The sequence below is a fragment of the Lutra lutra genome, chromosome 4, assembly GCF_902655055.1.
Source record: "Lutra lutra chromosome 4, mLutLut1.2, whole genome shotgun sequence".
Lineage (NCBI taxonomy): Eukaryota > Metazoa > Chordata > Mammalia > Carnivora > Mustelidae > Lutra > Lutra lutra.
This window is the reverse complement of record NC_062281.1, coordinates 102,978,218-103,049,744: the sequence shown is the minus strand read 5'-3', so window position 1 is coordinate 103,049,744 and position 71,527 is coordinate 102,978,218. Positions and strand designations below refer to the sequence as shown.

The window sequence follows — 71,527 nt, the reverse complement described above, 5'->3', positions numbered from 1 at the left end:
CAGGGGTGAGGAAGTGAGCTGCCCAGCGGCCTGTCTGGCCCCAAGGTTCTGGAACGTGCAACCTGGCCAAGGCAGCCCAGCATCTCCATTGTGAACGCCTTGAAAGCCTTCCTTCTTCCTCCTTCCAAATTAAAGTAAAAAACCAAAAAATGAGTCTGAGTAAAATCTCACTTGGTTTAGTAACTCTGGGCTATAAATTCCCGATGCTGTTACACGATCCAGCCCGGCCTGATTCTCCAGCCCCTGCTTCCAGGCACTTCGCTCGCGTGGGCAGGTCACTCCAAGGGCATAATAATGACAAGAGCCTCGGTGTTTCATTTACTTCCTTGTGGATCAGCTTCCGAAAATGGAATAAATAGTCCGGGAGATATGACCAGACGGTATGAAAATTTTTATAGCTTTTGGTACATATCATTTGATTGTTTAAGGAATTACCCGAACATATCATCACCAGCAACATGTAGGTACATACGGCCTCGTAGTCCTGTCAATATGAGATTTATCATTTTTATTTGTTTTTACTAGCTTAATAGTTCCAGAATATTATCTTAAAGTTGTTTAGATATGTTTTTCTTTATTGCTTTCAAGGCCATATATTTTCTATGTGATGTTTTTCTTCCTTTTTATTTGTTAATAAACTACTCGTCTCTGGAAACTTACAAACTGGAATCCAGACACAACTATTTATGCATCCATTCTTTCCTATTTTGGGATAAGCTTCCAATAATTATATTTTCACATCTTTTTTTTCTATAGCCCGTGTCTACCGTAAGTTTTTAAATAATCTTTATTTTTTAAGAATTATGTCTATATATTCCTATTTCTCTATCTCTTCCTCAATATTTGTCATCTCTTCAGTAGTCTGACCTTTATCACTCCTTCAAACACAAGATTTTTTCCTTATTCTTAAAAATACTAGTGCACGTTTTACTCTGAAATTTGTTATTCAATGTGATATCAAGTATTTCTCTAAAGTAATACATGGCATAAAGTAATGAACTTCCTTTCTATCATCCCATTGCCTGAACAATTAGTGAGCGATGAATTCTTTCTGCACTGTTGTATTGTTTCTCATTTGTTTTAAATTAAGTATATAAAGTAGGACATCTGACCCACAGGAATTTGTTTTGTTTCATTCACTTGACAAAAAAAAAAATTTTTTTTGAGCACCTACAATGTGCCAGGCACTGTTCTAGGTGCTAAGAACAAAACAAGCATTTCTACCCTCATGGAGCCAACATTCTGGTGAAGGAATAGGAAGGAGGGAAACAAATTCTTAAAAAATGCATGATAGGCTCCTGGGTGGCTCAGTCAGTTAAGCAGCTGCCTTCGGCTCAGGTCATGAGCCCGGGGTCCTGGGATCGAGCCCCATGTCCGGCTCTCTGCTCAGCGGGGAGCCTGCTTCCCCCTCTCTTTCTGCCTGCCTCTCTGCCTACTTGTGATCTTTGTCAAATAAATAAATAAATAATTTTTAAAAATAAATAAATAAATAACAAGTAAGGTAGGAAAATGTTAAGGAGACTGGCATGGGGTTGAAATTTCCAAAGGGGAACTTAAGGACCTCACTGAGAAGATGACATTTGAGCAGAGACAGGAAGGAAGGGGAGGAACAAGCATGCATATATGGGGGCATGGGGTGGGTACCGCCTGGGTGGCTCAGTCCATTGAGTGACTTTGGTTTCTGCTCAGGTCATGACCTCAGCATGATGGGATTGATGCCCTACTGAGGCTCCATGCTGAGTGTGGAGTGTGCTTGGAGATTCTCTCCCTCTGCCCCTTCCCCACGCATGGACGTGCTGGCTCAAAGTCTCTCTCTCAGGTACATAAATAAATCTTTAACACACACACACACACAGACACACACACACACATATCTGGGGGAAAGCAGGTGCAAGAATAGAGCAGCAGTTGTAAAGGAACATCAAGTTCCTGACGTGCTCTGGCTGGGGTGCTAGAAAGCCCACAAGAGAGAAGGGAAACCAGTGGGTCTGTGAGAAGGCTCCAGGCTTCGGTAAGGCCAGAAGGCCAAGGGGGCCTCCTTCAGGGGCATGTGTCGTGGGCCAGTGAGAACCGGTGGGTTCTGGATTTATTTTTGACTTGAAATAAAGAAGGTCAAAGATGATTTCACTTATTTTGGCCAGATCATTGGAAGGGTGGGTTTGTTTGTTTGTTTTTTAAAGACTTTATTTACTTACTTGACAGACAGAGATCACAAGTGGCAGAGAGGCAGGCAGAGAGAGAAGGGGAAGCAGGCTCCCTGCTGAGCAGAGAGCCCAATGCAGGGCTGGATCACAGGACCCTGAGAACCTGACCTGAGCCGAAGGGAGAAGCTTTAACCCACTGAGCCACCCAGGCACCCTGGAAGGGTGGTTTTGCCTATACTGAGATGGAAACAGACTGAAGAAGGAACAGTGGGAATTTGGAACTGGTTCTGCTTTAAGCTTAAGATGCTATACCATGCGGAGGTGTTCCACTGATTTTTTTTTTTTTTTTAACTGTTAGGGGACCTATCATTTTGATAAATGTGCTTTTTACAATGCATTTTCAATCCTGTGAGAGAGTCCTTGTTTTTTCCCACTGTTCTCTAAGATGGACATCAATTATTCAGCTTCTATAAGTATTTTACAAAGCCTTAAACTAATATTGCATTAAATCTATCAACTTTGAAAACACTGTCACATTTATTAGATTTTGTTTTTCAGTAATGATCCAGTATATCTCTCCATTTGTTCATATCCTCCTTTCCTTTTCCTGTTAGGGTTTAATAATCATCTTGGAATATATATTGTGGCTCAAAGAAAACCCTCAACCAAATTTATTTTTGGTTTGTGGTTATAAATGGAATCTTTCTCTCTTCTTTATTTTATCTTTTTATTAATATATGGCTGTATTTCACTAACAGCTAGAAATACAATTGTTCTGTGTGGGTTTCTTTTGGCTACATCTTTGCTGGATTCATTTATTATTTCTAGTAATTTAGGCGTTGCTTTTCTTGGAACTTTCAGGTATATAATCATGTCAACTACAAAAAGTACTATTTTTTTAAATCTCTATATATATATTTTTTTAATCTCTATATTTTTATGTCCTGCGCAAATAGCTATTACCAGCAATTCCAATACATGTTGGAAGAACAGCACTGGGTGACACTTTTGCTCCTGCTTTCAACGGGAGGAACCATCCTCAATCGCTAGTAAGTGTGACGTTGACCCTTCAGAAAGAGTACATGGTTCTTCTCATCAAAGAATAAAAATCTCCACATCTTATTTCAAAGCTTCAATGAGGAATAAATATTAAACTTTATTGACTATCTTTTTATCAACTGTTAGATAGACGAGTACACACTTAAAAAATTGGTTTTCTTTTTCACTTCTAATTTGCTACATTTTCTCTCTTTCTAAAATGGAAATTAAAAATAAATATATAAATAAAATGGAAATTAATGTAGTGTCAAGGAATCCAAATGCAACTTTTTTTTTCTTTCTTTCTCTTTAATTTTTACCAGCTTTTGGCTTATGTCTATTACTGTATTATTTAGGACCCAAAACTTGAGAATTGTTAGGCACTTATTGTTCGATGTATGTTGTCACCCTTAATGTTTGTGATTGTAAAATCTACTTTATTTGACATTCTGTTTTTTACATAGTCATAACAGAACTTAGAATACGCCCATCATTTTGGTCTTTTTTTTTTTGCAAAGTCTTTTTTTAAAAGATTTTCTTTGTTTATGTGACAGACAGAGATCACAAGTAGGCAGAGAGGCAGGCAGAGAGAGAGGAAGGGAAGCAGGCTCGCTGCTGAGCAGAGAGAGAGCCCGATTCAGGGCTCAATCCCAGGACCCTGGGATCATGACCTGAGCCGAAGGCAGAGGCTTTAACCCACTGAACAACCCAGGTGCCCCATGGTTTTTATTAGTTTTCTAATAGGTAAGGAATAGTTGTATTTATTTTATAACCCAGACTTTAAATTTATTTTCTCCTCATAGGGAGGTTTATCCCCTTGACGTGTAATAGAAATTATATACTTGTATGATCTTTTCTTGCCCTTTACATTTATCGTTATTGCTTCTTATTTTTACTTGCCTATTTTCTTTTACTTGTCTCTGTGGAGAAACAGAAGCACCAACATTTGTGGTAATATTTTGACAGTCCGGAATCCTTTTTGAGATTCTAGGTTTTTCGGGTAGGATTTGGCAGATATTTGAAAGCAGGTTTTTTTGGTTTTTGTTTTTTGCTTTTTTCCCCAGCAGTGTCTCACTGACATGTGGTAATAGATCTGGGAAGCAGGTATTCTAAGCCTCCATTTGCAGACATTGAGGCCCAAGGAAGTTAAGCGATGTGTCAATGTTTTACATCTAGTAAGTGATAGAACCATAAAGAAAACTTTCTTATATTGCCAGTGGATTTTACTTTGATTCGTTAGCCTTGCCTTTCAGCAATGTCCTCGTAGACTATTTTGTCTTCGGGGTTTCTCTACTTCCTGGTCTTCTTTGTCCCTGGCCGTGGTCTTTGCCTTTGTAGGGCTCTGCTGGTAAGTAGTACCCAGCCTCTCCTTCAGTCTTCAAGAAGGAAAGATGGACTCGGTCAATGTCACCGGCTTATGGGCAAAGGGGAGGCTCAGATTCAAGTGTGCCCCCTCGAAAGCCGTGAACTAACCTCCATGACGGCGTTTCTGTAGGTGTGGCCTGGGGACCACCCACCTCAGCCACATCTGAGACCTTAACTGCTCACTAAGAAAACACATTCCTGGGCGCCTGGGTGGCTCAGTTGGTTAAGTGACTGCTTTCGGCTCTGGTCATGATCCTGGAATCCCAGGATCGAGTCCCACATCGGGCTCCCTGCTCAGCGCAGAGCTCTGCTTCTCCCTCTGACCTTCCCCCTCTCATGCTCTCTCTCAAAAAAATAAATAAAATCTTTAAAAAACTAACTAACTAACTAACTAACTAACACATTCCTAGGCCTCAGCTCAGACTGATGGAGGCAGAAACCCTGCAGATATAGCCCAGGAATCTTAACTTCATCTTAACTGAATGGGCCCCTCTGGGGGTTCTCATGCTCACTCAAATTGGAGAACCACTGCCTAAGTCTGACATATATGTCAAACAGACGTAGATGTCCCCCCATGCGTCCTGTCCCTGTGTAAGCCTCTCCCTTGAGTGTGGGCAGAATGTGTGTGGCAAAGGTAGTGGTAGTGATACTTCTGTGATTATGGTAGGTTTGATAAGACTGTCTTATTAGAGGATGGAGAGAGAAAGTGTTTCCCACTGGCCTTCAAGGTATGCCGCCAAGTTGTGGAAGCCTAGGAGAGGGCCACATGCCAGGAAATGTGGGTGACTTCTGAGCACTGAGAGCAGGCCCCAGATGACAGCCAGCAAGAAATCAGGGAGCTCAGTCCTACGATCAGGGGAACTGAATTCTGCCAACAGCCATGTCTGAAGAGGACTCCAAGCTCCATAAAAGAATGTAGCCCCAGCCAAAACCTTGATTGTAGCCTTGTGTGACCCTGAGCAGAAGGCCCAGCAAAGCCATGCCTGGACTCCTGACCCAGAGAGACTGTGAAATAATAAATGTAGGTTGTTTTTAAGACAGTATATTGTGGTAATTGGTTACACAGCAATAGAAACTAATACACCTCCCTTCTCAAAATTTCAACACCCACCTTTCTTATCTCATTATTTATAGACTTGAGGGTAGAGGCTATAAGCTGTTATCTATCTGTTTATTTTAATCTTAAGTGTATCTTTTAAAATAGGTAAGGGGCACCTGGGTGGATCAGTCAGTTTAGCGTCTGACTCTTTCTTGATTTTGGCTCAGGTCACGATCTCAGGGTCGTGAGATCAAGCCCCACATTGGGTTCTGCACTGGGCTTGGAGCCTACTTAGGACTCTCTCTCCCTCTGCCCCTCCCTCTCTCTCTCTCTCTAATAAAACAATGTTTTAAATTAAGTAAAATAGGTAGTACCATTATACATTTATCATAACATTTAAAAGACCAAAGATGCCAAATATTGGCAAGGATGTGGAGCAGTTGAAATTCGTGCCCTGCTAGTGGAAATGGAGAAGGGTCCAATTGCTTTGGAAAACCGGCATTTCTTATGAAATTAACATACACACACCTACAATCTAACCTTTCCACTCTGAGGTATTTACTCAAAAGAAACGAAAACATATTTTCACCCAAGGACGTACAGGTAAAGGTTCATAGCAGCCTTATTCGCATAACGCAAATCTGCAAACAACCCAAATGTTCATCAACGGTGGCTGGATAAACAAAATGTGGTCCAACCATACAACAAAATACTATTTGGGAACAAGCTCTTAAATACACAAAATAACATGAATAAATCTCTAAGCCATCCTACAGTGTGCGAGAGCCAGATATGAAAGAGATACAGCTCGATTCCCTTTATATAAAATGCAGACCAGCTTCTAGTGACAGAAGGCTGGTCAGGGGTTGCAAGGGACCAGGGTGGAGAGAGAGAGACAGCAAAGGGGCATGAGGAATCTGTGGGGGATGACCTAAATGTTCTGTATCCAGCTTGGGATGGTGGTTTCACGAGTGTATACAATTTTCAAAACTTATTACATTGTACCCTTAAAATGGATGTGGCTTACCTATGCAATAAACAATAAATTCGGCAAGGAAAGATCCATGTGGTTTAAAATTCAAAAGGTACAAAAGGTGCAAAGTGGCCCTTTTGTTAGTGGCCCTAACAGAGGCAACCTTCTTGGGTAGCTTTTTGCAGGTATTTTTACTTAATATGAGGTGAAGATCTTTACATATCAGTACATTAAAAAAAAAAAAAAACAAAACCTCCTCTTTCTTCTTTTTAATAGCTGTATAATTGTCCCTTTATGGTTATACTATAATTTGCTGAACTAGTTCCTAACGGATGGATGTTAGGTTATTTCCAAACTTTTCACAAAGAAAACAACAATGAGCTCAAACTGGTGGGTTCCAGAGTATGTGAATTTTCTTTTCTTTTTTATTTTTTTGAATTTCCTTTTATTTTTAAAGGTATTACTAAATTACTCTCCAGAGGTCATAGCAATACCTATTTCCATAGTCTCGCTAGTGTACTAGGTTATCAAAGTGTTCAACGGGATAGATAAAAAAGTATAGATCATTATAATTTTACTTTGTATTTCTCTTATCGTGAGTAGGGTTGAGGGTCTTTTCAGGTTTTTAAAGAGTTATTTATAGTTGCCTTTGCAGTTACTTTTTTGTGAACTGGTTATTTGTATCTGCCTATTTTTCCTTAACATTGTTGGGCTTTTTCATACTGCCTTCCAATAGTTCTTTATATGTGGTCTTGACTCAGATGGCCTAGGAAACTGGCTAAGACAAATCTCACATGCAAGTGCTTTACTGGGGGAGTGCAATCCCAGGACAGCAAGAATGAAGGGAGAAATGGGAGTGAGGCCAAAGAGTAGGGAAAGCAAATACCAGGTGGGCCCTTACAAGCTGCTCACAGCTTCACAAAGAAACAGACCATCACTCGGTTGTGTGAATATCAGAGGCCAGGCCTGATGAGAATGGGGAGAATGGGATATCCTCTGTCAGTTCCCACCCATCTGCCATCTCTCAGAGGTAATATTTACCCCAGAGGGTGTTAATTGCCCTGCACTCCTGGGTGGCATGCCCAGCACAGCTGGCAGGGAGGCCAGATCTCATGTCCTGCGGCATGGTGTTTCTCTGAGTCCAGAAGAGGGGAGAGGCATATCTCCCAGATCTGGGCACCAATGCAATTGTGGCCCTTGCCCAGGCTTCATGTTGGTGGAGGACAAACCAGGCAGTGTGTTGGGGACAAGATAATGAAGACAGTGGCCAAGGGACTCCACTGAGCAAGCAGCTGAGGTCGTGGAGAGCCCCAGGTAGATCCTAGCAATTCTGGAGAAAATTTAATATGTTTACTATATAAAATTATAAATTTTATAGATATATTTCCCCTCTAATTGATTAGATCTACCTGCAATATGAAACAGGATAATTTTATATTTGTATGATAAGGACATTATATTTTATTGTATATATAATCTATTACATATAAACATATATTAATATAAATAAATATATATTAATATAAATGATATGATATATTATTATATATGCTATCCTTTGTGCCATATTCTAAGTTTCAGATAGTCCCCCCTGCTCAGTTTGTTTATTTGATTTTGACTATTTATGGTGATTTTTTTGCTATGCAGAGAAGTTTTATTTTTATGTGTCTGAATTTATCAATACTTTCTCTTATGGCTTCAACCCTCTCCTACTTTAAGATTATGAAAGTTAAAAAAGAGAAAAAAACCTTCCCACATTTTCTTCTGGCACTTTTAGGATTTCGTTTTTCAAAGTTTAGATATCTCAGATTCGTCTTGATTTTATTTTATTTTTATTTTTTTTAAAGATTTTATTTATTTATTTGACAGAGAGATCACAAGTAGATGGAGAGGCAGGCAGAGAGAGAGAGAGAGAGAAGCAGGCTCCCTGCTGAGCAGAGAGCCCGATGCAGGACTCAATCCCAGGACCCTGAGATCATGACCTGAGCCGAAGGCAGCGGCTTAACCCACTGAGCCACCCAGGCGCCCTTGATTTTATTTTAGTATAAAGGCATATAGTATGGCTCCAAGTTTATTTTTGTTCTAAATGGCCACACAGTTGACCGTGATATAAAAGGACAGCTTTATCACCCATTGCGTTTCCTTACTTTGGAAGACTTTTTATTGAACCTGCTTTTGCCTACAGGGTCTGAGACTCCCTAGGTGGAAGGAATGATTTAGGAGATGAGAGTCACACAGTTAACGGACCTCTACTTTGTACCCCACCATGGTCCACTCCAGAGAGGGCAACCATGGGCAAAGAGCAGGCAGTTTGGGTTTTTTTTTAGGATTTTATTTATTTATTTGACAGAGAGAGATCACAAGTAGGCAGAGAGGCAGGCAGAGAAAGAGGGGGAAGCAGGCTCCCCGCTGAGCAAAGGGCCCGATGTGGGGTTCGATCCCAGGACCCTGAGATCATGACCTGAGCCGAAGGCAGAGGCTTAACCCACTGAGCCACCCAGGTGCCCCCAGTTATTTTTATATTATGTTATTTTTTAATTTACCTAATACTGCATTTTGTGATATTGCATGTAATAATTTGAACTATGATACATCAAAATGGGTGCTATCTCTGTAACTAACAACATTTCAGTTAAACGACGTTGCTGGAACTTTGAATTACGGCTTCTTCCCCTGGAGAATGTCGTAAAACATAAATGTAGTTTGGGATGTGCTATTTTTACTTGGCTTGGTCTGTGGGATATCCTCAAAGGTGTTTAAAGTGCCAAAAGACCAGACAAGAAAAAGGGGGAAAAAAAAAAACCAACAACAATTCTTTTAAAAGAAACTTGGCCTCTGTAGCCACCCTTGGCCTAGAGCATTAATTCTTTCTTTGTGCCCCGAAATGCAATTTCAGTGAAGTCAGAGATTTATGATCCATCCCTCCTGGCTAGGCATACATTTCTTAGGGGCATAGACTGAACCCAGCCCCAGCTGTATTTAATCCCAGGGTTTAGCCTAAAGCCTGAACCATAGTCATTGCTTAAAATATGTTTCTGGGATGAATGAGATAAAGAGCAGGATAATGAATGAACCCAGATCACCTCCTGTGAAAGTTTTCCTGATGCCATCACTGTTCCCTTCAACCCTCCCCCTGGACTCTGGGGGTCCACTGGGCCTTCTTCTTTAATTGCTGACTTCCCCTCTTCTCCTTTTATGGATCCCTCTTCCCCATCACAATGTGAACTCTTTAGATCCGTGAACGGTCTTAATTAATTTTACATTCCTAGCACTTAGTAAACACTCAATTAATGTTTGTGGAGTGAATGAGTGAATGGTCTGTAGGCAGACTGTTAGGAAAGGTCTGAATGGTGCTAAGGGCTAGCCGGTGTCTCTGGTCTTCGTGTCCAGAAAGGAGATTATCTTTCCAGAGGAGAAAATAAGGTCAAGTGGGACGAGTATAGCCTTTGGACAGAGAACACCTGAGTTCTGAACCCAGCTATCTCCTTTGGACAAGTCAACCTCTCATTTCTCAGCTTCAGGGGCTTGCTCTGTAGACTTGATATATTGAGGATTAGAGATGAGGTTTGCCAAGTGTCCCCCACCCTGTCCAGGGCATGGCATGTCCTAGGCCCACTCTAACAGCTGTTAGAGTTTGTTGCTGTTGTTATTATTATTTACCACTATGGCTACTTAGAGGTGTGGGGGAAGCATGAAGGAAGCTGTTACATGTGTAGCTTAGGCAGCTTTGGAGAGGAGAGTCTGGGGACAGGATGGAGTACGGGGAGATGTCTGATAATTGCTATGGTGATAATAACCAGCAGATAATAACCAGCAATTCTGTCAGGCATTCCACACACAACCTTTCGTTAAATCCTCACAACAACCCTTAACCTAGGTGGTATCACCCCATTTGTCAAAAAGAGGAAGCAGAACCACAAAGCCCTTCTCTGAGGTTCAAGGTCATAGAGATAGTAGACGGTTGAACCGGGTTCAACCCAAATCCTTTTCAAAAGCTTTGCTTTAGGTTTGAGCTCCTACCCCATCCTGAGTTACCCAGGAGCTAAGAACATTTTGGGAATAAAACCTAGGTTACAGACCTGCCAAGAACTTTGATATTGAGTTAACTTATGTAGAATTACAAGAACATATACACCCAGAGGCACCTGGGTGGCTCAGTGGTTAAGCGTCTGCCTTCGACTCAGGTCATGATCCAGGGTCCTGGGATTGAGCACCACATTGGGTTCCCTGCTCACGGGGGAGCCTGCTTCCCCCTCTCCCTCTCCCTCTTCCCCTGCTTGTGCTCATTCTCTCTTTCTCTTTCTCAGATAAATAAATAAAAACCAATTTAAAAAAGAGAGAACTTATATACCCATTTTTTTCATGAACCCCTGCTTATCACTCCTGCTATCATTAATGATGTCTTAGTATTTAAACAATGGAGCTTCCCTGGACCAAATGGACTGCACTGGGTGTGGGGAGGTGGACTTTGGGGGGGAAAAAAACCCCTTCACCTGCACCTGTTCCTTCAGCAACAGCAAGGTACCAGTGGTTTTAGGGTAGCTGCCTTTTAAGAAACTTCCCTGGGCGTGGCTCATCCTCTAATGGAAAATGTCATTGGTTTGCATTTCCCTGGCACACATCAGCTGTTTGCCTTAGCATACCATACATTCTCCAAGCACGGGGGACATGAAGACCCACCCCAGTCATAGCTGTCACAAAGCTTCCTTCTCTGTAGCCTCTTTAACCCCTTCTCTTGTGCACAGGTTCATCCTGGTGAGACTTCTCTTGGGCATCACAGAGTTTAGAACTGGATTCTGGATTCCCAATTGCTGGTCGCCATCTTTGTGTCGGCCTTCTCTCCGTCAGCAAGATGTTCTTAAATGTGCTCTGATCCCCCACCCCCACCGTCCCCAATAAGTTGCACCTCATAGGTACTCAATAAATATGCCCTGAATGGAGAGGTTAGCTGGGCAGGAGGAGTTGAGCAATACCCTCTCTCGGCATTGGTTTCATGTGGCGTCAGGATTCAGGAGGGGTTGAGGGGATGTGGAACAGGACTGACTTGTTTAAAACCTCTTCGTTTGTATATATGTCTCTCCCACAGAGAGGCCTGCTGAAAATAAATAGAGCCTGCCCTGTGTGTCTCCACCACAGGAGGGCTATACAGCACAGATTAGAACTGTCTTCTCTGGGGGAGCTTTTCCAAAGGACACTATCTATTTACTCAGCAAATATTTACCAAGCAAGATGGGAGGAGGGAGGGCATTCCAGAGAGAGAGAACAGTTTGAACAAAGCTAAAGAGAAGGGAAACCAGGGGGATGCGTTGGGCCCAGTGAGTAGCGAAATTTAGGAAGGAACATTTGAAAGGTAGGAAGGAACAGATCAAGAGCTTTGAATGTTTGGCACAAGAGTTTAGACATATTTCAACAGGCAGGAGGGAGTCAGAGAAAGATTCTGAGCAAGAAGGACGTAATCGAAAGTGCTCATTAGGGAAATTAATTTGACAGTAATGTCTAAAACGGACTGAGATGAAAGATAATCATACAGAGCAGCCAGCAATGACTGGATACTTAATCTGTACCCAGCACCATGCCAAGACCTTTTATACACATTGTCTCATTCAATGAAAGTAACATATAAGGCGTTGAAGACCCAGTGCCTGGCTCCTAGGCTTTTCCAATCTTCACCCTATAGACCAGGGAATTGAGTATTATTCTCCCCTCAGTTTTACAGATGATGCCTGAGGGGCAAAGAGGTTACGTATTATTACACCCAAGGTCAGAAGTGTTAGGTGCCGGGGTGGGGGGTGGGGGGGTCAGGGAGATACGTCCTTGAGCATCAGACTCTTTTTTTTTTTTTAAAGATTTTATTTATTTATTTGACAGAGAGAGAAAGAGATCACAAGTAGGCAGAGAGGCAGGCAGAGAGAGGGGAGAACCAGGCTCCCCGCTGAGCAGAAAGCTTGATGCGGGGGCTCGATCCCAGGATCCTGAGATCATGACCTGAGCGGAAGGCAGAGGCCCAACCCACTGAGCCACCCAGGCGCCCTGAGGGTCAGACTCTTGGTTTCAGCTCAGTGGTGATCCCAGGATCTCAGGGTCATGGAATGGAGCCCTGCCTAGGGCTCTGTGCTCATCTGGGAGTCTGCTTGGACTTCCCTTTCCCTCTGCTTCTGTCCCTCCCTTTTGCTCTGCCACACTTGTTTGCTCACTCTCTCGTAAATAAATAAATAAATAAATAAATAAATAAATAAATAAAATTTTTTAAAGTGTTAAAAGCAGCGCCAGGGTTTAAACTCAGATCGGTTTGACTCTAAAATAAACTCTTAAGGAAGGACATGTTGGAAAGTAATTGCAAAATTGGGACCTGTGGTGATAAGACTGAGGGGCAAGAGGGAAAGAAAAGAGAAAATGGATGTACAACTGAGTTGTGGAAACATAATAGACATGACATAGCAACTGAGTGACTATTGGAGAGACAGAGTGGTCTAAGATGGCCCAAGGTTTAGAGGAGGGGTCACCAACAGGAAGGTAGCCCTGTAATTGAAAATTAAGAACATGGGAAGTACAGCAAATTGAGGGAGTTCAAACCATGTCGAGTCCGATGTGTTGCTGGCATTATCAAGTAGTGGTATCATGCAAGCATTTGGGAAACCCACCTTATTCCTTACACTAATGTCTCATTTTTAAGTGTCTCATTCTTTTCTGTTTTTAAATGTTATTTTAAAAAAATTTTAATGCCATAAAATACACCTAACCATTTTACCTTTTAACCATTTTAAGAGCCTTATTTTTTAAACTAACATTAGGTTGACTTCTGGTTTCCACTCCAGCATGGAAGGACCTTGGAAATCATCAGCCTGCCCATCCAACAAGTAAAAAGCTGAACAAAGAAAAAATCAACTCTTCTTAGATTCATCAGAAAACTGAGGTCGCAGAGCACACGGCTGCCTCCCAGAATGGAGAGAGAGAGACAGGTACATACGGAGAATCACAGCTCCAACTTCAAGTAGCACAAAGCTCCGTGGGAATCAGTCCTGGGGGAGGAGAACCTAAATTGTAGGGGGCAAGTTGCTGGGGAATCAGTGTGGACAAGTCCGAGAGTTAAAAACTCCGGGGGTGGGGGAGGGCAATCATGGGGGTTGCCCATGCTTTTGTGAGTTTTAGCCCTAGAAGCTGTACCAGGTTCTTGCTGAGGCTATCTGAGAAAAAATCCCCTTGTGCTTCCTTCCAACACAGGAAGGGAAAAAGTGACCATTTTGAAATATGCCAGAGCATTCCATTCTTCTTAACGAAGGCCTGCTCCCAGGAGAAACTATTTTACCACAGCCTAACCTATCGGGGTTTTCCCAGAGCTTAATCCTTGACAGGGGGAAGGGAAATACCCAAGTCCAGCCCCTATTCCACCTTAAGGGAGAAAGAATGGGGAACCCTGTGGAAAGTCCATGGCCCAGGAGCACAGCCTCACTAAAAGACCGAGACCTAATCATCAGGCTACAGAATGCTTCCTCTCCCACAACACGTGACCACCACACCACTAAAAGCCTATTTTCCAGAGTTCCTTTTACTCAGTACATCAGGTTAGGCTTTCAACAACCAAAACAAACAAACAAAAACTCTGCAAGGCATACTAAAAGGCAAAAACCATAGTTTGAAGAGGGACAGCAAGCATCAGAAGCAGACTCAGATATGGCAGGGGTGTCCTGTTATCAGCCTGGGAATTCAAAACAACTACAATTAATATGCTAATGGCTCCAGTGGAAAAAGGAGCCAACATGCAGGAACTGATGGTAATGTAAACAGAGAGATGGAAAGTCTTAGAAAGAATCAAAGAGAAATGCTAGAGATTAAAAACAGCAACAACACTGTAACCAAAATAAAGAATGCCTTTGATGGGCTCATTAGTAGACAGCTGAGGAAAAACTCTCGGAGCTTGAGGATAAGTCAATAGAAATTTCAAAAACTAAAAATCAAAGGGAAAAAAGAGTGAAGAAGAAAAAAAAAAAAAAAAGGAACAGAACAGCCAAGAACTAGGGGACAGCTAGAGAAGGGGTAACATTCGCATAATGGAGCTCCTACAAGAAGAAAAAGAGAAAGAGCCGGGGGGGGGGGGGGGGGGGGGGGAAGTATTTGGAGCAATTATGACTGAGAATGTCCTCCAAATTCATGTCAGACACCAAAATACACATCCAGAAAGCTCAGAGAACACTGGGCAGAATAAATGCAAAAAATAAACAAACAAACAACAAAAAATTACACCTAACCATATCATATTGAAACTGCTTAAAATTAAAGAAAAAATCTTGATAAAAGCCAGAAGGGAATGAAAAAACACCCTACCCGAAGAGGAGGAAAGATAAGAATGAATTTGGCTTCTCAGAAATCGTGCAAGCAAGAGAACAGAGTGAAATATTTCAAATGGTAAGAGTGAGGGGAAAAAAAAAACCCACCAACATAGAACTCTGTGCTCTGTGAAATGATCTTCCAAAAGTTAAGGAGAAATAAAGACTTTCTCAGACAAACAAAAATTGAGGGAACTGGTTGTCAGGAGGTCCTGACTTGCAAGAAATGTTAGAAGTCCTTCAGAGACAAGGAAATGATATAGGTCAGAAACTCAGATTTACATTAAAAAAGAAAAAAAAAAGATGGAAAGTATTAGAGTAGGTGAAAGCAAAAAAACAAAAACAAAAAAACTTTTACTTTTCTTATTCTGAACTAATCCAACAGATTATTGTTTGGAGGGGGAATTTGGAACATTTTGTTGGCACTCACACTACCCATGAAGTGGTACAGCATTATCTGATAATGGACTTGGGTTGGTTGTAAATGTATATTGCAAACTCTAGGGGAATCACTATAAAAAGCTTAAAAAGGAAGAATTGGGGCACCTGGGTGGCTCAGTAGGTTGAGCCTCTGCCTTCAGCTCAGGTCATGATCCCAGGGTCCTGGGACTGAGCCCCGAATCAGTCTCTCTGCTCAGCGGGGAGCCTGCTTCCCCCTCTCTCTCTACCTGCCTCTCTGCCTACTTGTGATCTCTGTCTGTCAAATAAATAAATAGATAAAATCTGTAAAATAAATAAGTAAATAAAAAGGAAGAATAATTGACAGACTGAGGAAAGAAAGAAAATGGAATCATATAAAATACTCAGTTAAAACCTCGAAAGCCGGAAAGAGTGCAAGACAAAAAGTAGGGACAAAGAACAAGGGTAATGAATGGAAAATAGCAACAAATATGGTAGACCCTAAAACAACTATAGCCATAATCACATTAAATGACAAAAATCTATCATGCCATTGAAAAGACAGAAATGTCAGAGTGGATCAGAAAAACAAGACTCAATTAAATGAAACCCATTTTAAATATAATAAAGGTCATATATATGAATAAATATGATTACAGGTAAAGGAACGGATAAAGATATACCATGCCAATACTAACCAAAAGAGAGTGAGAGTGGCTTCTTTCAATCAGCTTAATACCTTTGGCGGTCCCCAAAGTTGTTTTATATAGAAATAGTTTATTACTTTTTAATCCATTGTATAGACGAACCACAGTTGGTTTTTGTATCCATTCACTTATTGAAGGACATTTGGACTATTTCAGGGTTTGGCAGTTATGAATGAGCTGCTATGAATATTCTTGAACGGGTTTTTATGCAAACATAAACTTTCATTTCTCTAGTGTAACTACCCATGAGCACAACTACTGGGTCATAAGGTAATTTATGTTTCATGTTATAAGAATTTATCCAATTGTTTCCCAGTGCAGCTGTACCCTTTTTCATTCATACCATTGGTGTATTGGAACGATGTTCCAATGTATGACACCATCCTCAACAGCACTCAGTATTGTCAGGGGTTTTATTTTAGCCCTTCTAACATGTATGCTGCTATCTCATTAAGGTTTTTTTTTTTTTTTCCCCAGATTTTTTTTATTTATTTGAGAGAGAGAGGAGTGCCTGCATGCACCTGAGCAGGGGGAGGGGCAGAGAGAGAGGGAGAAACAGACTCCCCACTGAGCAAGGGAGCAAGCCTGACAAAGGGGGCTCAGGAGGCTCAGGGCTCTGGTCTCAATCCCAGAACCCTGGGATCATGTCCTGAGCTGAAGGCAGGCGCTTGCTTAACTGACAGAGGCGCCCAGGAGCCCCTCAAAGTTTTAATGAAGTCCAATATATTTATGGATCATGTTTTTCTCATCAAATCTCAGAATGCTTTGCCTAACCCCCAGGTCATGAAGATTCTCCTGTTTTCTTCTGAAAGGTTTTTTTTTTTTTTTTAAGATTTATTTATTTATTTATAAATAAATTCTACAAATAAATAAAATGTATAAATAAATTTTATAAATTTATAAATTATTTGTTTATTTATTTGACACAGAGAGAGGGGGAGAGAAAGAGAGAGAACACAGGCAGAGGGAGCAGGAGAGGGAGAACCAGACTCCCCACTGAGCAGGGAGCCCCATGCCGGGCTCAATCCCAGGACTGTGGGATCATGACCCCAGCCTAACACAGATGTTGAACTGACTGAGGCCCCCAGTCTTCTGAACGTTTTATAATCTGATGTTTTACGTTGAAAATTACAGGAATTAAACATCCATTCTGAGTTAATTTTTGTGAATTAATTAATTCTGAGTTAATTTTTGTACGTGGTTTGAGGTTTGTTTTTCTGCTTATGACTCTCTAACTGTTTCAGCCCAATTTGTTGGTTAAAAAAAAAAATTGTTTTTTTCCTTTTCTATGCTGGATTGCCTTTGTGCCCGAGACATCAATTAGCCATATTTGTGTGTATCTGTTTCTGGATTCTCTATCCCGTTTCACTGACATGTGTCTTTCCTATTTTGATTACTATAGCTTTGCAGTAAGTCTTAAAATCAGGTTGGGTGATTCTCCCAGCTTTGTTCTTCTTCTGCAAAATTGTCTTAGTTCCTTTGCCTTTCTGTACAATTTTTAAGAAACTGCTTGTCTATATCTACTAAAAATCTTCTGAGGCTTTGATAGGAACTGAGTTAAAATTTATTGATCAAGTTGGAGAGAATCAAATCTATACCCTATTGAGTCTTCCAGTTCCTGAACATGGCATGACTTTCTATTTTTTTAGGTCCTCTTTGGTTTCTTTCATTAGTCTTTTATACTTTTTTTTAAAAGATTTTATTTATTTATTTGACAGAGAGAGATCACAAGTAGGCAGAGAGGCAGGCAGAGAGAGAGAGAGAGGAGGAAGCAGGCTCCCTGCCTAGCAGAGAGCCCGACGCGGGGCTCGATCCCAGGACCCCGGGATCACGACCAGAGCTGAAGGCAGAGGCTTTAACCCACTGAGCCACCCAGGTGCCCCAGTCTTTTATACTTTTAAACATATAGATCCTGTATATGTTTTAGAAGGTTTGTATCTAAATATTTGATTTTCTTAGCTATTGCAAGTGATATTGTTTTTTTTTAATTTAGTTTCCAATTTTTATTGCTAGTATATAGATATGGGATTGATTTTGATTGATTTGTATGGATCTTACCTTTTGCAATCTTGCTAAACCCAGTGCTAGATGATGTTTCGTGTGTGCATATGAATTCTATGGGGTTATATGAAAACCGAGACAGTTTTATTTCTTCCTTCCAATCCATATGACTTTTATTTCTTTTTTCTAAAATCAGAAATAGATGTGAATTTTGCCAGGTTCTTTTTATGCATCGATAGCTGTAATCATCTTTTTTTCTTTAAATGGTTAATGTGGGAATTGCATTGATTAGCTTTCAAATAATGAACAATTCCTGCACTCCTTGGATAAACCCCATTTGGGCCTGGTGTATTATTCCCTTTTTATTGTATCGTTGGATTTGATTTTCTAATACTCTGCTGAGGATTTGTATCTATGTTCATGAGAATTATTTGTTTTTAATTTTCTGTTCTTGTGATCTTTTTCTGGTTTGGGTAAAATGCTATTCCATTAATAGACCAACCCTTTATTTTAAAAAAGACTGAACCTAAGAAATGATGAGGATTCTACAAACATCCTATGGAACACAGTTCCTGGATTCTGAACCAGTGCCATTTGCCGTGCTGTGAATTGGATATAATTTCTTGTATGTTTTGCTCCTGGATCCAAAATACAGATGGTAGTCGTGTTGGCTACAATGATAACTGACTTCTGTAATCTCAATATCTCCTTGCCAATTACTAAAACTAAAACTAAAACTTCTCTGCTGACACGTTTTCAGTGATTGATATAATGAATGTTTTTACAATTTCCCACAGCTGCCCTGTCAACCTGATCTCTTTTCCTCTTCTGTTTTGCAGTCATCCCTGGAACTGCACAAAATCTCCCGGCCAGGTAAGCCCAGGCCTCTGGGTGATTCACAGCTACACACAGTCCCTGATTGTACGGTTCCACTTAACAACCTTTCAGCTTTACCATGGTGCAAAAGCAAATACACTCAATAGAAACCATACTTCGAATTTTGAGTCTTGGTCTTTTCTGGGGCTATCTAGACACCCTCCAATCTTCTCTGGAGATGCTGGGCCTTGGGATCCAGCCATGGCTCCTGGCCAGCCACGTGATCAGGAAGGGTAAACAACCCATACACATACAACCATTCTGTACCCATATTCAATGAATTACATGAGATATTGGACACTTTACGATGAAATAGGCTTATGTTAGATGATTTTGCCCAACTTCAGGCTAATATAAGTGTTCTGAGCACATTTAAGGGAGACTCCACTAAGCTATGATATTCAGTGGTTTAAGTGTCTTAAAAATGCTTTAAGCATTGGGGCGCCTGGGTGGCTCAGTGGGTTAAGCCGCTGCCTTCGGCTCAGGTCATGATCTCAGGGTCCTGGGATTGAGTCCCGCATCGGGCTCTCTGCTCAGCAGGGAGCCTGCTTCCCTCTCTCTCTCTCTCTCTCTCTCTCTGCCTGCCTCTCCGTCTACTTGTGATCTCTCTCTGTCAAATAAATAAATAAAATCTTTAAAAAAAAAATGCTTTAAGCATTAAGCACGTAAACGACTTATTACAGGTTTATTGAGATGTGACCCCATCATAAGTGGAAGATCTGTATACTGATTTCCAGAGGGCTTAGGGAATTTCTGCTTCCTTCTCTCCAGAAAGGGACAAATAGTTCAAATAACCCCAAGCCTCTAGGTAGCATGCATTTGGCTGACTAGATTGCCCATCTGGGGCTCATGATCATTTAGGTCAAGGCCAGCCGGGTCATCAGTGTGAAAGTAGATAAAGGGGGAACTTTCCATTATGCAGCCCCTTGCTGAGTGATGAAAAGAGTAGATGAGAAATCAGCTATTTACTTGTTTTTTTTTATTTAATTTAATATTTTAAATTTTATTTATTTGAGCGACAGAGAGAGGAACAAGAGTGCAAGCTGTGGGGGCTGGGGGTCTGGGGGGGCAAAGGGAGAGGGAGAAGCAAACTCCCTGCTGAGCAGGGAGCCCAATGTGGGGCTCAATCCAAGGACCCTGGGATCACGACCTGAGCCAAAAGCTGATGCTTCACTGACTGAGCCACCCACATGCCAACGTTTTGTTTAATTTGGAAAAACACCATTTTAAATGTTTTCTGAAGTATTAAGTTTATGTGGAGGGATGTCCATAAAATAGGGTGGGAAATTAAACAACAAATACATTAAAATGGTTAAAATTCAGGTAATGCTTTTTATGCAGCAATCAAAGCTCAAAGCCTTTTACATGTGTGAACTCATTGTGACAAAACCCTCAGCAAGTTAGGTCTCCTTGTAATCTCTATTTTACTAGGTAACTGTCTACATGAGGGGCTGTACAATAATATTAATAGCCTTATTTATGTAATAAAAAATTCCACCTATGAAAATATGAAAAATATTATGTGGAGGTGAGGTTCCCCACTCTAAGCCTGGAATGTGTGCATGCCCAGGGAAAGAAGATTTTCGCTTTTGTTGCACAATACATCTGTTGGCTTAGATTTGTTTTCACAAGTATACATTACTTTTAAAATAACATTTTTTAAAGATTTTATTTATTTATTTGACAGACAGATCACAAGTAGACAGAAAGGCAGGCAGAGAGAGAGGAGGAAGCAGGCTCCCTGCTGAGTAGAGAGCCTGATGCAGGGCTTGATCCCAGGACTCCAGGATCATGACCTGAGCCGAAGGCAGAGGCCCCAACCCACTGAGCCACCCAGGCGCCCCTAAAATTACATTTTTGTTCAGATTGCTCACCAAAGGTAATATGCACTTACTATCACATTTTTAGAAAATGAAAATATGCACAAATGAGAAAATAGAAATGACCATTTCTATTTCTTAGAGAGAAATAAGCATTTTGGTGTTTATCTTTTCAGTTCTTTTTGCTTTGTATAAATAAGTGATTTTACATTTATCAGAAAGTCGGTTCGCACTTGGGAGATAATGGAAAATATATACTGGTCTGTGTCGCCCGATCCTGGCTCTTAAACCGTTGTGATTTCCCATCTGATAAGAGCCCCAGGGGCATCTCTCATTCTAGTGAGGTGACTATTGGTGGGCTTCTGGTGGGGGCTGGTCACTGGCAAGAGGAAGCCATGATCTGAAGCTCAGAATTTTCAGACTCTTTGAGAAGGAATGGCTGAAAATGGAGTTAATGATCGATCATACCTGTGTGATACTGAGTCCATCAAATTCTCACAGGTACGGGCTCAGAAAGCTTTCAGGGTGAGGACCATATGGAGGTGTGGAGAAAGTGGTCACTCTGGGTCCCTGGGCATCTCTCCCATCTACCCATCATCCCTTATCATATCCTTTATATAAGAAACTGGCAAATGTAAGTCACTGTTTCCCTGAGTTCCGTGAATAGCTCTGGCAAAGTAATCAAACCCAAGGAGGGGTCATGGGAATCTGATCTACAGCTGGCTGGTCAGAAACGCAAGTGGCAGCCTGAGCACGCGACTGGTGTCTGAAGTGGGACTGGGGGTGAGGGTGTCTGTGTTGTGGGACTGAGTCCGGCACCTGTGGCATCTGACTCTGTCTCTGACAGATGGCGTAGGAATGGGGTTGAATTGTGGGAACCCAGCTGGTGTCGCAGAGAAGTGCTTGTTCCGGGGAAAAACCTCTATGCATTGGGAGACCAGAAGTGAGGTGTTCTGTCTTAAAGTAGTGAAGACACACAGAAGAGACACACAGCGGGGAGGAGCTGAGTTTTCCCCATTCATAGGTAGAAAACGGAGTCTTTCCATACACAGTGCTGTAACGCTGTTTAAAGAGCTGCTTTTTTCATCTAGTATTTTTATCATGAGCCTCTTTCCAGGTCATTAAGCATTCTTGCATGATATGGCCTTGACCACAGTTTTGGTGGCCTGTGGCTATACTTTTCTTTTGCTATTGGAAGTGAGAGAGGATGATTAATTGAACATTTAATGTGGTGGAATAACGTGATTGAGAAATCAGCTATATGTGGTTTTCTTGGCTGTGGACTCTTCAGGAAAGAATGTGAAGTATTTTCCCCACATCCTCCCAGGAGAGTGGCCAGAGCTTCCAGTCCTGGAGGTCAAAGGGGATTAGAGCTGGTTTTCCAAGGCGGGGAGCAGGAGCCTTACCTGTGAGGCAGTGACTTCCGGTACCTGAGAAGAAGGTGCAGGATCACAAGTGGCCACAAGAGGCAGACGTTGAGATCCAGCGGGAACACACATCCCCTGACCTCGCCCCCCAACCCCCTCCCCCACCCCGGAGTGGCAGAACCCGGTATGGGACAGATATGAGGAGGAAGCAATATTCACAGATGGGAATGAACAGCGTTCAGCATGTAGTACAAGGAGCAGATGTTACTGTGGCCATTTCCCCTGAATAAGGACCAGCTGCCTCACTTTTATAAGATCAAGCTTGTTTGCTTGTTTGGGGATTTTTGTTTTTTTTGTGGGGTTTTGTTTTTGCTTTTGTATTTTAATCTAATAGGCCAGGGGATGAGGACCTAATGATGATTTTAAACTTCTTACCAACTGTGGATGGGGCTTATGGTCATATTTAAATAAACATGACAAAATAAAAATACTGGCATTTCTTCCCCATCAAGTGTCATGGAGTTATTTCTTTTCTTACTTATGAATGACAATATGAGGAACATTTGCGTGGCAAAATCTGTGTTCATCCTTGATTGCTGGCTGTTGATTTCAAACATCTCTTGGCTTGGAAAGTGGGGCAAGGTCTGCTGGGCTGCCCAGCTCCATTGTATTAAGAGACCAAATTGGGCAGAGATGGACCAGAGTAGGGGAACCTGACTCCAGTCCTCACTCTGTCACTACCGTGCTTTATAACACTGAGCAAGTTTCTTGAGCTCTCTGTGTCTCCATTTTCTGGTCTGTGAACTTCTGTAGACCTGTAAGTCCTTCCCTCTTGGAACCATCAGGCTGTAGGAAGTCGAGACAACTCACAGTAAAGTAAATGACATATTCATGGATACCATAAGCAGCTCTGTATCCTCCCACGTGCTCCAGTCAAACTAGATTATGGACCATGTTCCAGAATAAACTCTTTGAGTTTTACACATCTGTGGTCTTGCTCTTGCTGTTCCCCTAGAACGAGTGGCCCTCACTCCTGCATGTGGAAATCCCACTAGCCCTTTGAAACTCAACAAAAAAGACTTTCTACGAGGCCACTCACCCTAGGAAACCCTCCTTCTTTCTTCTTCCTGTGGAATCTTACGCCTGTAATCACAGTCATTAGGGTACATTTTGCAAGCTCCCTGAGGGCAGGGGTTGGGCCTCACTCCTCTCTGTGGCCCCCACAGGACCCAGCCCAGGATGCTACACGTTAAGGCGCAGCCAGATGTTTGTGGAACTAATATTGGGACCTGGGCCTAGGCTTGGCTCAAGTTTCAGGCTATTTCAGGCTCTGGAATGGGTGGGGTGATGAGGGGAATGCTGGGGCTGCGAGATAAAAGGCCTGAGAGGGAATGTGGCCTGGGCTTCACTGCCTGGAAGGGCCTCTCTGCCTCCCATCTCTCCCTGCCACCCAAGCAGGGCACAGGGAAACACTGTGTACTAGAGACTTCCATCAGACTCCTGTAGGCCCCTTAGGGTACTAGCCCTGCCCACCCCTTCCCTGGGTCCCTGGAGTTGGGGGAAGTGTGGGCCAAGGCCCAAGCAGGTCTGCTGGCAATTGTTGGAGGGGCTGTGGGAGAGGTTAACGTCCAAGCTCCTGGTCTCCACTTGGGACCCACTGTGGCTTTGGGTCGAAAACGTTGTGTTGACCCTTTGTCCGAGCTCTGTTTGGAGTGTGGAAGTGGCATGAGCTCATGGGAGAGGCCGAGGAGCCTTTCCTCACTACTGCAGTATGGGACAAATGCTGAGGGTGGGGACGAGGGAGGTTAACTCTTCTCCTGGGGAAGAGCCCGGGCTTGCCATGCCTAAAGTGGAGCCAGCCTTCAGCCCTCAGATGGACACCCAGGCAGAACTCCTGCGCACCATGGAGCAGAAGGCAGGTTTGCAGGAGCAAGACAGGTGGGTGTCAGGGGGCAGTGCTGCAAATCTAGGTCAGCTATAGGAAGGCCTGGGAGGGTGAAATGGTTAATAGTTTGTTGAAAAACAGGGAGAGTCCCTCCTCCAGGGGCCCAGCTGGCTGCAAAGCCAGGAGCAGAGGCTCCAAGGGTGATGCAATGGGGCCCGCCCTGCACACCAGAGAGGGTGAGGAAGGCGGGCTCCCACCCAGCAGCAGCCTCCACACCGATCGCTGACCATACTTCTCCAGCTCCAACAAACCAACCTTGGGGCAGGACCTCTGGGGCAAAGGGGGTAGGATCCCAACCACCAGAGACTTCAAGAAGCTTCTGGCTGTCCCACTGCATCCTGTCCCAGTGCTCTTCCAGCCAAGGCAAATCCCTCTCTGAGTCCCCAACAGCATATCTAATCAACCTGGCCATCCGCTTGTCTCTCCCAAATCCAAGACCATTTTCAGCCCTAGGGGCAGGTGGCTGGCAGCAGGTGGGGAGCCAATGCTGGTGAGAGGCAGAGAGAGGCAATGCAGTCCCCGATCCCAGGAAACCGGTGCCTCTGCCCAACCAGTCCACTCTCCATTGTCTTGGGACAGGGTATCTGCTGGGGAGAGAACATTCTAGAAACTTCTGAGACTCAGGATAAAGCCAAGGGTGGGTATGTCGATGCAGACTCTGGAGATGGATGGCCGTGCTCCTCCCTACCCTGAGGTCTGGCATGGTAAATGCAGTTTACTTCTCAGAAGGACTTTGCATGGTGAGGTATGTGGATAGAGGAAGGAGGAGGGCCCCACTCTGAAAAGATATTGTTGGCAGGGGGGGGGCAGATTTTGTAACCAAGTCCCACTAATAACTCTAAGCCCCATGAGGCCAGGAACTGTCTGTCTTGGTGACTGCAGGCTCCCTGGCATCCAGCCCAACTCCTGACAAAAAGCCTGGACTTAATAAATAACAGACTGGCAGAGACCTGGGCACAGGCTGATGCCTACAGCCAGTTTCATAATTACACACTCACAGGCACAAGAAAGTACACAAAGTAGCACAAAGAACCAGCAAAACAGATCCCTTGAGCATTGTTTACAATGACTGGAGGCTTGCTCAGCCTTAGCTTTACAGGCTGCAGCTTTGGAAAATGAAAACTGAAGAAAGCCACATCAGACTCTCTGGTCCAACCCAGAAGAAAGCATTTGAGGAAGTCCGGAGGGGCTGCTGGATACACAGTAGCCAGACCCAGGCCAGGCTGGGCCAGAGAGGTGGCAGCGGCTCCTGGCTGGGACGGCTCCAGCCTCCCTTCTCAAGGAAGTATGATTCCTGTGTAAACAAGGACTCAGCACCAGCACTGACAAGCAGGTTGCTGCGGCCGCTCCTCATTCTGGGAAGCAGTGCACCGAGAGAATTCCTAATTCTTGCCAATAACACCTTCCCCTCCCGATTTTCAGCTGGAGCCACATTTTGGTAACTTACATTTGCACAATACTTGTAACTTACTCAAAGCTCTTGGATATTTATTATTTTATGAGATTGGATCATCCCAGTCCCCAGATGGAGAGCTATCCCCTTGTTTTGCATGAAGAAACGGAGGCCCAGAAAGGCCCAGGATTCCAGCAGCCAAGTTGGTAGCAAAGTCAAGACTGGAGAGGCCACCTCACCATCTGTCCAGATGCCCCGCTTTCCTCCACGCCACGCAGCCCCCCTCCGTGTGTCAGCCATCACAAGTTCCAAGCGCTGGGCCTCCCATCCCCTATGTCTGAAAGGTGCCTTCCCCCAAGTTTCTATTTATGGCCAGAACAATTGGCCCTTCGGTTTACATTTTTGCTCCTTCTCTCTGGCAGGACCTGGGTGCTGTGACCCAAACTTGTCTGTTTTGTTTGAAAGCCTAGCCACTCTGACACACACTTTATTCAGATGGCAGTAAGCTGGAAACCAGGGCCTAGCCCTGGGAGTGTGACAAAGCCAACTTTTACAGCAAGACAAAGGAGTGCTTGGGAAACATTGACAAGGACAAGCATGTAAGCTATCTCTGTATGTGGTAATGTGTTTTCGAAATATTGTAATCTGATCAAAGCAGAACACAAAGCGACATGCACCTATGGGTCACAGGTATGTAAATGTCAGCTTCTGCAAACGGCCAAGAACCAGAAGCGAACTTAGAGCGATGAGAAGAGATTTTTATCTTCGCAGGGCTAGAGGGGGGCACCTGGGTGGTTCAGTTGTTAAGCATCTGCCTTCGGCTCACGTCATTATCCCAGGGTCCTGGGATCGAGCCCCGAATTAGGCTTCCTGCTTCTCCCTCTCCCACTCCCCCTGCTTGTGCTCCTTCTCTCACTGTGTCTCTCTCCATCAAATAAATAAATAATCTTAAAAAAAAAAAAAAAAAAGAAGGAAAGAAAGGTCTAGAGTTACAAAGTGGGAGGCAGGGGGTACTGGACATGGGGAGTGAAAGAGTTGGGTGGGAGGCAGGAGCCAGGCATGCCTGCGGAGCCAGTGTCCCGAGAAGCAGAGGGGGAGCTGGGAGCCTCACCTCTGGGGTCCCTCAGGGCCAAGACATCAGATCAGCAATCTGGAGTCCTGCTTCAGGAGACCCTTTCATGTCAATGTTCATACTGCCTCCCAGAGTTGTGCAACAGGGAGGCCCTGGGACAGAAGGAAGACGGGAGGTGATCCATCAGACGAACGTAGAGCCACTGAGCCTTGCTCCCTTGCTTCTGTGGTCATCCAAGATCTCTTGCAATTTTTCTGCACCTTTCATTTCAGAGAGCTAAAAGGAGGCCCAAAGGCCTCCAGGGGGAGGCCAGCCTTGCTCTGTGGGGTGCCAGCCCTGCTAGAAGCCAGCGGTATGAAAGGCACCAACCTAGGCTCCCCCAGGACTTGGAGACAGTGCGCTCCACAGATATACCGAACTCAGGTCTGAAGCTGACTCCTTATCTCAGCAGCCCCTCTGCCCAGATTTGCTTCTCCTCCCATGTTCCCCATCCTGGTGGATGTCACCCACCCACCCACCCACCCACGGCTTGCCAGGATCTGCAGGATCTGGCTCCACCTTCCACTCTCACTCTGCTCCATTTTGCACCCCAGGCCCCACCTGCACCGCATTATTGACAGTACCTGTAATACATCATGTTATTTCATTGCCCTGCCTTTTCTCATGCTATCCCTTCCCTACCAGGCCCAGCTGCTTATATGCCAAGGGGCTGCTCAAGGAGCCGCTGCCTCTTACAAAGATTGTCCCCACCCCCTCCCCACCCCTGAATCCCCCACCCTCTGTCCCCCAGTAGAGATCAGTACTACTTTTGTCTCTGTAGCTCCAATGTCTAGTGGTACTCCTAGCACATCTCCAGCATTCGATGTAAATTTTATGAATTAAAAAAAAAAAATGAATGAATGTGGAAGGCAAATTTGGGGGTAGAAAGACAAGTGAATTTGATTAACAAGACCAAGCCCAAGTGTGATACCCCAGGGCAGGCACATTTCTGGTGATGGCATCTCCCAGTTCATCTCTACCCTCAGGCTACCCCTTTCTAGAGCAGGGTCACTTCTGACCCTGAGGCTCGTTGGTATCTTCCATTGACCACACACAACAGAGGCACCTGTCTTTGGGGGCCCTCAAACGTGGGCCCCTGGTGGTTGTTCTCATCTGTGAAAAGTATGCTCTTAGGGGTGGGATGACTGAGGACAGGTCATTTCTTGTAATCCGTTAGAGGCAACCCCCTTAGCTGGGCCAAGTGGAGCCACCTAGGAGGGAGAGTGGCGGCGTGCCACAGTTCTCACCCATATTAGGTCATTATACTCCCAGGCTGGGTGAGTTCTTCGGGCTCCAGCCCACACATGGTGGGGACAATACCAGCCCACCATGTCCTTAGCAGCAGGCTGATTTCCAGGAAGGCCCTGGGCTCCGGCCCGACATGAACCATATAGGCCTGATGTCTTTTCCAGGGCAGGGAGTACTGTCCCTCTTGCCTTCCAGTCTAGGCACCCAGATCCCCTTAGTCGGCCTCCCCAGCCTCCCCTTGGGCCAGGCACTCAGGTAGGCAGAGTCAGGCCTGCTGGTCTCCGTCCTGGTGCAAAGTGCAAAGGTACAGCTCTGTCTTCAACATCTTCAGCAGCAGCGGAGGCCAGTTCTGTGAGCAAGGGGTTAGGGAAAACCTGTTACTTTGATTCAGGGGGAGTCTGAGAGACAGGATCTTCCATCTCCAAGAGTCTCGTCTAATTGCTAACATGCATGGTAGAACTTGGGCTTGGAGAGACAAAGCTCTCAGACAATGGGAGTTTTAAAAATCAGATCCAAAGGACAGACACATCTATGTTTTTTTTTTTTTTTTTTTTTTTTTTGTTTGGCTTGGTTTGGTTTTTGTTGTTGTTGTTGTTGTTGTTTTAATAAGCTATCCTAAGTCACATGTTTTCCTATTCTAGGGATGTGGCGTTTTCACCTCTGTTCCAACTGGCTCTGCCTCTGTTCTCTGAGCAGGCACCTCTGATCCCTGGACTCTGACAACAATGTGGGCAAACCCACAGGAAACAAGCGACTTTAGGCTGTAGGTCCAAAGACTCCTGGGTGTGCAAGTAAGGGTCCTGGCTCCAGATGAGAGATAAAGAGGAAGGTACCAGTCTGGCCCCCTTGTGGATGAATCTGCTATTCTGGTCCTCTTGCTTTCTGTCCCTTCTGATACAGGAATACCGCCAGAAGGAAGTTGGGGGCTTGAAAGAGTGGGCAGATAGAGAATTCTAACAGTTAAGATGAGGGCCTGCGGAAGCATGCAGCCTTTCGGGCACTTTCGCAGCCCGATTCAAACAGACGGCCCCCTGGGGCGGGGTGGTTGGAACATGGGCTTCTCTGACTAAGACTCTAGGGCCCCAGAGGCATGTATTTCATACTCTCCCCAATCTTGAACACAAACCAGTGGAAAAGATGTCATTTCAAACCACAGCTTCTTTCTTGAAAGAGTTGAGCCTGTCAAAGACCTGGTGGGCTTCTGGGTATAAGAAGGTGGGCTTGGTTGGGCATGGGGAATTTGAGACAGGGGTACTGGGAGGACCCGAATTACTGATCAAGGTAGAGAGGAATCTGGCTTCTCAGAGTCAATCAAGGAAGAGAGAGGGAGGTGGAAGGATAGGAAGAGAGTAACGGATGGGGTAACTGGGTGACTGGGTATTAAGGAGGACACATGGTGTAACAAGTACTGGGTGTTGTATCGATTGATAAATCATTGATTTCTATCTCTGAAACGGATAATACACTATATGCTAATTAATTGAATTTAAATAAAATAAAACTGGAAGGGAGTAATGGAGGAAGCCACATTAGACAGCACTGGGCTAGGGGAACTTTGTGGGGTGGTGTGGCCCATGAGAAACCCCAGGTGACAAGATAGCCAAAATAACTTTGCAGAACATTTCAGAAATGTGATTTTAAATTGTTTGCTGTGTGATGTAATCTCTCCCCTGTGGCCCACAAACCTTCATTAAAAGTTCTGCTACATGTTACAGCATTATTTTTGCCATTGTTTTGGAATAGGCATGGGGGTTGAAAGAAGGAGCTGTGTTCCATATTTGAATTGACAGCAGAACTAAAGAAACAACCACCACCACCAGAACAGTGAATAAAACTTCAGATGAGGCAGAAATCTAGAGCCAGAGATAACCATGAAAATCTAAGTCATTCCCCCAACCCCACACACAGACCCAGTAATTCACAGAAATCCCGGGAAGGGCACTGGACTTTCCACAGGACATGGCACTCAGCCAGTGTCCTTTAAATCTCAAAGGACATGCTACCTCAGCTGGCATTAGGTTCCAAATAGGCTTTGCCTCTGCAGCTGGACTGTCTTGGAAAACATAAAATGTATCACAAACACCTCTACTATCCAGGCCCTTAACCTAGAGCACATAGTAGGGACCAGTAAGAGAACGCCCCAGGGGCCACCAGGAGCTTGCAGAGTCTATGCTTGGGGGAGAGCAGGAAACCCATACAGGGGAGGACTTCTCTCTACCACCCCCGATGCCCCCTCCTTCTCTGCACTCCCTACCCATTAACCCATCCCAATGGCCAGATAACATTAGCTCTGCGGCCTGAAGGTCTTTTAAACAAGCAAGACCTAGAGGAGACGGTGGTGGAGGTCACAAAAGCTTGTACAGAAACCAGCGTGCTGTGAGTCTGTTCCGCTGACCTTTATGGGGTGAGCAGAAAGGGAAGGGGCTGCTGGTCCAAAGGGTCTGGGGCAGTGAATGGATCTTCTGGGTCCCCGCATATTTCCTGGTACTGGCTGTAGAATGCGTCGCGTAGGACTCCGGTTTTTGCTTCCAAACGTCACCCTTATGCCCCTCTGAGGCCTTGGCGGGGGAATTCCACAGCCCAAAGAAACCCCTTCTTCCCCACGCAGAGTGCCGAGGCGTCCTTGAGGAAACCACGCGCCGCTCACAGGGCTGATGCCGCCACCTGGCGCCGGAAAGTGTCCAGCTCACTCTGGGAACCAGCGAGGCGGGAAGAAGAAGGCGTGGCTTCTGCAGCCCGATCCAGCGTGGTGACGTCACGGCAGGGCGCCGCTTCTCCCCGCCTCTTCCCCTGACCCCGCCCCGCTCGAAGCTGCCAGTACTTGACGTGGCGTCACCGCCCTCTACCCTTACTTTGCGTGCGTGTTTGCGTGCGGCGGAGGTGGCTGCGCGGGCCGGTCGGACCTCGGCGCTGCTGCTCTTGGTGCTCCTGTAGCCGCCGTCCCTGTCTGGCTGGTTTAGACTGCCGAGCGGACGAGACGCTGGCCACAGCACCTTAGCATCCGACGCAGCTCCGCGCGGGCTCTGCGGGAGGGTGGGCGCACGCGTGTCTGAGGGTGCCGCGCGGGCGGGCGGGCGCGGGTGAGGGAAAGAGGCGGGGGCGGCGGGTCAGCCGCGGGCCGGGCCGGCCGGGGGATGTCGATGCCTGACGCGATGCCGCTGCCCGGGGTCGGGGAGGAGCTGAAGCAGGCCAAGGAGATTGAGGACGCTGAGAAATACTCCTTCATGGCCACCGTCACCAAGGCGCCCAAGAAGGTGCGGGGGCTCTGGGTGGCGGCGGGGGCCTGGGATGGGGCCTCGCGGAAGGGGCGCGAGCGAGCCCAGGGCCCGGGCTCCGGCTAGTTCTGGACTTCAGGGGCCAGGTTTGAGGTAGTCCGGGACGACAGAGGTGGTGTGAGGGGTGGCGGGTGAGTGACCCCAGACCTATCCCGAGCTGGAAAGGCCGCCCCTGACCTCACTTTCCTTTGTCCCTCGGCCCTAGCCCTCCGGGATCTTTCTGAAGTCCGAAAGGGCCGGGCCTTAAATTTGCGGCTGACTTTTCCTGGATGAAGGGCCTTTCGAAGACGGGGGTGGGGGGTGGGGGGGCCGTGCTGAGCCAACTCAGTCGACCCTTGTGACCAGCCCCAGGGGATGGCGCTGTACAGAAAATCACCGCTCAGGTGATTGGGTAAATCTGGCAGAGCTGCTTTGGGCAAATCTTTGGGAGTAGTGGCTGGTTTATCCAGCAATTGCGTGCTAGCTTGGAGGCAAGAGGAAAAAATACGTGGAGCTAGCTCTTTTATACAGGTGAAAGCAGCGAGGGCAATATGAGATTGAAAAGGAAAGTATGATTTTCACCTTCTACGGTCGTCCAGTTGCTTCGACAGATGTAAGATACTAACGTTTGGAGGTTGGTGACAGCAGAACCTGTCTTGGATACAGGTTGATCGTAGTCATGTGAATAGATCACTTAGGCATCCCTTGAGAAAGGAGCTTGGGTGGGTTGGAGGGGTGGGTGGTAGGGAAGGATTGCTCATTCTTTACCGCGCTTAACTGAGGCAGAACAAGTTTAGTCTATTGTGCTGCGGGATGAGCTCAAAGGACACCCTACTAATTCTCTTGTCGTGAAAGATTAAATAGCAACCTTTGGAGATTTTAGCCTAACTAGTTCTCTGAACGGTGGAATTGGGATCCCAAGTGCTTTGTGAGCATTTGCTGTCAACCACATCTTGACTTTCCACATACCTGGTACCCAGTTAACAGTAGACAGGAGAATCTTTGCAGAGAGGTGACCTTTCTGAAACCAGTGAGAAAGCTGGATAAATATTTCCCTCCTGTAAAGACAGTGTTTCAAGGCTGCCTCTGCCTGCAGTGTTTGATGGGATGCAGTGCTTGTGTAAGCTGCGTACAAGGTTTGCAGGAATAGTTACAGTCCTTGAGGCTCTACACCTGATTTAGTTAAGCTGTCATAGTGGGAGGGATGACTTTGTTTTTAAAGTAGATTAATCTACCACTCCAGAAATCAAATGCAGGATTGAAAAGACAGGTCGCCATTGTGTGCTGTAGCTCTCTTTTCCCACAAAATTGAGAAATGTACCAGTAGAATGCCTTTAAAAGGTAGTAGAAGATCTTTTGATTCTGTGGAGTCTGATTAACTTATTTTTAGCGCTTTCAGTTCAGTTGACTGCTTTGTTGGGGCAGTAACTGTAATCTGCACTATTTGGAATCACAGTCACGGCCTTTCTAAGAATGCTTAAGGGTAATACCTACCATGAGTTAGGGGAAGGCCCTGGTACCCTAATTCCCTGAACTCTTCTCTCCCCATTAGCCTACCCTCTTTTGTCTAATAGCTTCAGGTATTAAGCGTCTTTATTCTTACGTGCCTTAATTTTAATAAGACCGTATTCTTGCAAGTGCTACTTACTAGTAAGGCAAAGTTTGTATTGTAGATTGTAAACTACATAAAGGCAGGGACTCTTGTTCACCAGTGTATGTATTGCACATAGCTCTATACCTAGCATGTAGTAGGTATTCAAATATTAATTGCCCACCTAGCTAACTAGTAATTGAGAAGTCTGTAGGACCCTCTACCAAGAATAAATATTCCTTTTCCTCTTTTTTTCCCAGGAGAAATATTGTTCATGTGTACTATTGTCAAGCCAAATGCTAATGATTTTAAAGACTCATTGCATTAGCTGAAATGAGCAGTCTCTGCCAGGAATGTGGGAAGACCCTATTATAAGTTTCCATTTGTTGGTAAATGTACCCCCGTGTTTCTTATTAATCCTGTTCTGCCTGAGGTTTGTTGTTTAGCATTTACACAGCACTTTGTATTAAAGTGATTTATGATGACTAATTACCCTTCCTCTAGTGATGATAAAAGGCATTTATTTAGTTAATGAGTTGACTGAGGACTGGTCAAGGTCACACAGCAAGTTCTAGGTGATCCGTTTTTTCAGAACAACTGAATTGGACATTATGACAAGTAACTTTTGTACCTCTGCCATGTGTGGATAATGTGAGAAAGCTTGAGAAAAGAGAAAAAATGCAGTGTGGTGTGTTCTGAGTGATATAAGAAAAAGACCTCTTCAGATGGTGCCGGCCTTACCCTGTGAGGATTCCAGTGTGGCTGTAGACTAATCCTTAGATCATTCCAAGCCCCAGGGCCCCTCAGGAAGTGAGGTGCCAGTCAGGCTATAGGTCACTTTAGGGTGACCTTGATGGTCCTTAGATCAGATTCCAGTGTAACTGGTGAAATTTTGTTCACTTTGCGGGCAGAGTAGATGTCCATCATTTAAAAGCAAAGATTGAGATTCTTCACCTGTAATTATAACTTAGTTTTGTATGCCCCAGGGTCTACCACAATACTGTGAAGTTAATAGGACTTGTTGGTTTGATTCAAGGTTTGATCTAGGTGTCAGGAAGTCAACTAAATGGGTGCTACCTTAAGCAAGTGAGGTTCTGTATGTCAGTTTCCTCATCTACCAAATGAGTGCTTTTCATTTGGAACAGGTAGAGATATGTGCATGTTAGGAGATAAGATTGCAAAAGTGGTTTTAAGGAAGTCTATTGGTATACTTACTATCCCCCTTTTTAGTGAGCATTTGAGATGGCTTGTCACACAAGACACATACAATATATAGAAAGTCAAAACTAGGGGTGCCTGGGTAGTTCAGTTGGTTAAGCTTCTGCCCTTGGCTCAGGTGGTAGTCTCAGGGTCCTGTGATCAAGTCCTGTATCCGGCTCTCTGCTCAGTGGGGAGCCTGCTTCTCCCTCTCCCCTCCACCCATGTGCTCACTCCCTGTCTCAAATAAATAAATATATCTTTAAAAAAAGAAAAAGTCAAAATTGTAGAAGGAAGGGAAAAAATATTAACCCTGAGGACTAAGACAATTGATGAGGCTGATCATCACATGCAACTCTTCCCTCCTAGGAGTCAGATGATAAAGGGAATTGCATTAGCAGATGTGGGAGGTAATACATGTACCATTTACCTGGGAAGACAGCTTTGGCCGACCCAGAGTTCTAAAGGAGATTTTCATGGGACAGTATTAACAGCTGTAGTATGAGTCACATGGTAAGACTTGTTCATTACCATTACTGTTGATTTCAGATTGTATTGCCAGGAAAATTGGGGTGGAAAAAGGGGTTCCTTTTTTTTTTTTTAAATATTTTATTTATTTGACAGAGATCACAAGCAGGCAGAGAAGCAGGCAGAGAGAGAGGAAGGGAAGCAGGCCCCCCTGCCAGGCACAGAGCCGGACAAGGGGCTCCATGCCAGGACCCTGGGACCATGACCCCAGCTGAAGGCAGAGGCCCCAACCCACTGAACCACCCTGGCGCCCTGAAAAGGGGCTCCTTAGTTGTAAGGGTAGTGTACATTGTGCCACAGCTAAAGAGGATCCTTGTTTAATTTTGGCAGTTATCAGTAGACCCAAATAAACCTGCTAGTTCCCCATAATCACTGGGTGTTTATCCCTCTTTTTGCTTCTTTGTATTGCAGGAGTGAGAGCTGTCCTTGGGCTTTGGATATAGACATTGTATCGAGTTGATTTTATTTTTTTCTAAGAGTAAACCCAAATCTCCAGCTTGATGAAACTTCCGAAGATAGACTTCTCTGGAAGCCTGTCAGAGCGTTTGCTATTCTCTGCACTTCTGAACGTTTACTGGGGGGACACTCTGTACTTCCGAATATTTAAGGGGGGGTACTCTCCAGAGTGATACATTAGGCATTAAACCTAAGATCTATGCAGACAGACTTTTACCACCAGCAGTAGGGGAAAAGAGAAGACACACTACTACTTTTGCTTGTAGGATATTCTTTGAGTAAGGCACATATAGCAGCCTCAGTTTATCAAAAGGGTGAGCTAGTGAGAGCAAGTAGAGCCCTAGTGAGTCTACTTAGCTGTTAACCTGTCAGGTGGAATGCAGGTTGCTCCTCTTCTCATCAGGGCTATGTTATGGCTTATTCTTGGTGCAGTATTACTGAATTTGCACCAATACTTCTTGGGATTCACCAGGAAGAGGTTTGATATGTGAATATTTCCTATCTTCTCTACATTATTAGGATCTCTTGATTCTCTTCGGGACAGCTGCTGTTTTAGGGACAGTCTTCAGACAGAAGTCAAGCGTGTAAGAAGATCATGTTTGGATTTCTCCAGATACTGATTATCTCGTTTTCTTATTTGGTTGTTAGACACTAGTTTCCAAATTACTTTGTTCTAAGTTCCTTTAGACTTTTATCTTGTAACAGAAATCTGTTCATTGTCTAGATCCCTTGCTGGCAAGATTACAGTCGTGATAAGTTTTATTTTATTGGGGGGGGTAATCATTTGGGTCCAGTGTGTGTTTCCCTATATATTCTTGTAAAGTTATTTATGAAGGATATTTTGATACATAGAATCTTGTAGATTTCTCGTTGCCTGTGATTCTTCATAAATTTACTCTGCCACCTCAAGTAGTTATGATTTGTAAACAAGATCTTACCACAAATTGTCTTTCCTACCCTTGTCAGTAAACAATGTCAGCATCTTGAATATGATAAGCAGTTAAAACTTCACATAAAAGTATGGTCACCTTTTCTCTTACAATTCCATATTTCCCTTTGACTCATTCAGGTAGTTCTCTTGCTCTCCCACTCTTGCTTAGCTGTTACATAAGATCTCTTTAACTTCCCCTTTTTGTTCCTAAAACTGAGAAGTACAATGTACATTAAGCACTTGATTTTTGGAGTCGGGTTTACCTTCAGTCCCTAGCATCCAAAAACCATGTGACTTTGGGCAAGTGACTTAACCTGTGGAGCCTCCATTTTCTTGTCTGTAAAATGAGGAATAATGATAGTACTACAGGATTGCTGAGGGGATTAGCATTTAGTAAATTTACTTAGCGCTTTTGTTCCTTTATAACTAGAGTGACCATATTTTTCCTTTGCCTGGTGCAGTTCTGGTTTAGACCTGTCTTCCCACCATGCTGTTCAGTGACTGCCTCTGTAAACTTTGAAAAGTACCCTGGTTTATATGGAATTTTGAAATGGTCTTAAAGAGCCAAAACAAAGATGTTTCTGTTGGAATGTCTTTTCAACAGGAAAAATTTTTTTCCGCGAGAAAAATATTATTTTATGTAGGACTTAAATCTATTGAACACTAAAATAGTGGACTTCTCAGAGGTGCGCAGACAACGGGAGAACCTAGAGTTTGTGAGAGAAATGGGACATGCTCTACCTGACCCCTCTTCCCCCACCCTTCACATCACATAGTGCACCTGTAGAAGGTGGGTGCCTTTCAGACAGTGGGCTAGCTGAGTCCACGAGTTTATTTTCTCAAACTGCAATCATCTGGGAGTCTTCCCAAACTAGAATCCCTGAATTACATAAAACAATTCCAAAGACCCTTTGGAGGTGTGATTTTATCTTTTTATATAATCACCATCAGATCCCATCCCTGTGTATTCCAAGTCCCTCCCTCAGGTACTCTTTCTCTTTGCTCTAAACTGCCTGCTTCTAATTACATTTAACTGATTTTCTCCTGCAGAAGTGTGTGGCCTTTGCTCTGAAGCAATTACAGAACTAGGGTGGAACACCTGTGCTTTTGTTGACACTGAGACTGGTCTCATTTTTTTCCTATCTCTGTTCAGTTTTTCCAAAGGATTTAGTCGGGTGCCTTAATCTCAGAATGAGTATAATGATTGGTGCTACTTAGCAATATACAATGGGGCTTAATCATTTACTACTCAAACGGGCCACAAAGTGAAAAAGCATAATGAACCACTGGTAAGAGGTAGTATTTGGAATCCTTTGGTCGAGAGGAAGAAAAGACTTTGAAGAAACACAAATGTAGGACTGGCCCAGCATGCTCCTGCTTTCTTACCACAGAAGTCCCAGTACCTCAGCTGACATGCCTCTGTACTTTACCTGTAGAGCTTAATGGGCTGAAAATGTTCTCCTTCACCAGCCCAAACCAGTTTACTGCTAAAGTGGACACCCGGTACTCAGTCGTGTGGTGGAACGAGGCTTGAACAGGAGGGCTTGGGACTGCCCACTGTTCCATGCTGTTCATCTTGGACCTGCCTCAGGCTTAGCTCTCTACAATCTGAAAAACTGCCCAACTAGAAAAGGCCCTTTTGTATATCTTTCTCTTCTTTCTTGAAGAGTGTGCGTGTACAGTGGCGTCAGTGGAATCCCGCTGAGCATGCTGTGTGTTCCAGGTGCCAAGGAAAATGCTAATGTGTGAGCTAGATGGGGAATTGGTGAGTGAGCGAGGGAGGGGTTAAAGGCCCAGAGGAGATGAGTGTAACCATTTCCATCTCATGAATGAAGCTGTCCATTGCACTGTGGTGTGAGTAATGTCAGGATTTTGGAAGTTCTGGGTTTGGTTTTGTCTTGTTTTGTTTGTAAATGTTTCCAGCTCTTGTGGTACTTATTAATTAAGGTGAACCTTAGGGGCATAGGTTTCCATGGACATAATGGGAATTACTTTATTCCTTTCCCCCAGGACTGGCTTGACCTCAAGTCAGAGTTTTGGGGCTATGGCTTGTGTTCATCATGATCTTAGGATCCTGAAACCAAAAACGGGACCTATTAGAAAAGTAAGTAGGACCATGGTTCTGCTCTGCCCGTTTCAGCCACCTCCCTCCTCAAAGGTCATAAGAAAGATTTATTTGGGCTCTCAGGATGGTTAGCTTTATTTTGGAGATGTAGAAAAGAGCTCTTCGCCTTGAATTTTCAAAGTGCACACCCTCATCTCTGTTTCTCCTTTTAGGAGAGAGGTCTATAAGTAGGTGAGTCTGTGGAAGCCAGAGAACTGAAATAGGTTTCCCTTTTGCCAGTTTGAGGGATGCTCCTGAGATAGTCACTGGATTAGAAACTCTAGAACAATGGTTCTTAATCTTTTGAGTCCTAGATCCCTTTAAGAATCTTATGAAAATTACAGTTCTTTGGGAAAATTCAGGAACACAAAAACTTGCTAAGTTTCAGAGGACTTGCAATACTTCCTGAAATGCATTCGTGGATCCTGGGTTAAAAACCCTGATTTAGAAGCGGAGGTCTTTCAGCTGTAGTGTCTCCTTTCTTTACAGATGCAGAAACTGCTGAGATTGTTTCCAGCTCGCAGTTCGTCCTTGAAACAAAGCTGAGGTTGTTGGTGTTCTTTGGCGGCCCCCTCTTTGGGATGCTCTTCAGCTTCCCAAGAGACTCATTATCAGTGCCTTGAGGGTTCAACTCAGGAACTTAGGCATACTGAAACCAGCATTTCAGCAACTTCCAGGGGTTCTTACACCGTCTCATACCCTTTACCCTTCATGTGAAGCGTGGTGCCTCCAAAGCTTCGGAGCTGATTCTCAGGAGTGTTTAGGGAACTCACGTGCTACACTATCAAAACTAAACAAAATAACTTGTTCCTCTGTATCTCTCAAAAATAGGTTTGATTTCAGTGTAGTATTTCTCAAAACTATTTTCAGGACTGACTTAATACCTGAATCTGAATTTTCATTTGGTTTCTGTAACCCAGGCATACTGAGGGCAAGGACCGTATCTCACATTTACGTATAGCAGTGCCTGGCATAGGAGTACTGTCAGTACTTGTTTATGGAGGAAAATATTGTGAGATGATTATCACTGGGAGAAAGTGAGTTGGACTCACTTGGTTGCTTTGGCTCCCTGTCCCTTTCAGTTGGCAAAAGGTTGTTTTTTTAACTCGATCCCTCTCATGTGGTTGATAATGGAAATACCAAAAACTGCAGGTGAGAAATTGATAAGAATTTCCAACAGCTTAGTAGATCTCTTTATAATGCCTGAAATAGGAGGTAAGGGAGGAGGCTGTTGAGATACAAAGCCTCCAGCTTCTTAGCCGAGTAGCCAAGAACCAGAGGGCAGTAAGCTAGAAGCTTAGGGATATCCTTACATGTAATGGAAAGGTAATTTGATGTCCCACCAAGTTTTAAACCACAGGGCAGTAGGCTAGAAGCTTAGGGATATCCTTACATGTAATGAGAAGGTAATTTGATGTCCCACCAAGCTTTAAACCCTTAGCATTAGGGACACTGCCCTAAGTTGAAAGTGGTGTTCTGGTTTACACATGCTCTTGATTTAAGGAACAGAGGCTTACTCTTAGGATATTTGGGATTTGAGGGCCAGCAGTGAGTTGAACAGTTTCATTTTGGAGTTTGTGTTGGAGTCCTAAAAGTAATAAACAACAGTGGGCAAACTTCTGATTCTTCTCCTTCTGCAACCCTAGCTGCCTTTTCTGAACCAATGGCTGAGCTCCATGTTCAAAAGCTTTATATGCCCTTGTCTTTGAAAGACACCTTCTTCAGAGTTACAGTCTTCCGGGAACTGGGCCAGTGCTTGTCCTAACCAGGAATCAGGCTCTAGTTGGCATTGAGGATTTTGTGTGTTTTGTTTCCCTAAGTATGTGATGTAAGCAGGATTCAGGGGAAAGGGAGACCTTCAGAATTTTGTAGTTTTGGAGGTAGAAATAGGCGCTTCGTAAAGAAGACAGATGTGTTTGATTGTTCTGGTAACTAATTCAGTTTCCTATGAGTGGCCAGGTAGTCTCCTACAAGTTTTTAGGGCCCAGCTTCAGACCACCAGACTTCTTAGCACGCAAGACATGAAGATTCCCAGTGTTCAGTTCTTATGGAGAGTAGCCCAGCTGGCTTGTCATGCTGGACTAGATGAATTGTGAATGTTAATTATACTGATCAATACAGTGGCCTTGGTAACAGACTTGAAGCTGCTGTAGAATCTGTTTACTTCAGATTTATAACAGAAAAGAGACCAAGCTGGTTGGGAACATGATGTTCTAAATGTAATAAGCTGTATTGTAAGTCCAGGGAAAACGCATGCTGGAGGCACTGACCTTATTGCACCCTTCCCCAGGATTTCCCTGAGGAAAACATTACTCTGGGGGTGGTTTCTGCTCTTACTTGCCGGTTGAAAATAAATTGAGGTTGGCTGAGGCATGACTTCTGTGAGATGGGGTAAAGGATATTTACAAATCATAAAGGCTGGATGGAAAGCACCCACGTTGGGAGGCATCTCCTTCGTCTACCTAGTTTGTAATTAGGAGTGGAGAGTTGATGAGATTGGTTTCAACCCTTGCATTCAGAAGAAGGGACCCCTCCTATTTGAGGAATAGAGGGTTCAGAATTCTGCACATTCTTTTTTGACTCCACGGGGAGGGGATTAGCTAAACACTGGGCATGTTTGGAATGAGAGCACCTTGCCAATTCTTACTGATTTTGGACCAAGCCATTGTAAAAATACAGTCTCTCTTCCTACGACAAGCTCTTTGTCATGTCCTCCTAAACCCTGTAGATCTGTTTAATGGATTGGCTGTACCTGACAGATGGAGTTGGTATTAAAGAGGCAGATTTTCTTCTTCCTTTGCCATATTTGTTTTATCTCTGAACGAGATGGGTCTAACCCGGTTGTTCCCTCTGTGCCTTCAGTTGCTTTAAGAGCCTGGTGAACTCACTGTGCTTGGGTTTGCTTTTTCGGATTCCTGCTTAGATTGTCTTCAATGAGTACTTCTCGTGGAGTGGAAGGAACAGAAGAAATCAGTCACCTAGGGAGCTTTTCAAAACATTCATTTCAGGGCCCTAACCTAGATCTCCTTAATCAGAATAGGTAAGAGCTGAGGGATAGGGGCAAGTGGAGAATAGGATAGTATGTGCTTTTTGAAACCACTTAAACTTGAAAGATCCCATATTTAGAACCAGTCTTTTATATTATCTAGCAAGACTGGCCAAAATTGTTATGAAATCTGATACTGGGATGGTAATGTAGCTCCCACCTACCTTAAATGACTTTGGCCCTGAGGAAAAATCTTGTGCCCCATGTGAGAGGCCCTGAAAATAGCCTAGGGTTGTTACTCTTCTTTTCCAAAATATTCAGCGTAGACTGTGACCAGAAATCATTCAGCTCTATCAGCTCAGGGTTGAGCATCTACTGTTATATCTGAGGACCTGTGCTGGGCACTTGGGATTCAACAGTGAACAAGACAAAGATACATATCCTCTGGAGTTTACATTCTTGAGAGGTTATTATTCGGGTCACATAAGTCAAGTGTAGTGGTTCTTAACCATCTGGGGTTTGGAGCCCTATCAGAACTGTGTTTATCTTCCAGAAAAATAAACACACATTTTAATGTAAATATTATGTGTATAAATATGACAACTCACATATAAGGAGAGTTGGCAGCCTGGCGCCCATCCATAAACCCAGGCTAAAAACCTAGAACGCTTGTCTAGAATTAAGAACCTGGTGGTTAGGATCAGGCCAGGCCATGAGTTGGATATTTGGGATTGTTTTCTCCTAACCACATTGGGTTGTAGTTTCTTCTTCTGCATAGCCAAGGCCATTTGCAAAGAACTTGAGGGCGCCTCTAAAAAAGCAAGTGCAAGGAATTTCTAAGCCTCCGCTACACCAATAGCATTTCTTGAGTCTGCGCTCTTTGAATGATTTTGACACTGTTCCCATTCCCACCTCTTGATTTCTGGTTGACTGAGCTTCTTGGACTCAGTGGATTAAAAGTTGGCTCAGAAGATGAGAATTTTCTTAACATGATAATTTATATTATCAATTCCTAGACTAAGAGTGTAGTAAAATTATAAAGATCATGAGAGGGCGTTTTAGCAAAATTCTGGCTTCAGCATACAGCCTCACAGAAGGACCTGATTGATGAGGGGCTGAGGAAATAGCCAAGGAGTAAGAAGACTGGAGAGAGATGAGAGGAAACAAGGTAGGGTGGAACTCAGAAAGGTGGTTGAGCTGGCAAGCCAGGTAGCCTTAAGCCAAAGGGAGTGGATTTGAGACCCAAAAGGAAAAAGAAGATTCTTTTTTACTCCATAAGAGTCTGCCACTATTCCTTTATTACCAAACAGAACTCAGGATAAAAAGGGGAGGGCAGACGAAGCTTTGCTTTATGTATACCAATATTAATATGTCTCTATCCTTGGAAGACTTGGTGTTTGACTTGAATGAATGGCTAAACCCTGCCTTAGAGTTAGTACCATGTATAACATATACTGCAGAAGTATGAATGAAATTTCATTTGGGACACTGGGAAAAGAATTATGTAGAAAGGACACAGCCAAAATAGAGGTTGGAGCACAGTGAGCACCCAGAGCCCTGTGCCAGTTCTACCTTTACCTCCCTGGGATCTGATCATTAGCATAACTACAGATCAAGACCTCTTGAAGGGTGATCTTTACAGGGAATGCTTGTTTCTCTTTCCAGAGATCTACGGGGAACTTTCCAGACCCACACTGAGGGATTGTTGGAAAAGTGCTGTATTCAAGGCCTTCTAAGCCAAACTGCTATACATTCAGAGCCCATTAAAGAACAGATCCCACAGTCCCCCACCAAAGGAGACTGGAGGCTCTAGATGATTCAGTTGTAACTGCTCCAATTTGTCCAGCATATGGAAAAGCTGTTCTGCTATGAAACCTTCCAACCTGCTGTTAGTATATGGATGTCTCGATGTTTGCTCAATGATCCATTAAAAACCAAAGCTCCCTAATCTAGGGGAATAGAATCACACCACCAACTTATTTTCTATTTTTAAAGAAGCCCTTTGAATGATCAGAGGAATTTCAGACCTCACTTCCTGGGACTGTTTAAGGTTCTGTTCAGCATGTAAGCTATATAGTTAAAACCTGCTACTCAGTTTTTGGAAAAATTATCCTAAAAACCATATAGCCAGAATGTTTTCTTCATTCATTAAATGAGTAGTTTAAATACCTACCATAGATATGAAATAAAAATTCAGTAATCATATTGCTTAAATCCAGACTACTTCAATAAAATTAATAACCATATAAGAATTATTTTTTAGTTGTTGTAAAGTCAGAGAACTTGTTTTGTATTGGAAAAATCTGACTTTGCCAGATCTTTCAGACACGTTAGTAGATGCAAGGTGACTTGGAGTAAATAGTTTGAATACCACACCACAGGTGAGAAAGGGGCCTGGTGGAGTTCTCAGTTTAAGGACATACACTCTAATTGGGCTGTGTGTGAGAGGGAAAATGCCCACGTTCCCATTGTACACAACATAAATAAGTTGCCTTAAAAAACACGTTTAAAATGTATTCTCTGTTGCATGTTTTAAAGTATGGCCTTTTTTTTTTTTAAGAGTTTATTTATTTATTTGACAGAGAGAGACAGATCACAAGTAGGCAGAGCAGCAGGCAGAGAGGGAGAAGCAGGCACCCTGCAGAGCAGAGAGCCCGATGTGGGGCTCGATCCCAGGACCCTGAGATCAAGACCTGAGCTGAAGGCAGAGGCTTAATGCACTGGGCCACCCTGGAGCCCCTAAAGTATGGTCATTTCTTTTGAAAATAGCAGGTTTCCCGGATGATGAAAAAAAAAAAAATCATTGGTTGGTTTTGACCATACCAAATTTGAAAATCTCCTTGTGTAATAAACACAGATGGAATTTCTACATTGCTCTTGATGCCTACAAGACATTTTGGAGTCATTTCTTTCATCCTAGTGGTCAGGATTAGATTGCTTGTGCATTCTCCTCCCCATTCTGCCACCAGAAGACAGTGGACATACATGCCAGCACAGAGCTTTTTGTTTCCACAATGTTTGGGCTCTTACTCTCTCCTCACCCTTTCCAGCCCAAGGAACCATACCCCTCAAGGCAATTCGTTGGCAACTTTAATATATTTCTTTGCATCTTTGTATTTCTCCCAAAATCAATGTAGATTTTGGAACAGAAAGAATTTTTTTTCCATCCCTAGATTCACAAGTGTTCATCTGGAAGCTCAGAGAGCTTCCATGCAATAGTAGACTATTCTGTAACTGACTTCTTGAAAATACAGGGGAAAGCTGCTGTATCCTCCAGCCTATTCCAAAAGAAGGATAATAGTACTGGACCTGTAGGGATTTTCTTTCTCCCTTGCTTTTTGCTTTTTTTTTTTTTTTTTTTTTTAAATCTCAGCATTGTTAGCAAATTTGCCTTCAGCAAGTCACTTAATCCCCACCCCTGTTCTTTTTTTTTTTTTTTTTTTTCATCTGTGAAGAGTAAATCCTGCACTCAAAGATTCTAAAATATTTTGAAAATACAGATCCTCTGTAAGGAATCCTCTATAAAGAAGTCATATCTGTGGGCCACTGATGTTGAAGCAGAGTGCTTAAACTAGAACGTCATAGAAATCTAGGCATTCAGGGGATGCCAGGGTGGCTTAGTTGGTTAAGCGTCTGCCTTTGGCTCAGGTCATGATCCTAGGGTCCTGGGAGTATCACATCGGGCTAGAGTATCACATCGGGCTCCTTTCTCAGCAGGGAACCTGCCACTCTCCCTGCTCGTGCTTTCTGTCTTCTCTCTCTCTGCAAATAAATAAAATAATTTTTTAAAAAAATACAGGCATTCATAGGACCTTTGTTTTTACAATACTGGTTTAAATATGGATTTCAAATTTATGATCAGCCGTAAGTAAAAGTCCTGATGTGATGCTCACAGATGGTTTTACTTGTTCTTTGTATGCCTACATTTAAACAAATGGTTTGAAAAATACTGAGATCAGTGATGTTCTGGCATTGTTATTTATTGATAAAACGTGCTGAGTAACTCCTCCTATACCAGATTTGATTTTGACTTTTAGTTTGCAATACAACCTAGAGCAAGAGATCTTTATCCTTGTGCGTCTATCCACTTTACTCATTAGAAAATGACCGTTAAAGTCAGGGGTCAGGAAAACTCCACTTTTGTATTCTGGTCTGGGAAATAGAGTGAGGGGATTATCCTGTATTCACTCAGGAGCAAATAGGTGTTTTGTTTTGGGGTTTTTTGGTGTGTGTTTGGGGTTTTTTGTTTGTTTGTTTTAGATTTTATTTATTAATCTGACAGAGATCACAAGCAGGCAGAGATGCAGGCAGAGAGAGAGGGAGGGGGAGGCAGGCTCCCTACCAAGCAGAGAGCCCGACACGGGGCTCGATACCAGGACCCTGGGATCATGACCTGAGCCGAAGGCAGAGGCCTTAACCCACTGAGCCACCCAGGCGCCCCTGTTTGGAGTTTTTTGTTTGATTTTTGTTTGATTTTTGTTTTTTGTTTCTTTGTTTTGAGAGAGAGAGACTGAGCGGGTGCATCCAGTGGCGGGGAAAGGAGGGGGAGAGCAAGAGAATCTTAAGCAGCCTCCACAGCCAGCAAAGAGCCAATGTAGGGTCCGATCTCAAGACCCTGAGGTCATGACCTGAGCCAAAATCTAGTCAGACAGTTAACCGACTGAGCTACCCAGGTATCTGGGTAGTTCTTATTTTTAAAAGCCCCAGAGACATTACAGCCAACAATTCTTTTCACCATTTTCTTTCTTACAGGTTTATCTGAGGTCATGATTTCATCCTGAAACTTTTATCTAAAAATGAACATACACATCTCAAGTTAGAAAGCCAGGAAGAGATGGCAAACATTATCTCTCTAGGATGAAAAACATAGTTGTTTTTGATGTGACCGATGGTCAGATTCTTGTCCTTGTGTCCCTAGTCTCCTAGAAGTTTAATATTTTGTGTTTTGTTAACAGCTGTGGAAACTAAAGCCACCTGCAGCTGAGTCTTTAAAAAGTGGTTTTACCTTGTTTTTTGAAATTGAAACTATGTGTCTGCTGAGTGGATTCTGAAAGGTCCTGTTGACCCACCCACATTTGGATACAATACCTGTTACTACATAGTCACTGTTCAGTATTAGGTCTTTAATATCTTTATTTAATGTTGAGTTTTGATGACTTTTTACTCCCTTGAGCCTATACTTTATGGGAAGCAGTGGATGGTAACTAAAAAAACTGATAGGGATTCTGTCTTATTAACCTTGGCTGGGTGTTAGTCTAGAGTTTAGAAAGCATATCTAGGTAAACTCAGCTACTGCTTTTATGGAACTGCTTCTAGTTCTTCTGCCGTAAACTGTTTGGCAAGGATTTGCATGTCTTGCACCTCTGAATGGATATAGCTTTCCCCAAAGTTGCTCTGACTTACAGGTGGGACTCATTCACTCAAACAAGTATGTGTAGAGGCTTTGAATTTGCAAGATGTAGTTGGCTTTCACTCTCATGTAAGCTAAACTTCCAGATCAAGGAAGGAAGGATTGTTTTTATACATCTCCAATCTTGTTCCTTCTTGGCAGGCTAAGAAATTATACAGATGGCATTTACTCAGTCTGTGTGGCCACCTTCCAAAATGTCAGAAACTCCATCTTCCTTCTAGATCTGTCCATTGATGGATTGCTTGCATTCGCTATTAACTTTTCTTTGCATAAAAATTCATTTAGGGACGCCTGGGTGGCTCAGTTGGTTAAGCAGCTGCCTTCGGCTCGGGTCATGATCCCGGCGTCCTGGGATCGAGTCCCACATCGGGCTCCTTGCTTGGCGGGGAGCCTGCTTCTCCCTCTGCCTCTGCCTGCCATTCTGTCTGCCTGTGCTCGCTCGCTCTCCTCTCTCTCTGACAAATAAATAAAAATCTTTAAAAAAAAATTCATTTAACGTGTACAGCTTTACCTATTTATAAACATTTAACAAATTTTCATCTTAAAGAATACCCCAGCATGCCTTGCAGTGAGGTTTGCCGGTTTAATTTCTTTGAGCTCTATTTAAAGTCAAGTTGACTTTAGGTTAATGACTTTTTATTACAAACATATAAGGTGAATAGTAGTAACCTGCAGTCCTTCCCAGCATTTAAGAATTACTGATTCTTGGGGCACCTGGGTGGCTCAGTAGGTTAAAGCCTCTGCCTTCGGCTCAGGTCATGATCCCAGGGTCCTAGGATCGAGCCCCACATCGGGCTCTCTGCTCAGTGGGGAGCCTGCTTCCTCCTCTCTCTCTGCCTGCCTCTCTGCCTACTTGTGATCTCTGTCTGTCAAATAAAAAAAAATTTTTTTAAAACTTAATTAAAAAAAGACGATGACGAATTACTGATTCTTAAACTCTGAACCAATTCAAAGTGATTTCCTAAGTGGAAAAAAGAAAAAAACCAAGGTGCAGAATATTTTAGTGTTCTGCCTTTTGGGTAAGAAAAGGAAAATAAGAGTATAAATATATACTTTTTTTCTATCTCCAGAAATGAACATAAACCAGAAACCAATGAAAATGGTGATGGGGAGGAGGGTGGAGTTGGAAATGGCAGAGAGACATCTCTGACTATACCTTTAGAACTTTGAGATGTGTGTTTCATAAAATGTCAAAAAATTAAAGAGAAAAAAGGAAACCTTATAATTGCTTGTTAATAGAAACAAATGAATCTAACTGCATATCAAATTGATTATATAATCACCTAGAAAACCATACTTGAACTATACATCCTTTGAGGTATTTTCTAAAGACAAAAAGAACTTCAGTGAAATATTGATACTTTACTATGTAGCATGTTGTTAGTAATATTACTCTTAAAATTTTGAAATTGTTTTAGATGTATTACAGAATAAAACAAGTAAGTGTATCATTGCTATTAGAGACCAAGATTGTCATCATAAGAGGAAAGAAATACAAATAGGAAAATTAAAAGTTTTAAAAAGGCAATGTTAAATTTGAAATGGAAATATCAATATAAACTCATGAGTAAACAAAAAGATTTCTCTGTCCCATAAAAGAACTTACTAGCACTGACACCTCTAATAACAACTAGCTCAATTTATATACTCAGAAACTACTTTCTATATAACATTCCCCACTGAAAGAAATATGGGCTTCTTGGAGAAATGGCTGATTCCGGGTCTGAAGCAGAGAAAGAACAAGGTGAATCTGGTGTATCTTATGCCAGAAAGGAAGGAAGCGCTTAAACAGAAGAGTCAGCTTGAAGGAGACTCCCACTGGCCCAGTTTGGGACAGCTGGAGCATTGAGTGTACTCATTGTATAATTTAGTGTAACAGATTGAATAAATAAAAATATGAATGACAAGTAAAGAAAAAAGTAAAAAGAAGAAGAAAAACTTTTCTTTGCAAAAGTAATGCCAGCTAATGTATGTGCAAAGAATGATAGGGAAAAAACCATGATTCTGTAACCACCCCCCCCCAATATAATTGGTTCAGGCAAGGATTATGAACAGATGGTAAAGTCACTAGGGAACAGGATATTCACAGGCTGAAAAATAACACCCCACAATTTAACCTTTACTTGCAAAGGAGAAAATATACCTTTCAGAGACTGATGGTCTCACTTTAACCTAGGGTTCAGCTTGGTGTCACTGATCATGGCACAACCTGATGTTATGTGTTGCCTGATACGATGCAAAGTATACAATGTTAGCTATGAAATATTCTTGCCAAAATTTTAATCTCTTCTAAGTCAAACCTCAAAACTGAACTTCCAATTTACAGGAAAGAACTAATCTGAAAAATTCAGAATATGGGAGATTCCATAAGGCAACTGGCCTGTACTCTTCCAGGAAAAAATACCACAGAGGGGAATAAAATAAAAGCAGGAGAGCTGTTCTAGATTACCAGATACTAAAGGAACCTAACAGCCAAATGCATTTAGTGAACCTTGATTCCATCCTGGGTTGGAAGAGTTGGGGAGGCATTTGAGTCTATAACTATGAAAGATTCTTTTTCTTTAATTGCTCAGCTGTGAATAACACTGTTATATTAATTTCAGGTGTACAGTGATACAACAGTTCTATATATTACTCAGTGCTCATCAAGAGAAGTCTTCATCTTCTTTATTTCCCTGTTCTCCTCCCATCCACTTCTCTTGTCCACCACCAGTTTGTTCTCTGTACTTAAGAGTGTGTTTTTTTGTTTGTCTTTTTTTTTTTTAAGATTTTATTTATTTATTTGAGAGACGGAGATCACAAGTAGGCAGAGAAGCAGGCAGAGAGGAGGAAGCAGGCTCCCTGCCGAGCAGAGAGCCCGATGTGGGGCTCAATCCCAGGACCCTGGGATCATGACCTGAGCGGAAGGCAGAGGCTTTAACCCACTGAGCCACCCAGGTGCCCGTCTTTTTGTTTGTTTGCTTTTTAAAATTCCACATACGAGTGAAATTGTATGGTGTTTGTCTTTCTCTGACTTCTTTCACTTAGCATAATAACCCTGTGGTTGCTGCAGATGGCAAGGTGTCGTTCTTTGTTATGACCATGTAGTAGTCCCTTGTGCACATACTGTATCTTTATGAAAGGTATTCTTGAGATAATTGGAGAAGTTTGACCACAGCCTGGATGAGATAGGCTTATTAATATTCTTAAAAGTATGAGAATGTTACTGTGGTTCTGTAAGAGAATATCCTTATTCTTAGAAGATTCATTCTGAAGAATTGATTGGTGAGTTTTCATGTTTGCAATCTTTTTTGGCAGGATCACTTGAAAGGATGCATATGTATGTGTGTGTATATATACAGAGGTAGAAACTTGTGGAAATGGGAGGATTCAGTGTAGAGAGAGGGTATACAGGTGTTTATTATACTATTCTTTTAAAGTGTTTACATGTAGAAAATGAGAATAAAGTTGGGAAAAATGGGACAGTGGGGGTGGAGAGTGAGTTGAAAGGGAACTTTTATGTATCACTGAAGTCATGGATATGTTCCAAGAATCTAGATTTCTTCAGTCACCTGTACAAAAAAATAAAATAGAAATAAAAATATATACACACACACACAATTTATATTTATACTTAATGTATATATTAAAAATGCATATGTTGTATCCTCCTCGTTATACGAGGAGGATACAACATAGGAGCTAATAGAAATCTGTGAGGTACATTGTCTCATAAGAAGGGTGGGGGGGTGGGGGAGTAGCTGATAAGGATAAGACTGATCTTTGGCAGAGGTTTTCAAGCTTTATGTTCCTTCCTCACTAGTTAAGTGACTAGGCAGTGTGAGCCCTGGTGTTGCCTCACCCCTTCCTCCCACCAGCATTGATGAAAGATCAAGTTAAGTCCCATTTTTGAAAAGACTGTTTCTTCTAGAAGTGTGTTCTGGCAGTGTGTGTGTGTGTGTACACGTGCGTGTGCGTGTGCATATTATATCCTGTTACCCTTGAGACAGAGATGGGTGGAGTGGTGGAGGGAGATATGTGCTGTGATTAGTCAGCTTGCTGTCACCCTCCCCCGCCCCCCCCCACCTCAGGCCCCATCTGGGGAAACTGAGAACTTAAGAAACTTGAGACAGGGAAGGAGGACAGGGAGCAGCCAAAACCTGCTGAGTCTCAGAAGACTGGTTTCTGCACTAGGGAGTGGAAGAAGTGACTGAAGGAGGCTGTGGATTCAACTCAGTGGCCTGAGATTGAGTCCCTTGAGATAAATTATTTTCTGGTGGAGTACCTGAGAGCAGCGTGTTGGGAAGAGGATACCCTTCTTCTTTGGGAAATTTCTTTTACCTAATTGAAGGTCTGATAGGTGTGCAGACTTACATAGTTCTTGTACCAAAATATTGGTGTTTATTGATAACTGTTTCTTTGGATTCATCTGAAATGAAATCAGACTGATCAGTGGTAAGTATCAAGGCAAGGTCTTGCACCTGTTTTGTTTAGGCTGATAGCCATACCCTCTTCCCTCCCTTTGAAAAGAGAGCAGATGAGAGTAGATTCTATAGAAGAAGGAATCTATTAGCCAGAACATGTGTGAAAGAGGGATTAGAAAAGATGTAGGAATCCTGAAAGGTGTTACAACACCTTAGTAGTTGACCTTATTAAAATTTCTAGCTTCCGATAGTCATCTTTTTGCTCAGTTGCTAAGTATTAGCTGAGAAATATGCAGAAAATTCTGCACATACCGTATGCTGGAGGAGACAGTGGGACAGATCATATAAATTTGGGAATGCCTCAGAAGATCAGTAGTGTACCAGAAGGGGGGATACTGGCCCTTCACATACTCCCCAGCAGAAAGATAGACCAGTCCCTCTACTCACTTCTAAGCTGTGCTTTCTTAATGGTTTGTTTTCCTAATGATTGCTATTTACCTTTGAGTCTGTTCTTCACCCTTAGGAGGAAGCCTTTCTGAGGAAATTAAAAGCTGCTAGATAGCATGTGAAATCACAAGTTTCTTAAGATGTCTGGCCTAACCTCTGATTTTTGGAGGCCTAAGCTGAACAATATCCAGAGAAGGCTGTTAAGACTGCAATATCTAGGCTCTTCCTCAAGAAGCAGTAAAATTCTATGATAGCCATTTGTGTTACGGTTACCCTCTCAGTCAGACGAAATCTATAGACTATAAGGGCCCTTATTTCCTTTCCTAGATCTTCCCTGGGATAGCGCTGGGTGCTTAGTCGGTGCCTCCCAAATGTGTTGACTAAAAGAATGTAACACTCCATGAGTATTATCCTGATCATCATCCCTTGGCTATACATAGTGCAATTCTGATGGCTTTCAGTTCTCGGGGATTCAGGAGCTAGAGAGCAAGATTGGGTGGGACCTGGGAAGGAAGTGTGGCTAAGGTATTATATTTAACATCTGAGTAGGTAGAACACGTGTTTGTGGAAGTAAACTTTTCAGCTTCTGATGGTAAAAACCAGTTGGGATAAATCGAATGAATAGTATTAAACAGTTTGTCTTCCCTGGAGGCTGATAACTGTTTTGGGGTTGCCTGTGATCCCTTTTTCTTCATAAATTATAAACAGTGCTTTCAGCTCGCTTGTCACCACACTTACCCACGAGGTGGTGGGTGCATCAGATCCCAGATTCTTTGGAAAGCTTCTTTTCATCCTTTTCAGTGTCACATGGAAGAGAGTCAACCATTGTACCCACTGAGCCCTTTGAATGGGTACTTTAAAATAGCACATTGAATTGGCCTGATATTTAATTGAGTTTTTAAGGCACGCCAAATAGACTTCTGTATTTGGATGTGCTATTTGGAGAATGGGTCAATCTGACCTTCTAACCTTTCTCAGATGTAATATTAGTTTAAGAATGAAACACTGGCATGCTTAGTGTGGGTAAGTCTGTTTATGGGATGGTGAGTATTCAAACACAAAATAGTTCTTTAACATAGGACTTTTTGATTTTCAGATACTTTTTGAAGTTCCAGCTACCTTATCTCTTTATCCCTCCCCCTTTCCCATTCCACATCCTATTTAGAACTAGGCTTCCGTAAAGATACAGCTTCGAAGAAACACTGAGGTACACCAGTGGAGACTTAATTATGATGGGAAGAAATGACGATAATAGGAAGTAATGTAAACAGAACAGCTTCACAGCCATCTTCGGATTTTGTTTTTACCTAAATGATCATACTTGTGTAAGTGGGGTGAAGCCATCCCAACTTAGAGGGCTGTTGCCGAGATCTGGTTTCACTAGAGGGAAAAACGGGTAATATTCAAAAACTGCTTTTGACTGCAGTGTCTGTTTACAATGCGAAGGTGAAAAGCTCCAGGCTGTACTTCAAAAGAAAAACAGAGCTGCAGGCTGTCAGGCTGCCCTGAAGCAGGCCTGGTGGGCACTGGCAGAGCATAAGTTGTGATCTGGGTTCTCCTCAGCATGCAGTTTGGCGGGGGAGGGGAGAGAAGACATGGTGATCAGGCATCTTAGTATAGCTGGACCACCTTATCTGTAAGCAGTGAAAATATCAGAGAGCTCCAAGAATAGACAGCCACCCATCCATGCCATGGCTTGAATGGACAATCTGTCCACTTCAAATATGGACCATATTCATTATTTGAGAGATGGGGCACTGCACTGATCAGTAAGCTGCTTGCAACACAGCCTAATATTTTTAGATGGGAAAGATTTTGCTAAGCTGTAGACTACTGATGAGCTTTGTTAATACAAGGTAGGATTAGGACTATTAAATCAGTTCTTAGGTTGCTGCAGAAACATTTCTATCTTGCCACAGCCACCTCTCTCTCCCTCTCTCTCTTTTTTTTTTTTTTTTTTTTAATTTAAGAAACTGCGAATGTTACTGCATTTCCCTCCCCCACCCCCGCCACCACCAGGTAGGTGGTGTCTGGGAATATGCCCAGAGCCTTTTGAAAAAAGATGAACAGGGGAGGGAATCATAACAGCCAAGAGAAAAGAGTAGCTTCCGACTAGACTGCCCATGCCAGGAACAAGGAGGCTGATGGAGGAAGGGCTGCCTCTGCAGAGTGTTAAAAAGCATTGATGGTCTCTTGACCGTATTTTTTCTCCCACCAAAAGAACTGCATATTGGTTTTGAAAGTCATTACCTTGGTCCTGGATAAATCTCTTCAGTAAAACTGGCTTTGCTGACTGCAGAAGTCATGTGAACATGCAGTGGGAAATCCGCTCTTGAAGGGCACATGCTGACCTGTGGCCACTTCAACGAGTGGGTTTGTTGTTTTGTTTTTATAGATTTTTTTTTTTAAGATTTTATTCATTTATTTGACAGACAGAGATCACAAGGAGGCAGAGAGACAGGCAGAGAGAGAGAGAGGGGGAAGCAGGCTCCCAGCTGAGCAGAGAGCCCGATGCGGGGCTCGATCCCAGGACCCTGAGATCATGACCTGAGCCGAAGGCAGAGGCTTTAACCCACTGAGCCACCCAGGTGCCCCTGTTGTTTTGTTTTTAGATTTATTTATTTGAGAGAAAGAGTCCATGTGGTGGGAGGGGCAGAGGGAGAGAGAAACTTAAGCAGACTCCATGCTGAGCATAGAGCCAGGGCTCCATCTCATGACCCTGAGATCATGACCCCCGAGATCACGACCTAAGCCGAAAGCAGGAGTTGGTTGCTTAACCAAATGTGCCACGCAGGTGCCCCCAAAGAGTGGGGTGGGTTGGTTGGTTGGTTGCTTTCTTTGAAAGGCACTGTGCTTTTGGCATTTAAATTATTTAAGTTTTAGCAACTAAACTAAAAAAGCTGCTTAGGATGTATAAAGATACTTGTTAATCAAGTTCTGGTGCCATGTATGTTGTTTAGACCGAGTGCTTTTTATTTACTGAGTTCTTTTTCTGTGTTGCACTTTTACACCTGATTCTTATACTGCCGCTGTAACAAGCAGTTTACTGTTCTGGCTTCAGAGTGGCTATACCCATGTTGCTAGCATTATGGGGAGAAGATTTTAATCTGTAATAGCTTTTATATTTCCAGAGTTATCTGCTAAAGACTTAGCTTAATGAATTCTCTATGGGAACCTTTTCAGATTTAGTCAGATTGTGAGGAGAATCTCAATTCATAGTCTCAAACCGTTCTGTTTTTCAGGAGGCTGAAGTTTATTTTGTATTTTAAAGGGTTTATCAGAGCTTAAAGAGAGCATTCAGGAGGAAGGTTTAAATCATTTAATAGAAGAAAATGTTTTCATACATTTTAGAAGCATCCATTAATTTCTAAGTTATATTAATTATAAGGTATTTGCCATTTATTAAAGCCAATTTTCCAAGTATCCTTCAAACAATTACCTACTTCTGGTGTATTTCATTTAACGAAGTTTTTAATACAGAGTTTACCAAGTCATTTATTTTCTCCTTCAAATTAGTCCTAATTAGTTAGATTTTACTGTGGAGTGCATATATTTTTTTGAATTTTGCGTGCTTTATTGTATGCCAGTATTTTATTGGATGTGGAAAGTTCTGCATGGCTTTGTGAAGTATAGCTATCATTGGACTCTGACTTGGCACCCCAGTGCCTGTCACTATTTCAAGGCAGCTCCATAATTTTCTTCAAACAACAAGACCATTGCTAATTTCAGGATAAGAATGTGCTTCAAGGGGTGGGGGGTGGGAGGTTGGGGGCACCAGGTGGTGGGTATTGTAGAGGGCACGGATTGCATGGAGCACTGGGTGTGGTGCAAAAATAATGAATACTGTTATGCTGAAAAAAATAAAAAAATTAAAAAAAAAAAAAAAAAAAAAAAAAAAAGAATGTGCTTCAAGAGAATCCTTTGGAAAAAAAAAAAAAAAAAGCAGAAGCACTATGAGATTGTGTGTTTTTTTAGTAGAGTTGGGAGGAAGGGTAAAGAGCCTAATGTGTCAAGTTTGTAAGAGGAAAGAAAACTTCATGGAATGTGAGAAGAAAGATTTGTGAAATTTGGACAGATGCTAAAAGAAGTTCAGTCTTGAGCCCCCCCCACCCCCAACCCAAAATTCTACAACAATTGGAAAGAGGCAGTAATTGGCATTTGGGGAGGAGTCAGTAAGTAACTTCCGCCCACCCTCACTCTAGTCTGAGAATTGCTGGCTTGTAGGAACTATATAATAACATTGGGTTTTAGGGAAGGAAATACATGGCCTTAAAAAATGGAACATTTCATAGAATGCCTGTTGTAAATTTTCAACTGTTCGTCTTCCTCTTACAGCAAATCCAGTTTGCTGATGACATGCAGGAGTTCACCAAATTCCCCACCAAGACAGGCCGCCGATCTTTGTCTCGCTCCATCTCCCAGTCTTCCACGGACAGCTACAGTTCAGGTAGGTGTGAACTTATGTCCACTCTGATCTCCCTTCCCAGTTCCAGAGTCTTAAGCTAGTTCTCTGCCCACTGCACTTTACTTATCTAGAATCTGAAAGTACTTCCCATCTTTCTGCTGAGAGCTGATAATTAGCACTTGGGCAATGGGAATGTCCCCAGTCAGGCTTGTAGCTGGGGAGGCTTTTGTCATCTGGAGACTTCTCTTCCCCTGGCTGTCTCTGTGTGTGGTCTGTGGCCAGTGCCTGCTTGGTAGTGCTGGGCCGGTTCCCATTCCCACGTTTCTCCACCCACATTACAAAGGGAGAAAATCAATTCTATTTTGGCTGATGGAACTGGCCTTGAAAAAGAGGTGTACTTTGGAAGCATAATTTCCAACTCTGTTGTTTAAGATATACCCTGCCACCTGTCTTTTTCTTTCTTGGCTCTAAGACTGCTTGAATGGTAACAAGAAGAATGAGTATTTTGGCTCCTTTTTATTTGCTAGGTTACCCTTTATGTTGAAGTGCCCTCCCCTGTTCACCTCTGGAGTAGGAGAGGTTCAACTATGATAATGTGGCTCCAGCTCTGTTTCTTTTTAATCCTCTCCTAATTTGATCCTATATAAGTAGGCTTTTTTTTTTTTTTTTTTTTTTTTAAATGTGTCCTCACCTTTACATGGAGTACCGGAGCATGGTTAGCATGGTTTGGGATGTAGAAGTTATGATTTTGAGTACTAGCAGAGTAGACACTGGAAGATCCACAGGGGCGTCTGATATAACCCCACCCCCATTGTTCAACTGAGGAAACATTTAAGAGTTTAAGAGGCTGGCCCAAGGTCATAGATTGCTATTAGTTTCAGCAAAGAGATTTGCCATCTCCATAAATGACTTCGCCAGAATACTGTTTATACGGTGTTGTTAACATTAAGGACTGGACTTGCGGGGAAAGGATTGTTTTTGTTTTTTTGTTTTTGTTTTTTTAAAGTAAATGCATTTTTTAAAAAAAAGTGTCTTCTGCTCCGTGCCACTGATAACCCAGCATGGATAAGATAAGCAGATGAGAGCAAATGGTGGTCTATAGGGTTAAGTACTGAAATAAATGAATATTCAGAGTCACTGTGGCATGTGTGCAAGAAGAGGTTCAAAACATAATGGCTGTCAAAAATAAAAGGTGTTTTGAAGTGACAGATACGAAAGAGTAGGAGTGATAAGCAGACCGATTCCAGCAAAGAGAGAATTCATTGTGGAAAGCTGGGTTCTAAGAGGAAGATGGAAGGAGGGAGTGAAGAAAGCTTTAGCAAAGTTCTCAAAAATCTTGATGTCCATGTATTAACAGGAGCTTATCAGAGCATTTTTTTAAAAAAATTTTGTGATCTAGTTCAGTTGTCTGGTGAGACAGATACTTTGGGAGTATTTGTGTTGGCTAGCAGTGTGTGGAAGACAGTGAGAGAGACCTGATACACTGGCACAGACAGACAGATCAGGAACCACTCGATTCAGAGAGGAAAGAAGTGATTTGAGAGTAGGGGAGTGATTACTCTATGTCCCCCTGCACATCTATCTGAAAGGACATTTTTAGCCTTTATGTAAAGCTGGTTTTTTTAAAGTTGAACATACCGAGTGATCTCAGGGCTGGCAGTAGAACCAGAGCTACTCACTCACCTTTTGAGTCGTTTCTTTCCATGTCTGTATTCCTTGAGCACAGCCTAGTGTAAAATCCCTTATAAGATTCTTTTAGCACTGTCATCCGTGTTACTAGTTCTCAGAGTGCGGTCTTCTGAACAACAGCAGCAACAGCTGGGGACTTGTTAGAAATGCTAATTCTTGGGTGCCACCCGAGATCTGCCGATTGGGAACCTCTGGCAGTGGGGCCTAGCCGCTTGTATTTTAACAAACCTTCCACATGATTCTGATGAATGCTGTAGATGCTTGAGTTTGAGAACCAGTGTTCTACAGCAGTGGTGTTCCTTACATGTCCTTAAGTATTCTTCCATCTTTGCCATGTCTCGTTCCAATCCACATTGGGACCCAGTGCCCCTATTAGCTGAGATCCCTCGAGCTGGTGCAGGAGTGAGCTCTGTAGCTTCCCGTTACAGGGACTAAGGGCAGAGTATCATCAGCTTGGAAGAAAGGGCTCCAACACTGAGAGATCCACAGCAATGTCATTCATCCGTTAGACTCTGAGGAGGGAGACCTGAGAGTGGTGTAAAAGGTGGCTCCAGTTCTGAGTCTGCTTAACTTAAGTGAGAGTCCTTGGGGAGTGCACTTTGTGGAGTTGGGGCCATTGAGGATTTTCTGTCCTTGTTTTTTTCTCTCCTGGCTCTAGCTGCATCCTACACAGATAGCTCTGATGATGAGGTTTCGCCCCGAGAGAAACAGCAGACCAACTCCAAGGGCAGCAGCAATTTCTGTGTGAAGAACATCAAGCAGGCAGAATTTGGACGCCGGGAGATTGAGATTGCAGAGCAAGGTAAAGAAAGGGAGTGGGTAAGGGACCAGAAGCAACCCGCTTGCTGGTCATCAGGATCCACAGACAACTTGACACTTGAAAGTCGCCTTGAAAAATTCAACATTCTGGGCTCTTGTATAAGCAGATCTCTCTGCACGCAGCTTGAGCCTCAGGGTTCTTGTTCTTATTCTCCTTGCTTCCTGTTCTCAGTACGTAGTAAATTACACAGAGTAGTTTCTGTTTTCCTCCCCCATGACACCATATTCGGAGATCTCCTTGTGGACTCAGCAAGTCCTGGATCACTACATGGTGGTTAGTTCTGTGGGATTCTACCACAGCTGCCAATCTCAGAGACCCACATTTTCCAGAAGCAGCAGATGTGGGAGGGTTTTCAGCTAAGGATGTGGTGAGCAGTGTCTCTTTGGTCTTTGGTCCTTAGCACCCTCTGCTGGAGCAAGAGTGAAAGTGACAGTCTGTTAAATCTTGGTTTTCCCCACCCACCCCACTCCTGATAAGGTGTTTTTACTCTTGTTACTTTCACACTAAAGGTGTGCTCTCTGCTGGGGGTAAGTACGAAACCAAACAGACTGACAGAATGGGGTTAGGCTGCATAGAAAAAAAGCAAGTGCTCTTCTGCTGAGGGTGAAGACTTCCTTCCTGGTTTGATGATTAGGAGTCCTTTAGCCAATGCCATAACCACTTCCCTCCTCCCAAGTGAATGATGAGACTCACTCTCCATTTTGACCAGATGTGAGAATTCATTCTCTGTTCAGTCCTCTGCAGGAAGAGAGAAATTTCCAAGCGGTTGGATAACAACTCCCCAACTGTCTTTCTGTTGTTGAAGCCGCCAGTCATCATGGAAATTTATTTGGTGTTTCTACCTTATCTTGCAATATCTCAACAGATCCAGACCACCCCTAGATGTTGCTGGGGCAGAAATTGATAATACTGCTAGTGCAGACCTAGCTCAAATCCTCTGTTCTTTCACAGACATGTCTGCTCTGATTTCACTCAGGAAACGTGCTCAGGGGGAGAAGCCCTTGGCTGGTGCTAAAATAGTGGGCTGTACACACATCACAGCCCAGACAGCGGTGAGTTTGCTGGGAGACTAAAGAGGGACTTCTGATGAGGGGGAGAAATAAACTTTTTTTTTATTTGCTTTTCCTTCCGTATCTATCCAATCTCCAAATGCTAATGACTATTAGGTGGGACCTCCTGTTACACAGTAATGGGGTTTTCTACTCTGTGTGTATAGTTATAACGTATGTTTACAAACCTGACTCAGGGAGATCTAGATCTGCAAAAATACAACTGTTAGGAAGATGTTAAGACTTTTAGGAACACATCTTTGGGGTAAAGTTAGATAGCAGTGGGCTCCCTCGCTGGACCATACCCTCTTACAACTTCCCAGTGTAGCACTAGTTGCTGCAGAGTTGCTGGGCATGGTCCCCTTGTGTGCTGCTCCTACCCAGCCGTCCTCTCTCTCACTCTGTCCTCCCGTATGTCTCCATAGGTGTTGATTGAGACACTCTGTGCCCTGGGGGCTCAGTGCCGCTGGTCTGCTTGCAACATCTATTCCACTCAGAACGAAGTGGCTGCGGCCCTGGCCGAGGCTGGTAAGTTTAGCCTTTTTCACCAACTGTGCTTCAAAATAATTATCTAAGTAAAATATTTACGTATCAAAACTGTCTTTATGGTTACGTGTTTGTCTAGAGGCCTTAAAACGTTGGAGGGTAATAAGAATAGCAACAGGAAGAAAATGGATAATAAAAGGAAGGTCCATATCCCTGATACGGTCATAAAGAATGACCTTTGAAAAGAATCTTAATTATATGGGGAGATGCTTAATTCTAATGGTAAGTGAACAAGGAGGAATATTAAACTGTATGAGGTATAGGAGTTCAGCTGATCTCTTTTCACCAAAGGCTCATCGCTTTTGAGGGCACACAAGTAAGAAGTGCCTTTAGTACTAGTAGCTCATTAGAAAATTTGGTGTTCAATATTGTATTGAAACTATATGGGGACGCCTGGGTGGCTCAGTTGGTTAAGCAGCTGCCTTCGGCTCAGGTCATGATCCCAGCATCCTGGGATCGAGTCCCACATCGGGCTCCTTGCTTGGCGGGGAGCCTGCTTCTCCCTCTGCCTCTGCCTGCCATTCTCCCTGCCTGTGCTCGCTCGCTCTCCTCTCTCTCTCTGACAAATAAATAAAATCTTTAAAAAAAAAAGAGAGAAACTATATGGACTACTTGTAAAGTTCAGCTCAGCTTGAAACAGTTTTTACTGTAAAAATATTCAGAAGAAAATCATTGTGAGGTTTCTTAAAGGACTTACCATCTCCCTGGGATCCTCAGAGAGCAACTTCATAATACTTTTGATTTTCTTGTTCTTTTCTGGTGTTCATTACAGAAAATTTAGGAATTTCCAAATAATAATAATAATAATCCTACTGCACAGGGATAATATTTTACACATTTTTCCTTTTTTCTATTCACTTTTTACAGAGATAAATAAGTCTCAATAAATAATTTATAACCTAAAACATAACACTTTCAGAAGTAGTTTTCCATGTCCCTGAAAACTTCTTGAAAGCATCATTTGTAATAATCATACGGCCACATGATTTTTTTTCATTGTTTTACTCATGTTGACCATTTAGGTTGTTCCAAGATTCTTTCTAATACAAATAATGTTCTAGTGAACAACTTTATTTTGATTCCCATTTCACTTTATCTCCTTAGGTTATTAAGAGTTCCAAGTATAAAACTGACGAAAGAGAGTAACAATTTAAGGTTCCAAAATACTTCTAAAAAAACAAAAATCTCTTAAATTTGTTACCGATTTCTGAGCTACAGGTGCCATTTTGACTTTCTGCCCTTTCGAAGTTGTTTCCTGTCCAACATAGTTCCTGTAGCCCTTTTCCTCTTCACATGGATCTCAGAAAGTAGTATTGGGATAGCAGACTCCCAGGAGGAGGAATGAGCTGATTTGTTCCCATCCCCACAGGAGTTGCAGTGTTTGCCTGGAAGGGCGAGTCAGAAGATGACTTCTGGTGGTGTATTGACCGCTGTGTGAACATGGATGGTTGGCAAGCTAACATGGTAATGATGTATATTCATCCCACACTCTGACCATAGATTTGTTTCCTTTTTTCCCTCAAAGCATGGTTCCCTAAATATGTTTTGGATGTATGTTCTGATACACTTAACTTTGTTGTCAGAGTGTTTAGCTCAATACCTATTCAGAATGGGTCTGAGTACTGAATGGAAAGGTGGGGGAAGGGTAAAACTAAAGTGAACACTTGTGGCTCAAACACAGCAGAATGAAATAGAAAGAAATAATGTGGTTCCTCTTTGGAGTAGAATTCTGGTTTCTTTCCTTCCTGCCCCAGCTCGCCTTTTGCATCCCACAGAGCTATATATTTCAAGACTCTAGACTAAAAACGAGTCTATGATTAGCCTAATACTCTTCACTATAGCCAAGAACAAACTTAGGAATCCTTTTAACCATTCTACACCAACGGATTTGACTGTGTTTCCACTGTCTAAACCTGTTCTAAGGAGCTCTGAGGAGTGCTCCTCCAAAACATACAGGGCTCTCTTACTAGTACAGAAAGTGGGTTCAAAGTTCCCCCCCAGCTCTAGCAGCCTGAATGCCCATAGAAGTCTTCTGGCTGTTCTGTAGATCCTGGATGATGGGGGAGACTTAACCCACTGGGTTTATAAGAAGTATCCAAACGTGTTTAAGAAGATCCGAGGCATTGTGGAAGAGAGCGTGACTGGTGTTCACAGGTAACAGATTCTGGAGTAGCTGCCCCTTGTGTCCTTGCCTCAGCAAACTCTCCTGGTCTCCATTAGGCTTGAGGGCTATCTTTCAGACATGTAACTAAATGGGAGTACCTTCATTAGATAAAACTTCTCCGTTTTTACTTCTGAAGAATCCAGGAGATCCTAAAAGGAAGTTATTTCAGGTTCTAGTTCTCACATTTTTCTCTTCCACTTATTCCACTGTGAGTCTCAACCAGTGTTGGGAGGTATAGAGAATGAATGTATCTGGAAAACTGTATTCAATATTGTATTAAAATTTTATATTTGAAATATGAAAAAAAGTCCTATTGTAAAACTATATATTATACACACTACAAAAAGTAAAACTGGGCAAAATATTCTTGGCTTGTCAAAAACCCTAAAAGATCTCTTTCTGGAAGAGTGTTTCTCCGTTGTGGGCACACTGCACATGCTCACACAAGCACACATAGGCAACCGAATCAGAGTCATTGATAATCTTTGTTTATCAGAAGTAGGCATGTTTGTTTGTTTTTTTAATCAAGAAAATGCTGGTCTAAGGAAATACATCCCCTTTTATGGAAGAGAAGTCAATTTCTTCTATTGAAAGGGTTTTTTTTCCCCTTCCAAAAAAAGGGCGGGGGCCCAGGGGAGAGAAAATGAAAAGAGGTGAGGACAAGGAAATGCTCTTGCTTACTGATATCCTTGGGCAATAAATACAGCTGGGGTGGGGGGCAGCATGGAGCTGGAAGAGAATTAGACAGATTTTGCCGGGTAGTAATTTCGGTTTTGTTTGTTTTTGTGGCTTCTTTTCCCTTTAGGCTGTATCAGCTCTCCAAAGCTGGGAAGCTCTGTGTTCCGGCCATGAATGTCAATGACTCTGTGACCAAACAGAAGTTTGATAACTTGTACTGCTGCCGAGAGTCCATTTTGGACGGGTAGGTTGAAACGCACAGATACCAGACTCCGAGGGGACAGGTTTGGGTTGGGTCGCAGTGTTGTTCTGAAACCACTCCTGGTCTTCTCCCGTGGTCTTCCCGTCGTCTTCCTTTGGCGTTAAAGGTTCGTTAGCGGGGCTCCTGTCATACTGGGCCCAGCCAGCTTCCAGCTGGAGTTCTCATGGGGCGCTGCCTCACACTTTTGCTTTTGTGCAGAGGGACTGTGTCTGGGCTAATAATGTTTAAGTTGAGCCCTTATCTGTTTTCCACAGCCTGAAGAGGACCACAGATGTGATGTTTGGTGGGAAACAAGTGGTGGTGTGTGGCTATGGTGAGGTAAATAGCTGGGTCTCAGTGTCTTTTCATAGACTTTCTAGAAATGTGGAGTGAAGGCAATCCATGCTGTCAGTGTGGTCACTGACACGGGGTTAAAATATGCTTCGAGATAATGTATCTCCGTAGCAGAAGTGCCTTATTCAGAATTATGAATAGAGATGTACAAAATCCATTGAGTTTTCAGATCTCACCACACTGTCTTGTGGAACGGCATGTTGGCAGCCCCGCCCCTCCCTCCACCATGATAACAGTTACCTTTCATGAGACTGACTTCAAGTGAACATGTGGCATTTTAGCCACACAAGTGACCTGGGACTGGAGTGAAGGGTGGGACCCGAGGTGGTACATAGTTGATGATCCCTAAACTAGACTAGGTGAAGGAGACTGTTGTCATCAGTGACCCATGGAGGTTCTTGAACTGCTGGGCTGTCCTTGAGTTCGATGCATCTTAAATGAGAGTTAATCAGGTTTTTCTGGAACAAGCTATGAGAGGTTACAATTGCTCTTCCTTGGTCTTGTTTTCCTGATGGTAATACTTATTCGATCTCCCAGTTTCGTTCACTATTCCGAGCCCCAGCCCTTGCTGTGAAATATAAATGTCAGATCACCTCTCTGGCTGAGGGTCACAGCATAATCTGGATTTGTTTATGCTCTGCCTGGCTTGGAGCATCCCTGCAAGGGCTCAATAGAGCATTGGTGATTTCAGGGAGGTTAATTCCCATCTCCCGAATAGCCACATGCCCCCTACCCATGCCTTAAATGACCTGACACCCCTACTTCTTTCTTATGCTCTGCAGGTGGGAAAGGGCTGCTGTGCTGCTCTCAAGGCCCTTGGAGCAATTGTCTACATCACAGAAATCGACCCCATCTGTGCTCTGCAGGCCTGGTAAGAACAGAATGGTAATACTGTTAGATTCATCCCTGGTACTTAGTGTTTCTGAGAGTTTATGATTGATTATATTAACCGTTCCTTGCAGAAATCTCTCTAAAGGAAGAGAAAGCTAGGAGGATGGCTCTTCCCTCCATTGTAAGCCCAGGGCACTCCTAGAGGTTCTCGGCATTTTCCCTTCCTGATTGGAATCTCAGGGAGTCCGAAGAGGCCAGTGTGTAGCTTAGAACAGCTTGTCACTTACCTGTGAGATAGCACTGGACCCGACTTCAGAAGGGAATTTCTCTGGTCTCATTTTGTGACCAGCCTCTATGCCACTGCCTCCTTGCTTTGCTCATTGTGTTCCTTCCTTTCCTTCCAGCATGGATGGGTTCAGGGTGGTAAAGCTAAATGAAGTCATCCGGCAAGTTGATGTCGTAATAACTTGCACAGGTAAGTATCAGTGCCTTGGTGTACATGGAGGACTGGTAGCTCTGAGGCCAAATCTTGAAAGTGGTCTTTCAGATAAAGTAGGTGAGACCTGTGCTCGGTGTAAAAGTCTCAGAACCAGAATAAGCTATCGGAACCTTAATATGTTTTCCAGAACCAAGAACCTTTTTTCTTGAAGGTGATTTATACTGTTGAATCTTAAAACCAAATCACTGAGTGTAAAAAGCTGTTACGCAGTGTACTTGTTTCTCATAAAGGATGCATTTCCTTCAGTGCAGCAGGCATCCTCTTTTCCCATGTCCTCACGGGAAGCCAGGTACCTTCGTCCCCCAGCATCTTTCTTTGGCTGCTCTCCTTTACCTTTAGGAAATAAGAATGTAGTGACACGGGAGCATTTGGACCGCATGAAAAACAGCTGTATCGTATGCAATATGGGCCACTCCAACACAGAAATTGATGTGGTAAGGTTTCCCTCATTGATTTGCTGCAAGGCCTTTTTCCCCTCCTTTCCACTGTAGCCGCTGTCAACTGTGCCATCTTCCTTTCAGACCAGCCTGCGCACTCCAGAGCTGACATGGGAGCGCGTGCGCTCTCAGGTGGACCATGTCATCTGGCCAGATGGCAAACGAGTTGTCCTCCTGGCAGAGGTACACACACGGGAGGGCAATGTCGTTAGATCCATGGTGGAGGGCGGGGAGATGGGAGAAAGCATTGGGCCCAGATTTTCCTGAACTCCATCTCTAGATAGAGATCTAGTTCTTAAACTTTCTGGTCCCTAAAATAGAACCACTCAAAAAAAGATCTACCTTTTACCAAGTAATACACTATTTCCTGACTCCCATGGCTGCTTCAGCTTGTCATACTCACATGGGCTTACGGGAAATAAGATAAAATCTAGAGGCCTGATGTGGAACTGTAATTCTTTCTGTACCGACTGAGTCCTATCCTGCTCTGCTTCACTTGTATGACACTGGAATCAGACGGAGGGGGAGCACAGCTCACCCAGGGCTCTCTTACCTTTTCAGGGTCGTCTTCTCAACCTGAGCTGCTCCACAGTTCCCACCTTTGTTCTGTCCATCACAGCTACAACACAGGTATGTGGCCAAATGCCTGCCTCTTCTGCCCTGAGATTAGTGGAACCAGACCTGGGTCAGAGTTCAATGAGAGTGTGCCGTGCTGTGTTCTTTTCAACCTGTTTCAGGCCACAAGGGGCCAAGACGGGCTTTCTCAAGCGTAGAAAAGAGTCCTCAGGCAGAGTCAGTGTCTGTGCCCCTTTGAGTTGGCTATGTTAGTTGAGAAGGTAGGGTTCCAGCCTAGTTGTATTTAGTCTGTTCTTTTATTAGGAACGAAACAAAAACAGCAGCAAATCCTCTTATGATGCGTGGTGGTGTTTACTGCAGGCCAAGTCCTGGGTACTGTCATCATGATAGATCATTGTGGTACTTACCCCAAGACCCTGTTAGATTGAGTTTTATTTTTAGGTCCTTGTCCAAGAAGTGTTTTTGTGTCTTCTGACCCTCTTTTCCCAACTTAGGCTTTGGCACTGATAGAGCTGTATAATGCACCTGAGGGACGATACAAACAAGATGTATACCTGCTTCCTAAGAAAATGGGTGAGTGAGAAACAGTAGGAGCCTGTACCGAGCCCCAGACTTTTGCATGGTTTGGTAAAATGAAAGTATTGGATTTAGAGTCAGAGTTCTAATCTGCATCCTAGCATTTCATGGTTTCTGGGCCTCAGGACCAATTCTAATCTGCTCAATATCTTTATCAATAATGTGAGAGTAATAGTTACATACGTTGTAGGATTGTAGTAAGAATTAGAGCAAATGAGTTAAAGTGCTTAGCATAGTGGTTTAAGGTAGATGTTCTTATTCTTAGTAGCCATATGGAGTTCAGTAAACTTCCCACCACCAGTGACTACAGCCAGTGACCAAGATGAAAGAAACAGAAACAAATCTAGGTTTTATCATCCATCCTCTGTAAATATGGAACCTCCTGATAATCTGGGGGACAGCTCTGTTGTGTTCATGTGGCATACTACATCATTTCTGGTTCTTTGCCCTTCTGGAATAGTGGCACCCACCTCCCATCTATAACTGGTCAGCCCTTTACCCCTTCTTTAAAGCTGAAAGACTTCTCACTCTCATCTCCTCCAACCAGCTTATCTCAGATTACTTTTTTTTTCTTTAATTCATATTCATAAAAGTAAAGCCTGGGAAGTTTTATCTATGGAAGAGTAATCAGTTTGCACCAGCTGCCTTAGAAATCAGTGATCCTAAGATTTGAGGCCTTTATGGATATTATTCTAAAGAAATCGTAATGATACAAACTACTTTTGAGCTATTGGATCTACTTTGTTTCATAGTTTGAATGTAATTCAGTTAAGGAAGTTGCTACAGGAAGGTGAGAGTCATATGTAGCATGTTAGCCACTGGGATAAAGCCAAAAGCTTTGCCAGAGGATGGGGAGGTACAAGTCTAACCCATTTTGTCACCCTAGCAAATGGCTTTCGAAATGCATTCTGGATATACAGAGAGAAGTACCCTGCCAGAAAAGCAACTTTGAGGGTTCTTTAAGCAGATATTTCGAGTTACAGGTGCCTTCACAGTGATTCCATTCCTTGTCCTCCTCAAAAAGCTTCAGATGAAAATAGGGGGAGGGTGTGCCCTGAGAGGCAGATTGAAACGGAGTGAGTTCCCCTGCCACTGTGTTCTTCCTAGATGAGTACGTTGCCAGCTTGCACCTGCCATCATTTGATGCCCACCTGACAGAGCTGACAGATGACCAAGCAAAATATCTGGGACTCAACAAAAATGGGCCATTCAAACCCAATTATTACAGGTAACTTGGGGGAAAACAAGTGAGACGCTCTTTTACCCAATATTAAACAAAGCATGTTAGCCAGCTTTCTTAAATAAAGTAGTGTGCCTGATTTTGAAGAGTACCAGAACTCTGCTCCAGACTAACATGGTAGCAGAGAAATTGTATATCTAGTAGATGTAAGGGGTGAGGGTTTTCTAGAATTTTGAAGCAGGAAGCTTGGCCTCACCCCCAGAGATTCTAATACAGTTGGTCTGGCATGGGGCCCAGACTTATTTTCTAAAAGCTCCCTAGATTAATGTATAGTTAGGGTTAAAAACCACTGGCTTATATTATCAGGGAGCAGGAAATGAAACCAGAGATGGCATTGCCAGAAACCCCATGGAAGCAGAGGGAAGAATGATCCATGAGGAATGGCTGTAGGGATCCCGCCAGGGCTGGAAGGGACCCTGGGGAGTATCCTCTGTTTCTGATTTTTCTCTTGGATCTCTCATGTGGAAGACCCAAGTGCTAACCAAGCAGTCTCTTCCTTTACAGATACTGATGGACCATATTACCAAGGACCAGTCCACGAGTCCCACACAACTCTAAAAGAAATATTTTTTAAGATAATGTTTATTTTCTTCTTATTCCTTTCCTGTTGATTTTTTTTTTTTCCTGTAATTTCATTTTCGTTTTCTTCATCTCATTGTCCAAGTTCTGCAGACCACACAGGAACTTGCTTTATGGCTCTTTAGATGAAACTGAGGTTCAAGGTTCTTCACCCTAGTCACTAAAGAAGGATTTTACTCTCCCAGCCCAGAAAGGTGATTCTTTCTTTCCCATTTCTGGGGACTTTAGTCTTAATTGGGTACCTTATTAACAGGAAATGCTAAGGTACCTTCTTTGTTGAACAATCTGCAATGTCTAAATTGCCTTAAAAGAGCCCATTTCTTAGCTGCTGAAATCAGTGCTCTTTCACTTTGTCAGAGGAGCAGGGATGGCACCCACTAGCCAGGTAGGTTAGATGTTAGGTGGCGCATGCTCATTTCTCCAGGTGTTCCAAGCCCTGTTTCCTGTGTGCAGGCGGTGTGTCTGGTTCAGAGATGTGTACTGTTAAGATCCAGTTGGTCCACTTGGATTTAGTACAACCCTTCCTCCACTCCCACCAGACCTTCTCATTTTTCAAGTTTTTAATCAGACTGCACTCTATTAAGTTTAATTTTGTCCCCTAGCATTGATTTCTGTTGTACAAAAAAAAAAAAAAGAGAGAAAGAAAGAAAGAAAGAAAAAGGTAAGAAAAATGTTGAGTGTTAACACTGAGGAACTGCTTGGGTGATTAGTCATTCCCAGTTTCTCTTTTGAACCTTTGGAGCTGAGAGTGCAGAGTTGAGTCTGGAGAAAAGCTGGCCTCAAACTCTGATAAGTCCCTTTGTTTCTAGCCCATAGTTTATAGCTTCAATGAACTGGGGCCATAATGGCAAATTCTGTCAGCTCTGCCCCATACAGCTTGTGCTGAAGGCGAATTTCTTGAGCCATTACTCAGTCTAAAACACTGAGCTCTATCTTTAGGATTTATCCTTTAAGAGCAAATTTCTGGTCAGCTATGCTTCTGCAACCTAAAATATTTAAAGGGAGGTAGATGTGGATGGGAGGGAAAGGATAAATTGGGCCAGAGTGAGGGAAATGTAGTTCCATGTAACTGGTCTGGGACTTTAGGCCCCATGTATAACGTTAGTTTTACAGAAGTGGTACCTCTTTTAATTGACACGTGTCACAAAAGTTTATGAACCAAGATCTTAAGGGGCAGTTTGTGCACAGAGAAGGTAATCAGTGCGTCCTGGCTCATGCTCGGAAAGAATCCCTAGAAAGGCCCTCAAAGATTGGAGAGGTATGTATTCCCATGCCATGCACCCTGCTTACTGGCATTTCTGCATGGTCCGATGAGCTTTATGCTCACGAGCTTTAAGTATATAATTATCCAGGATTCTAAATCTTCAACTTGTTCTAGCTGATGATCCTTCAAAGTTGGGTCAGCATTAGTGCTAGGTACTAGCAATGTTCATTTCTCTGTTGCCGTTGATCAGAGAGACAGACATAAAAACATAAGAAAGGAAAGCTTTCACTCTGCGGCCTTCTAGCAGAGTCTTGCCAAAACATTTTTCCTTTTCCTCTCCCGGTTCTCCCCTACCCAGCCCCTTCCACTTCTTTTCAGTGTGACCATGCTTTCTTCTCTGTAGATGCTAAGGGTTCAAGCCCTTTTTCCCAGGGCATTGAACCAGCCAATCAGAACACCCCATCCTGGAGGGGCGGTAACCTGGCCAACAGTGGTATCCATGACATCAGCTCTGCCGGAGGCAAGGGACCCGCTGCCCTCTGGCCTGCCCCCTGCTCCCAATCTATTACTGTGTCCATAGGAATAATAGGTAGGGGCTCCATCTCTGTCAGGCCATGTAACAAAGGGCACTGTGGGAAAATGTCTGGCATCAGAGGGAGCGTGTGGAGAGCAACTCGGGAAGAACAAGTTTATTTTGTATTGAATGATTTTTAATGAATGCAATATTAATCCTTGCAGATGAGCAATAATCATTAAAGTCAATTAAAATGATAAGACCTTATTGGGATTCTGTGTCATTCTTGCTTGAACAGCAGAACGTCATTAGGACTTGTTTTCTAGGGTGGGATGAGTCAGAGGTCAGTCAGCAGTCTCTAACAGAGATGTGCTGAGGACCTAGTACGGAGAGGAACAGGCTGGATGCAGAGTTTTTCAGGAGTACCTTAAGTTGTGTGTGCCTGCTCTGTGCCAAAGCACCCGCACTCAGAATTTCTTCAAGAAACAAATCTGCAAGGAACCTGGCTGGCTCACTAGGTGGAATGTGCAGTTCTTGGTCTCGGGGTTGGGAGTTTGAGCCTTGTGTTGGGTGTGGAGATTACTTAAAAATAAAATCTATAAAAGAAAAATCTGAAACTTCAGGGCACCTCACTTGCATAGTCCCCCTTCAAGACCCTGTACCTAATTCTTTTCCTTAAAGAATGTCTCCGGGGCACCTGGATGGCTCAGTCAGTTAAGCGGCTGGCTGACTCTTGGTTTCAGCTCAGGTCATGATCTCAGGGTCATGAGATCGAGCCCCCCGTTGGGTTCTGTGCTTACCATGGAGTCTTCTTGAGACTCTCTCCCTCTCCCTCTGCCACTGCCCACTGTTCCCTCGCTTGCAAATAAATAAATCTTAAAAAAAAAAAAAAGTCTCCAAAATTAGGAAAGCTTCAGCCCCTCCCACAACTGTATCCAACTCTGGAGTTGTCTCCTGTCTTCTGGTGTAACAATGTATCTATTAATAATACTCAAAAGTAATACCTTCTTTGTTTTGTTAAATTGGTCCCAGACGATGTTGATGATTTCTGTGCAGACTGGTAAAATGAGTGTTTTTAATGCTGGGAGGCTTTATCCATGCACATAAATCCAAATTTAAGATAAACTTCATACTGCCTAATTAGAGATTTAAACTTTAACTGTCTCGGGAGTCTCTTTGATAACTTGTAAGATTATAAGAATTGCCTATTATGGTGGGAAAATATGTGCGTGTGCATGCACAAACAATCCCTAGCTCTGTCAACTAAATGAGCCTTGCAGCAGTCTCATTCCCCCGATACAATGCACACATCTAGCATCCAGATTTAGGCATTACATTCTCCACTTAAAGGAGCCAGGACTGTTTGGAGAAAGGGCTGATTCCATGGCTGGGCAGGAAAAGTACAAGATGAGCCAGAAAGAAAGAAGGTAGTTAAAAAGTGATGGGGGCATGTCAAAAGGACACAGAAGCCAGCTTTAAAGGAATTTACACTGGGCAAATCTGAAACAATCTGACATCAAAATAAGGGCTTATAAATCATTAAATAAAATTGGAAACTGTAAGTTTATGCTGATATGAATGAATGGTTAAATAAGGAATTGGTATGTACATAGTTTCAAAGTGCCTTCCTATAAAATAGTATAAGGGGGAAAGGAATAGTTTTAAAGTAGAGAAGCTGGCAGACCACCTTAATTGAACAAAATAAAAATCAGTAATGGGGTCGCCTGGGTGGCTCAGTGGGTTAAAGCCTCTGCCTTCGGCTCAGGTCATGATCTCAGGGTCCTTTGATCGAGCCCCGCATCGCGTCGGGCTCTCTCCTCAGCGGGGAGCCTGTTCTCCCTCTCTGTCTGCATCTCTGTCTACTTGTGAGCTCTCTGTCAAATAAATAAAATCTTTAAAAAAAAAATCAGTAATGGGAGGATTCTCACCTCCCATTTCAATCCTCCACCCTGGAATGCACTGAAAAGGAACAGCATCCCTCTGTGGTATTTCTGCCAAAGATGTAAAACCTGAATGTGATCATGAGGAAGCATCAGACAAATCCAAATTGTTTTACAAAATTACTGGC

General features: G+C 43.2%; 1 protein-coding gene across 2 annotated transcripts; it reads left to right on the top strand.

The window, feature by feature from the left end:
* Nucleotides 1–30,610: 30,610 nt before the first annotated feature.
* AHCYL1 (adenosylhomocysteinase like 1) lies at nucleotides 30,611–69,726 on the top strand. Of its 2 annotated transcripts, XM_047723744.1 has the most exons (17): nucleotides 30,612–31,004; nucleotides 55,393–55,504; nucleotides 57,810–57,953; nucleotides 58,923–59,023; nucleotides 59,446–59,548; nucleotides 60,936–61,030; nucleotides 61,614–61,720; nucleotides 62,536–62,652; nucleotides 62,925–62,988; nucleotides 63,786–63,874; nucleotides 64,239–64,309; nucleotides 64,673–64,767; nucleotides 64,855–64,953; nucleotides 65,332–65,400; nucleotides 65,841–65,919; nucleotides 67,030–67,150; nucleotides 67,667–69,726. In XM_047723744.1, exons 1-17 carry the CDS (start codon nucleotides 30,885–30,887, stop codon nucleotides 67,671–67,673), a joined length of 1,593 nt encoding a protein of 530 aa, XP_047579700.1. In that variant the 5' UTR covers nucleotides 30,612–30,884; the 3' UTR covers nucleotides 67,674–69,726. The 2 variants fall into 2 exon arrangements, with proteins under 2 accessions (XP_047579701.1, XP_047579700.1); XM_047723745.1 differs by lacking the exon at nucleotides 67,667–69,726 and having other exon boundaries at nucleotides 30,611–31,004; nucleotides 67,030–67,154.
* The last annotated feature ends 1,801 nt before the right edge of the window (nucleotides 69,727–71,527 follow it).

Coding starts and splice junctions, on each gene's coding strand:
- AHCYL1 (XM_047723744.1), top strand. CDS start 30,885: ATGTCGATGCCTGACGCGATGCCGCTGCCCGGGGTCGGGGAGGAGCTG. Junction 62,653..62,924: donor CGAGAGTCCATTTTGGACGG/GTAGGTTGAAAC, acceptor TGTTTTCCACAG/CCTGAAGAGGACCACAGATG. Junction 65,401..65,840: donor CCATCACAGCTACAACACAG/GTATGTGGCCAA, acceptor TTCCCAACTTAG/GCTTTGGCACTGATAGAGCT.